The sequence below is a fragment of the Nipponia nippon genome, unplaced genomic scaffold, assembly GCF_047370975.1.
Source record: "Nipponia nippon isolate SJK-2023a ecotype South Korea unplaced genomic scaffold, ASM4737097v1 scaffold_1, whole genome shotgun sequence".
NCBI lineage: Eukaryota > Metazoa > Chordata > Aves > Pelecaniformes > Threskiornithidae > Nipponia > Nipponia nippon.
In genome coordinates this window covers 83,195,795-83,267,883 of record NW_028262290.1, presented here as the reverse complement: position 1 = coordinate 83,267,883, position 72,089 = coordinate 83,195,795, and the positions used below count along the sequence as shown (strand labels likewise).

At 37.3% G+C, this 72,089-nt stretch overlaps 1 long non-coding RNA gene across 1 annotated transcript; it reads right to left on the bottom strand.

The window, feature by feature from the left end:
* Positions 1-35,045: 35,045 nt before the first annotated feature.
* Positions 35,046-67,071, bottom strand: LOC148057443 (uncharacterized). Its single transcript, XR_015699896.1, has 3 exons — positions 66,988-67,071; positions 64,185-64,279; positions 35,046-35,147 (listed from the first exon to the last, which is right to left on the bottom strand). It is a non-coding gene; the product is annotated as an uncharacterized LOC148057443 (long non-coding RNA).
* Positions 67,072-72,089: the final 5,018 nt, after the last annotated feature.

The window sequence follows — 72,089 nt, the reverse complement described above, 5'->3', positions numbered from 1 at the left end:
ACAGCAAAAAAATTAATTCTGCGCTGTGATAATATGATTTAAGCTACAACACTTGGATGAATTTAATAAATGAAAGTACCTCTCTTCCTTTGATGCTAGTGTCTAGTAATCACTACAGTGTTCTCATGACTGAGACCAAGCTGACTTAGAATACAGACAGCTTGATACATCTTTTTGAAAAACACTCTGTTTTGTGGTATTTTTTTGCTCATAGCCACTACAATTTTATAAAATCACTCCCAAGGACCATGGTTCACTTGCTCTCAAGTTAATGAGTTCAAGGAGAAAGGCCCTGAACCAGAAATTGATTCTTACACAGTCTAAAATTATTTTTGAAATCTCAGGATAATTTTCACCATTCTTTTTTGTTGTCATTTCTTCCTGAATTCCTTTTAGTTACAGTGCATTCATGATTCATTGTTCTCCTGCACATCAGCTGTTAGGACAAGCTTTTTCTTAGAGGCTTGAGAAGTGATCTGAAAAGAACACTAGAGAAAGTCAAAGTGTCATAGAAGTGATTCATGCCTCAATTATCCCAGTATTTCTAAATGTGTTGAGAGCAACTTCAAACTTTGAGTTTTTCAAGAGGGTTTTTGGTACATTTTGATGCCTATACTATTTTAGAGGTGCAGCTGCCAGTGCTACTGATGTCTGAGCTAATGTACAAAAGTCATGCCCAGGTTAATGGAAATTTGTTGATCTTTTCAATTTATTGGTTATACATAAAACTTTCCTATATATCCTTTATATAGTTAAAAATATGTGTTGGACTCCCTAAAGGTCAAAAGAAAGCAAAAAGATGGCAAACAAAAGGGAACAAGAGCAAAGACTGAGAAAGAGAAGCCTAAGTCAAGTGAGGGAAGAGATTTTTCCATCATTTTGAATAGACCAGAGGATGAAATGTAGCCTGCTGTTCAAGACGGATGGAAGCACAAAACCAGAAATTAAAGACTGAGTTGTCTCCAGCTGCTGAAGAAGAAACACCATGACAATAACTAACAACAAAGACAATAGGAACTGACAATTTTTTGAGAGGCTGCACAAAAGCAGCTTATGGAGAAATAACTCAGTGGCTCATTTCCCTCTTTTTTTTACACAGAGCTAGTCCTTACTATTTACTAATAATATCCTTCCATTCATCTTCTTTTAGCATAAAAGGAAAACTTTAATGCAGCAACATGTAATACGTGGTGTTTGTCCATAGCTTGAACACTTGAAAGATTGACTGGAATCTGGAATCAAGTGTCACATTAAAGCTTTAAGATAGGAGAAAAATGAAAACACTCATTTTAAGCATGAAAGAACAAATAGAAAAAAATCAGGAGAACATCTTAAGAACTAAGCTTAACTGTTCTGCTTTAATGTGATGACAAGGCAAGACGAAATGTAAATAAGTTAGTCATGGAGACCAGACCAGGGAAAACAAAATGGAGAGGGACTGGACTTCAGTATGTACATGTTTTCTGACTGGAAGAATGAATGAGGTCCTCTGAGAACTAAATAAAACATGAACAAGGATGGTTATGAGGTACTGAAAAAATTACTGTTAGTATTACTTATACATCAAATTTTTGGCTTTTTTCCAGCTGGCACTGTCTTGATTTTCCCAATACATTCAGGTGTAAATAAGGAAGCAAAGAAGGGCACCAAAAAATGGACAAATGTACAGAGAGATGGAAGAAAACACCCATATGCTATTGAACTGGCACTGAAATCAGCAGAGATACATTAATTTATATGTGTTACAAAACTGGGTCCAGGTTGTTGCACCGAACAGTCTTAAGAACAAAGTAAGGGCCACTGGCAGGCTACAACCACAGACATAATGCCAAGGTATGGGGAAAAAGAAGAGAGAGAAAAGAGTGAGCAACGGTTGCACTGAAAAAGTCCCATTGGAGGCTTGCTATAGCTATTGTACGCCTTATTTTTTCCAGCTGCAGAAGTTGGGTTTTTTTCCAAACTGACCATTCATATTGGGAGTGATGGGAAAACAATCTACAATAAAAGACATTTAAAGATGTATTTCAAATTGGTTTAATTGGTAAATAAATTTTCTAAGTAAAAAAAAAAAAGTCCCTGAGAAAGTTGTGAGAAAAGAAGACATCAATATCTCAAAAAGAATTTTGTTCTTTTTAAGTGCAAATATTTTCATTCTGATCTTGCAAAGGATCAGGAAACATGAAATAAAATGCCAAGAAACACATAGGTGTTGGACTTTCAACTTTTCTAACTTTACCTCTTTTAAAGATTATAGACAGATGTTTTTTTGTATTCACTGTGAGATAAACACCATGCTGATAACCTTTATAATCTTTATACCTCCATGCAAAAATAGTTTTCAGAAGAAGCCAGAAACCTTGAAAAAGAAAAAAAAACCACAACTATTTTTTTAAACTTTTTGCTGTTTGGAGAAGGGAAGACATAGGAATGACTTATATGAAATTATTTAAAACACTTTCCTGAACCCATTTTTTTCCAAAGATTTCACAAGTGCAAAATTAGTTCCACAATAAGATCTACAATATTGCAGGACAATGGATTATACAAGAGCCAGAAACCACTTAATTTTGTTTTGGCATCTGATTATAGATTTTAATCCACAATATATTTTTTCATTATAAAATAAGATATGCGATGAAAGAAAAGTAGAACTAGCTGTGCAAAAGAGTTTAAAAAAAAAAATCAAAGCTACTCCAAGCTGTCATTTTTTTCTGTTGTTCACCTACAATGAAAAAAAGCCTCAAACAATCCAAACTGAAAATAAATCATAGGGATTCAAAGAAAAAACAATCGCCTACTTAAGTTGCCAAAAACAGTTCTGGGGAAAAACAAAGAAACAAACAAGGTGCAAATCCAAAAAGTCTGAAATTTTGCCCGATTAGAAATAGAGAATAATAGAGATTTGATTAAAAGTCCTCATGAGGACAAGACAGTTAAAGTAAATAGCTACATTAGATCTTAAAAGCCCTCATGATTTGATCTATTGCGTTTAGCAAGTCCTTCTCTCCACAGTGTTTCACAAAAAATGGTGTTCTTGACATGGTGTATCCATCCTGTGTATTAACCTAATTTATTGTGGCAGGCAGATAACAGGCAAAGAGACAATTTAAAAGTTATCAATGCTCCCTTCATTTGGCCATTAAGAGCAGCAACTTCTACCAACATGTTATATGAATTTTTTCAGTGGTGTGTTAGGTGGCAATCACAGCAATCTTTACTGCATAAAGCCAATGTTTTCTCATAAAAAGCCTATTGAGTAATACAGGGAAAATACAATTATAAGGACTTTAACACGTTATTGATTGAGAATTTAGTCAAAAGTTTCAAGAGATCATCTGTATTTTCTTTTTTAAGAATGTTTACAAAAATCTTTAATTTCAAGTGTTACTGTCATTCAAAATTTGAGAGAGGTCACACTACTAGGATATTTGAGAAAGCAAGATTAGGTACTAAATCTAAACCAAATAAGCAGGTGAAGCTGATTAGATCACAACAGACTAAGATGCTGAATTACAAACAGACATTGCAAACCTATCATTCCCTTTCTATTTTTCTAACTGCATCTGAAGTATGTTGTCATTCCTGGTTCTCTTTGAGACATGAAAACTATGGAGATGTTTGTTTGGGATTGGGACTGCTGCATAACAGTACCTTGTGTACTTCTGTAGAGTAAAAAGAGAGGAGAAGAAACAATTGGAAAGGTGGCATAAGAAAAAAAAAAAAAACAGATGTGGGAAGAAAATAAAAAAATAAATATGTGATTCTCTCATCTCTTTGAACCAAACAGATCTTCACAGAAATTGCAACATATTGGCAAGCTGCCAGTGACTGAGAACACACTCTAAATATTATTAAGCTGTGACAAATATTAAATTATTTCAGTGTTGAAAAGCTGCACCTTATTTCTATCCTTGATGTCCAGTAAGTGATATTTTTGCATCCAAGGGCAACACAAGCTCTCTATCTCCTAGCTTGACCAGCCTACCATCCAAACTTAGCTCTTCAGCCTTAAACACCAAGCAATTCAGTTTGATTTGGCTGAAATGAATGATCTTCTGGATCTCTTCACTGTATAGCATGTTTTGCCTTGTTTCAGTTGTTCTTGTGGCTATCCTATTTGAACTGTGAACATCAGAAATGGACTGCATGGTTTGACGTCTACCAGGAATAAAGAACATTCTGTTTGACTCTTAGTGTTTCAAAAGTTATTAAAAATCAGTCTTAATGAATGGCAGACCTTTTTAGAATCATAAAGATCTTTAAATGATTATGCATAGAAATTATCTTGGTGTTCCGATTTTTTTATGTTTAAATAACATCATTGCTGTTGAATTTTCTGAAATATTGTTGAAAGAGAAAGCATTTCATCATCCTTCATTATGACTGTGTCACCTCGTTTTCTCAAAATCCAAATTTATTGAAAAATCCTACCCCTTCTTGACTTTCTTATTCAACTCACTCAAGAAGTGAATATACAGCAGTGTTAGGATTTTTTTTTTCAAACAAATTTATTATCAACTTGGTTAACAGCTAACAACAAAGTTAACTTAACAAATAGCTAACAGTAAAGTTAACAACTTAACAGTTAAGTGTCCGACCTTGGAGGGGTTTTTAACCACTCTTATTTTTATGCCTCAGACTGCAAAGTTTTGGTACCTACTAGGAAAATATTCTTTAAAAAGCTACTATCACTCCTCACATTTTCAGATTCTAGAGAGTTGCCCATAATTATTTTCAGTTCTGCAAAATCAGAACTTAAAAGAATCAAGGCTGTGTAATGGTAGTTTGGGCTGTATTTATTTCCTTATTTTTGTATGGAACTATGATCAGAGATGAAAGAGAGAGATTTAAAAATTTCCTGATGTATAAGAATTTTGTCTTATTAACATGAAAAAGAAGCAATAAAAGAGATATTCAAAATTTTGAGAAATAGTGGTGATCCATCTTACTCTACATAACAAGAAATTCTGGGATGCTTTAGGGAACAATGTTTCAATCAAATCATACTCATAAAGAACAAATGGACAGAGAAGCACAGCAAACTGTTAGTACTGAACAGTGAAAATAAACAAGAAGCTAAAAGATTTGCAGACCTAAGGATCTTAATCACTTCTCTACCCCTTCAAAAATATCCTAAGCTCAAACAGAAAACAAGGAGGAAAAGAACCAAATGACTAGGGGCAATCTCTTACTACTTTCAAATGCTATCATGCCTGGTAAGTGGCAAGATCTCTCTTTCAGTTCAGCATTTGGTAAGCAGAAAAGTAGGGAGGAAGTAAGCAAAAACTTCCCTCTTCTATTTAAGGCTAGATGAAATTTCATCTACTTTGACAAAAGTCAGGCCCTACACAAAACTTGAAATTGTGCTACCCTGAGACCCTACTGATGTTAAGACATGATTCTGAAAATTTCCTTTAATTCCAGACAAGCAAGATCTGGAAAAAATGGATAGAGTGTTTTGTTTATTTGTTGTCTCCTGGGAGCAAAGACAGGTGGATTGCACATATAAGAGGCTCAAATTTTGCTACAGATTTAGCAAAGCATTAAAGTATAGTCTTGTCCATTTTCTATGTGGTTCTTGAGTGTACAGAGAGGAAATTGTTGGAAAGGATCCTATAGTTTTACCTTCTTCTTCTCAAATACATAACAGAAAATCCTCCTGAAAAATAACTAGCAATGGGGATTTCCTCAGAGCAAGCACATTAATATATTCCTGATCATTTTTATTCTTAAAAAGACTGTACTCAGATTCAGTCATGCATACTTTTGGAGAATGTATTTCGTTTCTGTGTTTTATCATAGTGTGTCAAAACTATTCTTACTTACTTAGAATGCTATGATGTATGAGAAAATACAGAAAGATGTCTTAATCCCTGAGATGCAGAGATTTTAAATGGACCACTGTAGTTCAGTGAATGTTGAAAGGCACCAAAATGTTTCTTTCATTTCAAATAATTTGAAAAGTATTCCATAGAATCATAGAATCATAGAATTGTTAAGGTTGGAAAAGACCCTTAAGATCATTAAGTCCAACCGTTAACCTAGCACTGCCAAGTCCATCACTATACCATGTCGTCGAGCACCATGTCTATCCGTCCTTTAAATACCTCCAGGGATGGAGACTCAACCACTTCCCTGGGCAGCCTGTTCCAATGCTTGATTACCCTTTCAGTGAAGAAGTTTTTCCTAATGTCTAACCTAAACTTCCCCTGGTGCAGCTTGAGGCCGTTTCCTCTTGTCCTATCACTTGTTACCAGGGAGAAGAGACCGACTCCCACCTCGCTACAACCTCCTTTCAGGTACTTGTACAGAGCAATAAGGTCTCCCCTCAGCCTCCTCTTCTCCAAACTAAACAACCCCAGCTCCCTCAGCCTCTCCTCATAAGACTTGTGCTCTAGACCCTTCACCAACTTCATGGCCCTTCTCTGGACACGCTCCAGCACCTCGATGTTCTTCATGTAGTGAGGGGCCCAAAACTGAACACAGTACTCGAGGTGCGGCCACACCAGTGCCAAGTACAGGGGCACTATCACCTCCCTGGTCCTGCTGGCCACACCATTCTTGATACAGGCCAGGATGCCATTGGCCCTCTTGGCCACCTAAGAATACTGCTGGCTCATGTTCAGGCAGCTGTCAACCAACACCCCCAGGTCCTTTTCCGCCAGACAGCTCGCCAGCCACTCCTCCCCTAGCCTGTAGCGTTGCATGGGGTTGTTGTGACCAAAGTGCAGGACCTGGCACTTAGCCTTGTTGAATCTCATACAGTTGGCTCAACAATCTAGCCTGTCCAGGAACAATGAAGGTGATAATTCATTATGGAAACCCTGGAAGATGACATAAAATAAAACAGGAGGATTCTGTTCCATCTTGATGTGGCTATGATCTGTGCTCTACATTTACATTGTAATTTGAGGTACTCTGGGGATTTTGTTTCTCTGCCATTAGTCTGGAAAGCACAAGAATATACACATCTAGGTGTATATGCCTCTGTAAATATTTGGAGAAACTTTGCCCTTAGGAGGTTATAGTATGTCACTTGCCATTTTGAGAGAAAAATACAAGCTTTAGAAGCAAACAATCAGGTGAAGAGGATTCCATTAAATGCTGGACAGAGACAAACGAAAGACAAGATGTGAATGCAAACAAATCCTGACTTTGGAAGGGTGAAGATAGTATCTTTGGGGGGTTAATTTCTTCTTATTACCTCCTTCTTGTGCAGGGGCTGACCGCAGCCTTCATCACTGGGGTGAGAAGGAAGTGCTGGAAGGCAAACAGAGAGCGAGACCCAACCGAATAGATTATGATCTGTAATGAGACAGAGAAATGCCAGGAAGTTGGTAACCAGCATTTCTCTCACAAAGAAAAGAATTATGTCCAGGGAGACACTCAGCAATGCAGCAACATGAAGACATTCTCCAGCAGTGGTTGTGAGCATGCAGGTGGTGGAAGTAGGATGGCTGCCATAACCAAGCCTTCCCGCTTCTGGGGCTAGAGGTAGAAACTCGTTCAAAATGAGACTGGGTATTTTTAATGCAGCACTAAGTAGCACAGAATACACATGGGCAGATGATAGACTTGCAAACAGCCCAGCTCACTCAGAGCTGCCTTAATTATCATTACTGGCATTGCCCTCTGCATATTATTATTGCCCAGATTTTCAAAATTGCATACAAGTATTTAACTGAAGTCATAATCTAGAGACTAATTCAGTGCCTTTGACATGGAAAAAAAATCTTTCAAGTCTCTCACTTTAACTTCCCTGACTTTCAACCATTACCTTCATAAGAACTCATGATTCCCTGTATCTAAAACATGTTTTTATTCCTACTCCCTTCCTGAGTCTTTTAAAATTATCTGGATTTTTCCATTCATGCTGTGATCAAGAAAAAATAATGTTAAAATAGTGTTGCAATATCACTGTGGCTGTATACACAACAGAATACCAAATTAATTCACATCTTTAATGTTTGATCACCCAAGGGGAGAGATACACAAAGAAAACCAGTACCATCTAAAAGCAATTTCTGAAGCAATTTCTTCTGCAGACTGCCATGTAAGAGACAATGAATTTGATAAACATCAACACATTATCATTGGACCATTCAGGATATGAGTATGAATAAAGCTTTACATTAGAGGTGGATCAGAAGAGAACACTAGAAATCTGTATACAGAAGAATATGAGAGATGGCTGACAAAGCTATTGGACAGGAACATGTGTGCTAGATTCTGCCACATCAACTATTTCTATTAAACCATTTGTGCAAGACAAGAAAAAGTCCTCCTCAAAATCACATCATGACAGTTTTGTCCCTCTATGGCAGAACTAATAGAACAGCACATTTCTTTTAACCTAAATTATTTTGTTTTCTAAACTCCAAAATCAATGCATGAAAAATTCTGAACTGTCAAAAAGTGCTGTATTGTGTAAAACAACAAACGGCATCATCATTATTTGCATTCTATTCTGGTAGTAAATAAACAGATGCAAAGAATATGTGCATTCATATGATGCACTCATTTTCTAGATGGGGAGGTGAAGCAGAAAAAGTTAGGTTTCCAAAAATACAAGAGGAAATTGGAAGCTAAGCTTAAATTTAATTGATGATGAATAGGAACAAATGCCAACAGATATTAATGGGGAGTTTAGAAAAAGTCCAAAGGAAAAAAAAAAAACCATCACCACAGAATCCCCACCTGAAAACTTAGGTGCTTTAAAAGCCACTGCAGCCTCTATTTGCATTAATTATGTAAGCAACTAAAGCTGCACTACTGTATATATTGAAGACGATGTCATTTTGGCTGTTCTGAGCATATTAGGCATAAGTAGAATCATTCAAAATGCACAAAGCAGGCCTCCACTTATCTAAGTCCCCTACAGGGCCCTATTTAGAAAATTTATTCAGAGCAAAATTAATGTATAAAGACAACACTGCTTTTGGCAGCATGCATAAGAAGAACAGCCACAGTCATTTCAAAGCACAGCAAAGCAAGAGAAACAAACAACAGAGAACATGACTCTCTGGCCCACTGATGACAACATCTCTGCTGTAAGCATGAAAATTTGTTTGCTTCAGAGAGGGTTTACACACCTTGTACGTATCAGCCACTGGATAAAGTGCAATATATGTAAGCAAGTACTGGAACCAAGTACTGCAATTGAGGGCTTTTGCTGGGTGAATGCCCTGAAAAAGCATCACTAGGTCACAAATTTTATTTTGGGTCCATCAGTCTCATATTCTTAATAGCACAGCTTCAGTAGAAAAGCAAGACCACCTTTGCTTCAAGACTTGATTTTAGTTAGGTGATAGGTGCTACTGGAGAAGGCGGCAGGCGAGGATTTTCTATGGCAAGGAATACTTGTTTTCTAATTTTCTGGGACAAATGTGACAATGACTGAATTATTATATAATAAAGGGGGTAGCAGCAATAATCATCATGACCACCATTTTTTTCTTCTTCACCTACTAAGCCCTTACCTTGGTGGTCTGAATCAACACCCTGCTTAAAGGCATACCTAAATGCTAGTGGGTTAAATTATATGTCTAAATAGAGATTAGAAATACATTAAAAATTATTGTTACATTTTAAAACAGAGGTTAGAATCAAATCAAATGAACAAACTAACAACTTCAACACGCAACTCAGAATCCACACGGACCGAAATTCTGAGCTTAAATGGGAACAGTACAATACCATCTCTTCTTTACTGCCCACCTGAAAAGGACAGCAATTCTTACTGCAGGAAGACCAAAGAGACTGCAATAATAAAGAAGAAACCTTAATTATCCTATTTAGACTGAGCAAATATCATAATAAACATTGGCAGAAGATCAGATTATTAGATAATAGTGATACTTTTTTCAGGGAGAATTTAGATTAAAGAGATCAGATGAAACCCTAGATTTGGTCTTGAGTGACATGCAACATCTGGCTCAACATCTTTAAGAGGTGGTATGGAAATGGCCATAATGGAGACTTAACATGACTTTTGTAAAAGGAAGTCACCCTTACAGACCTACTTGAATTCTCTGAATGGGCCAACAGCTGCAGGAACAAGGATCATCCATTTCTCACAATCTACCTGGATTTCTAAAAAGCCTTCACAACTTGCTCACCAAAGGTTTTGAAGGGAACTAAACAGCCCTCTGATAAAAAGGATGTCACTGCACAGATAAATAATTGATTAGGAGTAGGGAAGAAAAGTTCAGGAGTGGAGAACAGCCACTGGGGAATTCTTCCTTGGTTTTGTTCTGCTTAATACTTGCAAAACAGGGTGAGGAATGGAGTGACAAAGTTTTCTACTAAAATTATTTTTTTCTGATAGAAAGGATGAGAAAAAGTGTGAACAACTCAAGGTGAGAGACCTATGAAGTGAATGACTAGATGATAAAACCTTAAGTAAAAGTCACCATATGTGAAGAAATGTCCATGTGGGAAAAAAAGAAGTATTTACTTCATGCAGAAAAAGGCAACTCTGAGACCATCTTGGAAATGTGATTTTATGGTTATAATATAGAGCTCTATGAGAAACGTCAACTTACTGTTCAGGAACCATCAAAAAAAACCAAACCAAATGCTAGGAATTATTTCAAAAGGCAGAGGAAAAAAACAGAATATAATTATGCCTTATAATAAATTCCTGGTTCACCTGCCTCTTCAATACTTCATGCAGCTTGGTTCCATCTCAAAATTGTGCCATAGAACTAGGAACAGTTCAGAGAGGTTCAGGGTGATAAGGATGATCAAAGGTATGGAATATTTTCTCATTGGGAATGGCTAAGTGGGCTGTATTTTCCAGCCTGGAGAAGAGATGACAGAGAGTAGAGTGACTAGCAATCATAAATCAATAGATGGCAGATAATAATTGGGTTTCTCTCTGTCATCTAATAGTAGAACTTAGTATATTAACCCAGTAAGATCCAAACTGAAGGGAAATAAAAGGAGGTGATTCTTCAGGCAACACGTGGATGAGCCATACAACTCCCGGGCACAAGACTTTTTGAGTGTCAACAGTTTATCTGGGTTTAGGGTCTGGATCATTTCATAAATGCAGTGAGAGTTATTTTAAGATCCTCTAACTCAGAAATATAGATATGGATTTAACAAGATAGGTGCATGTCCATCTGAAGCATTTGCATATATAGGCCATATATGTTGAGAAAAGGGTTGAGAGGAAGCAAGTGGAAGGGGGAAACCTAGATAGATGTTTTGGAATAAGCTACAGTTACTTGCAAAAAACTCACATGACTAGAAGCAACAACATGTAAACAGCTGCTAAAAGGCTGAGAACTAAGTCTGCTTCATTCATCCCTTGTTAACATTTCCTCAGGAAAGCATTTCCATTCTTCCTTTTGCTTTATCAATTTCAAAAGTTGCACACACATACAATCCATCAGATGGCCCAGAAAACCTGTCAATCAGTGTCAGCCCACATACTATTCTAAACTTCGAACAAGCAACAGAACTTTACATCTCCATGTTCAACCTTCTTTAAAAATCTTGCTATTCTTATTTTATCAGACAAGAAAAGGAATTAATTACCTTTCTGAGGAAGTCAGCTATTTTGGTCCTTTAAAAATGAGGGTAGAGCACAGGGGAATGGATAATATTCAGTTTTAAAGTTGGGGGTTTATCACCTTTGGCCAAGAACTCTTCCACTTACTCTATACTGATTGCTCATTATTCTGTACTGATGTCTGTGTGAAATATTTACTCAGAAACACTTCTACCAAATTTTCACAAAGGTATTTCAGCCATGACATAACTGCCAACCTCAAATGTATGTGAAGCTATGAACTGCACAGGCTTAGAATCATGCTTCAAGTACAAGATAGCTAACCTTCTAAATTTCCACTTTTTTCTTTGCTTTTTTGTCTTTGTCAAACTTGGAAGATCCTAATACATAACCTGTAGCTGCACTGTTGAAGGACTTAAAAAAAAAAAAAAAAAGAAAAAAAGAGATGATGATTTATTTAACACTATATTAGGGACTCAGAAAGGGAGTGCAACATACATTAACAAAATTTGTCCTTCCACTCAGCCCTTTCAAAAGATGCTAACACCTGGCACTTGGGACATAGTCTTAAAATTGCTCAGTTCTTATTTAAGTACTTAAGTAAGTGAGCAAGTTTCCAAAATAATTACCTTAAGTATCATCTTGCCTACAGATTATTGTGCTGTTCAAATCAGCTTTAGAAGCAACACATTCTGAAGGATTGTGGCCAAAGCAAATCCAATAATGTGGCTACTCTGCTTAAAAATCTGAACTTAATCTTAAGTCATTACAGCACTGTGTTGCACAAACTGGCCCTCACGCAGTCAGAAACCTCTTCACTGGTTTCCCCTGCATGGTTTAAACAGAACAGTTTCTAAAAGAGAGTACTAGCCTTCTCCTGGCCAAAGCCAGAATCAATTATGCTTAAATCCCTTCCAACAGATGCTTGTTCAATTATACTTAAACCTCAGTGACAAAAAGCTCACTATTTTTCAGAAGCTCTGTACAATTATTTGTACAAACAAAAAAAAGAAAACATGACTCTTATGTATTGATGCCCAGAGAAATCAATAAAACATTTGTCAATATATATTTTTAAGTAGCAGCAATATTTTTTGAATTGGGAAATGAAAAATATTTGGTAGCAAATTCTTCCAGGTAATATTATGTTTTGTATGGGAAAATTCTAAGGAAACTGTAGGAAGAAGTTAAAAATAGTAATTACATGGCAACTTCTACAGGAATATTTTCCTGCTGTTACTTTGGTCATATTTAGCAGGACCAACAGCTCATTTCAGTGTGCACTGAACATATATACAAGCACAAACACATGTAAATTTTCTATTAAATGTCATTCATGTTTATAGCCAGGAAATGTACCTATATTACCATTTGAAAGATCTGAAGAATAATTTGCATAAACACACAACCAATTTAACATTTCATTTGTAATTCAAGTCTCTTTGAAAAACAATATTTAACACATCATGTCCTCTCTCTGAAGTATGGTTGAAGACCACCTCCAACAGCAAAGCCCTGTTGTAATCCTTAACTTCAAACGTTTCTAGAACACTGTTTTCCACCTTTATTTAAAATCTTTCATTCCTCTCTGAAATTCTTTTACTCTCCTATGACACATACTCTTTTAAACCCTTTGCCAGACATTTATGCAACTTCTTAATGTTATGAACCTTGAACACGTTTCATGTTGGGAGGTTAGATAATGCCATTCCATAATTGAAGGGAGGAACCTGTGATGAATGAATGATGTTTCTCTGAATAATGTTTTTCTTATAAAACTACTTGGAACTTTTCAGTCTTAATACGAAGATGACTTTTTCAGTTCTTTAAACATGTCGTATCTAGTAAAAAGTTGATTACAATACTGAAATTACCCTAATAGCAAATACACAGCTCTAGAAGAACAAGTCATGTCTTAGACTCCAACATCAGAATGCTTTGTCAACACCCACCAGGTTCAAAATAGATATATGCATGTACATGTGCGTGCCTGTGTGTATATGTGTTTTACTGTTTAGCTACCCAGAACTTTTATTCTGCACTGAGTCCATGACAGGGAGAAGATACTAAAGTAAGATTTATTTTAAGCAAAGTCACCCAACAAGACATTTTTGCACAATACAAACTGTGCTATGATGCTCTATGGTAAACATGACTATAATTCCAAGTGTTGAAAACATCTGCTGCACAGCAATGCACAGCTCACCAAATAAGAAACACGTAGATGGCTTACAAGTTAGTATGCTAGCCAGTTGAAAGGAACTCCGAAAAAGCATGGAGGATGTTAACCTTATTCAGAAATTATTACAGATTTCCATTGTTAGTAATTATAAGGAATGTCTCTCAAATGAAGTTCTCATCTCATTGTATGATGCTTAACTGGTAAGACAAATAATATGTGTACGTTAATATGATATAGTTATGTGTATAGGTACTATATACAATTATTTTGTTAACATTGATGCATCAAAAATAAGCATGTAAAAAAGAAAAATTATTCTAGCCCAGTGCTCTCATAACATTTTTTCTGTAGAAACAAGCAAAAATTTCTCTTTAGGTTGCCATTGTAATAAACAGTTTACTAGACCTGCTATGTTTCACAGACGAAAAAGTTTCACCTTTGTAAACATAATAAGGATTATCACATTAAGGTATCTTCGCTGTCCTGCAAAGTGAAACTTGAAAGAATCAGAAGATACTGAAGAAAAAGCTGAATACTGTATGTCTTGATGGGCACATGGGAACGGCAAAACTTGAAGCTAAATAACATTAGCCTAAGGAGAATCTGTTTGATATTACAATGTGTATTTTAAATAATATTCCCTTGTCCCAAAATATCAACCAAGGGAAAAAAAAAAGTTAGTTAACAGTTAGAGAAAAAGGGGAAATTCTAGACTTTAGTAAGTTTCCCCAAAGGCACAAAATTTTCTTTGAAGTCTAAACTTTATAAAATGCAGACACTGAATTTGTAAAGTCAGATGAGTTGTTCTGCTTATTGATCACTTATTTGTGCACCACATTTTAAATGTGTGGGTTTTTTTTTCTTTTGGTTTTCATCTGGCAGTTAAAATCTGTTTGGTATGAGGAAGAAAAAAGAGAAACAGACATTTAGCAATCAAGGGTGAGGCAGACAATAACTGTTTACTAAGACTGAACATTAAAAAAAAAAGCAATAATAAAAAAAAAGTCAAATAAAACCAAGCCTAATGTCCTATATAGGAGCTAGAGCTTGTAAGCAGACCAAGCACAGCTCCCATGTCAGGGTTCTTTCATTTGTCCAGTGATGGGTCTGTGGTGCTGCGGACTACTCAGACCTGTCTAAATCCCTGGCCTTAAGAGCAAGCAAGGTAAATTCAAGAACTGCCCTGGTTTGCTTGGTAGGAAACCCCAGAATTTAGCTCCACCAAAACATTTAATCTCTTCTTCTCAAGGTATGATGTTTGTGTCTTGTGACTTTTGCTCACATTAAAATTTTGGTATGCAGTTGATACAGACTGTTAATCAACTCCATCCCAGATCATTTTATGATGCATAAGAAAAATGAAGTCAGTTTTCAAATACTGAGCTTCTATTAACTGAAAACATTTTATTAAATTAGTGCAGGCCCTGCCAGAGGGTATGGAGGAATGAAATGAAAAAAAGAAAGAGAAACAAGTGAATTTAAAGTTTTACCTTTTATAGAAAACTTATTTATTTTTACTTTTAGTCAATTTAAAAGGACCCAGATTGGTCCTATTTTGCATCAGATTTCCATAATAATCAAACCCAAATATTACAGAGAAACAACCTGATCACATTTGATTATAGTAAAGTCAGAGAGAGTTAAAAGTCAAAATGATGTTCAATAAGAACTGTTGAAAAGACATGAAGAAAGCTGTCCTTCAGACAATTTTCCCATTATTATTCTGGGTTATTCAGGTTACATAGCGAGGGTCAAAGTACCAAAAAACCCTAGTTAACATATTAACATTCTTCTTCATTTTAATTTGGCAAATTATTTTTGAAATAGAAGGTGAGTACTTTCTTTTCCTCTTTCCTTCTCCTCCCAACATGGTCAGTCTAAGGCTACGGCAGCAAACCTGCTGTAAATTGTCTGCATGTAGCTGTGCTGTCCTGAAAGCAACACAGGGAAGAATTGTGTCTCTGAAATTTCCGTTCTGATTTCCTTTTGCTCTGGGCAGGTAATAAATTTGCTATTGACCTCTAGCAGCACAAATTATGATGTTAGTTTAGCTGTGCTTGGCTGGTGATTTGGGTCAGGGCAGCATTACGTCTCAACTCCATTTGCTCAGCCTCCCCTGTTGACTGCAGTGTGTTGATGGCATCCACTGTTTTGTGCACCCTGTCCGTGAAGTGTAAAGAATTCAGCCTCCCTACTCAGGTTACTTTAAGGGCACGTAAATTAAATGACAGCAAAAATGTTAAGAATTGTGTTGGAGCTGAAGAGACTGTGTACACATTCACAACACTGATACACCAATGTCTGTTTCTACTGCCGTTGTCAGGTCAATACACTTTTCAGTAAGGGCAAGACAAAAAGTATTAGCTACATTGAAGAAATGAAAGCAATGAAAGTGCAGTAGGGCTCTTCAGTACTGTCTGTAATATTAGAAAACATTTCTTCTAGGAGTAAGTGCAAATACATCATAACTCTGCCAGGGTTAGCTATGACAAGCACTCGAAATACACGAGAAAAATTGGAACACTTTTTTGACATGTAAATAAAATGGATTCCTGCAGGAATATCTGCAGATCCACTAGTGCAAACTAATAATAATTCTTTACTACAGGAAAATGTACTATTTATTTAACTTTAATTTGCTAGATATATGTAACATTTTGAGAGAGAATTCTTCATTTTGGGGAAGGAAGCTTAAAAATATCAGTTCACTGCAGGACTGAAAATTGAGTGGTTATGGTTGAATATTTTGAAAATCATTCTTAAACATCACTCAGAATTTTAAATGACCATTCAAATTTACCAACTCATATTAGTGACTTTTCCTTTTTTTTTTTTTTTTTTTGCTATATTAAACACTTGGAGATGACTGTGGTGTACTCTACAAAATAAATCCATTTAGAATTTTCACTTGTTAAACTGCAGAATAGCAGAAATGATAAAATGTTATTTAGGTATCTTGAAAATATAACAGCTGCTATCTGTGACTCCCATGAGATCTATTGTGGTGACTGCCATGATTTAATTGCATTTTCACGTTTTGTTTGTGTTGTTGTTGTGTGGGGTTTTTTTGTTTGTTTGTTTGTTTTTTTAACCAGGAGTTTCCTATCACTCAATTTTATGCACCTCATTGAACCAACTAGATTTTGCACGCTCCCTACATAGTCAATAAAAATGATTAGTCTTATCTACAAAATTATACGGAGCAAAACCCTGGGACTGCCATTCTGAGTAACCTCTCTTAGCTGGCTGCTATGGGCATGCAGAGGAACTCGCATGGTGAATATGTCAGATTTAGACTTCCCTATATGCTTGTATTCTTCCCCGAGCTATTTTACAATCAAGGAGACCTTGTGGGACAAAATCCTATGGTAGCAATTACTATCTTTTTGTGTAGGAGTAAGCTCACATTTACATCAGCTTCAGAAGCAGCTCACTTTAATAAGGATTGACAACTATTAATGTCTCTTATGATGCCAGCATTCCTGGAGATTTGTTTAACAATCTCAGTTTAAGAAAGTTCTACCTGAGTGTAAGCCATTCTTCAGAAGGCATGTTTTTGATCATACAGTTTTCATAGCCAGAATCAGAATTAGTCCTAGAGGAGACAATGATAATTTTTACTATGGCCAAGAAAATATAAGATGATGATATATTTAAAAAATATGCAACTAAAATACTTTGATAAACTTGTATATCATATAATGTATTTTATCATATCATGTAATAAACAAGTATTTTATAACAGCAGTATTGTTCACAGTTAGTTATACTATAAAGAATTAATAAAATGAATAAAACCGAACCCATTTGTACTGTTGGCAATTACAGAAACACTATGTATTCCAATAGTGCAGAATATACAATTATCAGAAAACAGAATATCCTTGGGTTTTTGACTGTAAAAGTAGGTGCAATTATTAACAATAGGTTCATTCAAGTCAGATGTTTGGTCCTGAGGCACACACAGACTCTTTGAAAACATCCCGTTCTGATACCTCATGTAGAGTCAGGAGCAGTCTCTCTTCTCACAAATTCTTCCCAGCTTTTTTATAACTAGTCACGTCTTGGGACAAGCTTTTGGCAAACTGGTAGATATCAGCTCAGTAAGGTCTGTGTTCTCAATCAGCTGGCTGTCACTTCTTTGACTAGAAAAGCTGTCTGAAGCTGAGGAACAAACATCCCAAACCTCCAATGGCATGGCAAGGCTGCCTCACTCATTCTTCAGTGCTAGCCTGCAAGACTAGTCCTCACCCCCACCCTGTTTCCTCCTGCACTTGCCTTCAGTGACAGTGATAGATGCAGTGTTGGTTCCCACACATTTACCAGCTGATCTATATGTTCTGTTAACACTTCATCTGGGTCACCAAAGGAGTGAGGATGCTAAGATAAAGGTCCAGCAACACAACAAGCACATTTTTCTTACTGTTACACCATATTGTAGACTGTCAGCTGTAGAAGTATTTGAACTTTTCCAGTACTCTGCTTTCTCATCAGCTTCTACTGTACATTTCTTTGACTCTTACCAACAATCAAAAACTGCTCCATCTCTAGGTTAAACAGAAATGTCAACACCTTACTGCATTTTTTTCCATCTCTATACGATTTGTATGATAGGCTAACAACTACTTTATTTCTCTTGTTTCCTTGAGTCTGGCATAATCTGTGAGTAACTGAAAAATGTACACATTTCTTCCACTTTTTATAGGTATTGGTAGCTTTATTTTATTATTTGCTGTTCTGATTTCTACATCAATGCCAACTCATTTGTTTTTATTCTGTTCAGTTTCTTTATTCCAGTTTTTGCTCTCAGTGAAACAAAAAAAGATTTCTCTGTTACTACATAACACAGATAAAAACAAGTACACATGGTTCCTAGCCTAAGAAAATCATAAGAAAGACCAAGAAAATTCTCCTTGACTTCACTGAAATTTCTAATAGCTGCCCAGTGGCAAGAGAGTTCGTATTCTTACAGTCTGGAGATTCCTCCTCCATGGTATGTTAGCCTTTGGATAAGAAATCTAATGTTTTCTTCTAGTCTACTGTATTCATCTAAGAAAAATCATTTCACCAGACACAGCTCTTAGTGTCCATCTTGACATCACCAGCACCTGACTTCTACTACTTGCTGACACCTCCTTAAATCCTATCCTTCTTTGGAACATATGTGAAAAATCTGACAAACAAATTTGGTTGGAGACTGCCTATAAAATTGCAACTACCTTGTTTGTCCAAGCTTCATTGAGTATTACTGAATACTAGGGAAAAATGATCAAAAGGGAGCATACAATATTAAATTATTGCCCTCTTTAAACACCTGTAGAAGCATTACTGAAATATTCCAAGTAATTCTAGATTTAGGAAAATCAGAAAAGGCTCTTGACATAGGCATAAAGATTTAGGCTGAGCAGTGGTGATGCAAAATATTTCATCCTACAAGGAAATTACTTACTATCAAAGATTCCAACATTTACAACCTAAAACATTTCCACTTGTATTAGTGTAATGTCTTCTAGTAATCGAGCCTTAATACATTCCAAATATAATCAGCACTTAATGGGCTGTAGCAATTCTTAGTGCTCATGAAATGTGACAAGATGATAGTCTGAAATTAGTTTAAGATTATTCCCCCAAATAGTTATAAAACATTTGCCAAAACTATTCCCTCAGTACTTTTTCCTTCACCTCCTCTATGTCCTTATTATTGAAAGGAGAGACAGAAAAGTCAGGTTGCCATTTGAACATTAATCAATAAAGAGACTATTGTGAAAAAATGTAAATAACCAAAATTACAATTCTAAAAACTGTCAGATTCTGTAGCCTGGGGGAAATTATGAAAAAAACATAGCAGCGCTGCATCAACCTAAAGATACTGATTCTTCAACTTTAAGCAAAAAAGTGTAATTCAAAATGTCTGAGCCTTCCTGGCTTTCTCCTTTGGTCTTGGCTACTTTAGACTGTCTTAACTACCACTCAGTGCTGCTGTGGTTCAGCAACAGAGCTGAGCTCTTTCTGCCTTTCCCTCATGTCTTTCCCTCCACCCTATCAGAAAATCCTCAGCTAATAAATTGCAAATTACTTTTAAGAATGAAATAGCACAGGAAAGTAGAAGAATGGAAGCAATAATTACAAGTTGATTTTACTTAAGCCAGAAACAGACATAAAAGTTTGAAAGTGAAGAAGTGGGTACTGATAGCTACTGCTCCAGGAAGAGTGTACAGAACCCGAACCAAAGCTCTCGAAATGGGAAACTTTTCTATAACTTTTTAAAATAGCTCTTTGTCCAAGCAGGTGAACCAACTTTCCTTTTAGAATTACTTTTTAGGAGCTTCCATCTACAGTAAGGTAGCATGACAGCTGCCATTGGCAAACAGTTAGGAGGAAGAAATACTAAATAGCCTACAGTGGCAAAATGCCAAGAAAGCATTATATACAATGTTGTGTAAGTGCTGTAAAGGCACACAAGACAGCTTTAAACAGACAACGGTTTACTAGGTTTTGATCATTTAAAACAAGTAGACTTGTTTTATGCCAACCCAAAGCTGAACAGTAGCTTATCTTACAGTAGACCACATGAAATATTACCACTCTGTACTACGAATCAGAAGTTAGAGACTTCCCTTGAAAAATGGAAACTGTATACATTAAAGGAATTCATCTGAGAACCTTAATCTTATGCTAAATTAAAATAATACATTTTCTGTGCTGACAGCGTTTCTCTTTTATATGAAAAATGATTTATCTGTGTCAACTTGCATGAATGGATTGCCAAAATGAAACTGAGCATTTCCTGAGTATTTCATCTAGATACCTGAGATTATAGATTTATGTTCAAATTTTTTTTTTCAACAAGGAAAGAAAGGAAAAGAGACTTTAAACAGGGCAGTTTTTTCTTCCCCTCCCCTCTTGACTGAAATTGTATATCAGATTGGCAGTTCTCAGTATATTCATTAATAGACAGCTACAGCCAAAAGAAGTACCAAAGTTGTTACCTCATCCCATGTGTCAAGAAGCAAAACCATTACATATTGTTTTCATATAAATGTTCTCCGCATCACAATAGGTAAGAATAATTTTATTTAATATTAAATGCCCAGGTTCAACATGACTACCTTACTTCCTGTTTAGTAAATGAGCTTCCTAACAACTTTTCTCCTCTGTAAAACATTCTGAAAGCTCCCTCACTTTAGTCAAGATGCCAAAGACACTAAGATAAATACAATGAAAGAAAGTGTGTTCACATGTTCAAATACATTCATACATGCATCAGTAGGCATCTGTGAAAAAGAGATACTACAGATCAACAGTAGCATAGAATACATGGATACAGCTAAGAAAGAGGGCCTGACTTTTAACAAACCTCTATTTATGCAAGAGAGTGCTATTTTCTCCAGTTAGGATTTACATTTATGCCAAATTCTCATTGGCTCTTTTAATGAGGAGGCCAAAAAAAGCAAAACCCTATAATGAACCTTTCAGACTCCCTGAACCTGAATTCCTTCCATAAGGTCCCAGATAATGTAAGTTCCCATGCTTGAAGAGATCTCTGATTGTACTTAGTGTGAAGCCTCATGACTGTATATGGAGCAAACAACTGAGAATGGTCAGCTCCTGACTGCAGCATAAGAAAAATGTAATAGATTAGCTAATCTGAATAGTGTTGTTTCACTTCAGCTTTTTCCCTTGGAGAAACAGCTATAGCAGAAGGGCAGTGGAGTCAAAGACCACAGATTGTCTTGTTTTCACATTTTCTTTGCAAGCACTGCAAATATACTGGTTTTAGCAAACAATTTTTGCTTCCTACTACCTCTTCAGCAGTCTAAGCTTTGCTTCTCAAGTTGTTAGATACTACAGTGCTTAAATACAAAAGACAAGGAATCCCTAAACCTTAACAGAAAGACACAGACTCATAACTCTACTCTCTTGATTTAATTACAAGGATAGGTTGCCACTTTTCTTTGTCTTTTAGGATTTGAATTTTAAACATTCCTGCCTTCTCCCTGCCCCAATTTTCAGTTTAAGAAACAATATAATCAAAACATTCAAATTTTGGAGTCCTAATATAATATTGGTAACTCCTTCAGAATTATTCCATGAATATTCAAATCTGGAGAAGAAAGCACTCTTAGGAAACATACACTTTTCCCTAAAATTCATAAATGTTAACTTTCCTTGCCAGTACTTATTTGAACTCAAATGAAACTATTCTGAGAGTCGGGCACAATGCAGAAAAAAAAAAGTAGCCAAATCAGGCTGCCATTACACACTTACCATCTTTTCCAAAATACCTGTTACACTTTTAAAAGAGAAAATGCAAAAGCAAAACAAAAAGAAAAACACTGGAGTGAAGAGAACAAAATACAGCAAGTGTGAAAATGAACAGAAAGAAGAGTTTCTCAGAGGGACAGGATGACAGCTCTACAGAACCAGTAGTATATCACAGTCTACAATGTTACACAATACGCCTTGCATGTGGAACAAATCCTATTTTTTTCAGACATCACCTGGATCAAAATAAGATTAACTTTAATGGTCATTTAATATGCCTTGTTCAGAAGACTGTTCAAATAAAACTCTATGTTGCTAAGTAGAGGATAAGATGCGTGCTTGATTAACTCTTTCTAGTTCAGATATTCAAATATTTTCATAGATATTCCAATTAGCAAACATAGGAGGCATGATCTGATATGAAGTTTCAGGAGCACTTTGCCCTTTAAAAGAATCAAATATATAGACCGTGTGTGAATTGTAGACATAGATGTTGCCCATGAGTTTCCAAAGCATGAGGCATAATGAAAATGTATAGCTAACCGATTTTTTTTTCACAAAATGGTAGAAGCATGCAATGTGAGTCTGACTGTCATTTCAGGGATTCATCGTTTTGTTCCAAATTGCAAAGACATTAGGATTCCCTGGAGTTCTTTAAAGCCAACAGAATGATGAACAGTCATGTTAGGCAGTAAATGGTGTAAAGGCCACAAGCAATAATGACTGAGTTATTAAGGCTGGAATAGTTAGCATTAATAGGAGTACGATATTGGGAGCCATTTCCAAGCAACCATTTCTGGCTAGATGCAAAACCTTCATTGATATCTTTAGGAAAGAGCAAGCTGCTCAACGTATAATTTATTTCTATTACCCTTACAATAGATTTGACTTTCTCTCTGGGTTTTCAGTCACTAAATAGAAAAAGTTTAGAGAACAAACACACACAAAGAAACCAAACAGCCTTGTGAGGCTTTCCCAAAACACACTAAAAATGTAACATTAATAAAGGATGTTCCTCAAGACAAACAAAACAAAAGGAGTAAATGGAACAGTGATGGTTTCCACTAAAAAGCACTTACCCAAGGTTCTTTTATGAACAGTTGTAACTTTTTTGTTTTAATCTTAGATTTAAAGGCATACAATATCTTTACAATTGTGTTTTGCCTGCAGTGGAAAACAGCAACATTTTTTATAATTATAACTTTTCCACTGAGCTGTTATTGGTTCAGAAAGGCTGTTTGATGCTTGTAGCAAAACTAGAAATACTTTGCATGCATTTAACAGGCGTTTTGCTCAATATTCAGATCATCGTAATAGAATCAGAACACAAGCAGGATAATATAACCCCGGGTGTGGGAAGAGAAGTGCCTGTGACACTGCTTTTGCACAGAAGTAGCAGCACTGTGAAAGGATGATTGGTGCTGTTTAGAGCAGCAAGATTTCCTAGGGACATGAGTCCTTCCCCACCTAAACCTGCCTCACCACTGACAGCATTCAGCTGCTGCCACAGCAATGGCTGTTTTAAACAACGGGAGAAACAGGCAGTGAAAGGATAGGGGTTTAATCATCAGATAACCCTTGTCCCTTGCTTTCTTCCCTTTTACTGGGGCAGATTCAATATCACCACGCTAACTTCCTTCAATGTTCTGCATCTTAATTTCCGTATCACTCTTCCCTATCTGTTATTATGATTTGCCTTGGAGATGTGTACAATGGCACATGGCTGTTTCTATAGATAGTAAGGGTAGTATACTGGGTCACTGTTTAAAATCGAGTTTTGCACGGCTACCAAACTTTCATCCATCCTATACTGACGCACGCAAATTCACACCAGTGTTCTATTTGACTGGTATAATTTCAGATACACAGAAAGGTCATTGCAAAAGTCTAATAAATACCTGAACACGCTGAGCCAGAAATCTACATTAAGAATCATACAGTATCTGTTACTTCTGTGCAAATCCAGATTACAGATTCTGAGGCAAATAGAATCACTCTTGAATCATGTTTTTGCTGAGACAGTTATACAACATACTGAATAAAGGTCAAACTATGCTGATTTCTAAGTCAGACAACAGTTGGCAGATACAGGTGCTTTAAAAACAAAGACCTATAATTATTCAAAGTTAATTTAAATTACTGCAGTATTGTTTATGTTGGATGTAACTGCTAGAAACTGTAGTATAAATGTAATACAAATTTCAAAGAAAAGAATTAATGCAATAACCTTGTGCATAGAGTAAGAACGAAGTTTTTATCCAAATATTTTTTTTACTTTACAGGCATTACCTTATAAAGAAACTGTAAATTAATTCAACTGAGTCAGATTGAAAATGTTACTGAAATACACCTAAGTAATTCCACGTAGAATTAGGAAATCTCCTTTAAGGTGAAAAGTATTAATTTTGGTAGTATTTAAAACTAACAAACATACAAACCTAACACATTTGGGCTTTGCACAGACTTTGCTGCTCTACAGAACAGTAGAATACTGATTTATAAACAGTTCATACTAGCAAAAGTCAAATGAACCAAGCAAATAATAAGATTATATCAAATGTGCTAGTAAGCAATTTGTTAATGTCATTTTACAGCAATAAATTGCATAAGAAAAAAGAAGCAAACATATGAAGCAGTTTGCTTGAAAACTCATAACTTTTTCTGTGTAATAAAATATTTCTGAAAAATCACCTCCTTGATTTAAAAGAAATTACATGAAGCGATACTAACTGGAACAAATTACAGTGTGTACTTTTTGATGTTTATTCATTAAAAGAGGAAAAAAGCACTATAGACAGACTATGATAAGAGACTTGCCTTTTTAATGAAAGAGTATTATATATATTTCAACAAAAATATGGTTATCTACTTGTCCCAGGATGCTTTTCTGACTGATGACTTCTTTATTCTACTGTTATACCTCATCTAACAGTACAAATTTTGGCAGCTGTATTTTTCATGATTTAAAATCTTGCCATACACAAAACCTTACCTTTATTCCTTGGGATCATGCATAATGCAAAGTACATGTTATATGCAGTAGTATTTGAGGAAGAAAATGTACCTGGAATTACATCTGGAGGTAATAGTTCTACAGTGCTCAGTACCCTCCATCTGTTTCCCTAAAAAAATGGACTTCCAAAGACTGCTGTCTCAGTTTAAGATCTAATGGTACCATAGAATTTTGTATGGCTAAATTCTCCTCATTCACAATACATATACTTTATAGGAGATTAATTATCCCCCTTTTACATTTTCATGTCATACAAAATGAACATTTAAGTATATGCTGCCTATGTTTCTATTGCTTGTTATACTATTTTGTATTTGCAGTGTAGTAATAGCAGCAGAAAACAACTATAAGCAGTGACATCTCATGAGAGGCATGGAACAAATCTGTACTGCTGCAATTAAAACTGACAGTTTAAGTCTTTATCCTGTTTCATCATTGAACAACACATCCCATTGCAAAACCAATGAAATGCACATGGGACCACACTTGGAAAGACAACAGTAGAAAGTGCATACTATGAGATTAAAAGAATTCAGCCTCTGGAGGTGGCTCCCTCTTTATATAGGGTATTTCTATAGTTATTTCACATGAGAACACTTTTCAAAACAGACAGACAGTCAAGGGAGAAGAATCCATACTTCTGTAGTCTTGTAGATAATTAAAGACTTAAACATTTTTTAAAGTATATACATTGTGACGTTTAGGAATACACAGCCATTACCTCTTCAACAATGTTAGCTCCAATTCTGTTTCCTTAAGAGAGGAATAATAGATTATGATAATATATAATAATTATGATTATTGTTCCATATAAAAAGCCTGTTTATATAGGAAAGAGACAATAACTACACTGGGTAACAAGAAACAGTAGCTAAAAGAGAATAATAAAATGAGCAAAAATGAGGAAGAATAGCAATGTTATATTTGTCTACAATCAGTTGTAATTAACTTAAGGACTGTATAGTCAATCTTTAAAAATTACTTTTTAAAGGAATTTCTCCATACAACAGGAGTTCTATGTAAGGGGAAATAAATCCCTCTGGGATCTTATCCTTAGTCTTTAGATCTTAATCAGTTAGATTTTCATTTATTAAACTTACTTTTTTTAAAAAAATATATTTAGTTTTATCAGACCTTATTGCTCATTTCTGGAATTTGTGTATTTTCATAGGAGAATAAAAAAAGAATTTCCAAGCCATGTGGGAAAAATCCAAGTTAAGTATATTAGAATTTTAGTTCATTCATACTCTGAAGTGTTTCATAAACTAATTTGGGACTGGAGTGTGTTAGTTTTACAAGTGAATCACTTAGAGCTTTTTGGAATTTAAAGTTAGAATACCAATTTAATGATACCTTGAAAAATTCCAATCACACTCTGACACTTAATTTCACAGTCTGTCAAACGCAATCATGAACAGTTTCCATCTGGCAACCCAGTCTGGGTTGGTTTTGTTGTTTTTTTTTTTCTTTTCTTATGTAAATTTTCATCCAGATGACTGGACAGACCTGATGCATTATGGGACTGTAAAATTGTTAGTGAAAGCAGAAGAAAAGCAGGAATGCTCTAAGATGCTGATGGGCTAAACCTGTCCTCTTCACAACTTGGGGCAAATCAAAACATGACACTGTCAGCTAACATGATTATAGCAGTATGACTCCTCACAGAAATCTTCTGTACTGTATATGTTCATATCACTGGCAAGATCCACAGAGTTTTTCTGGCTTCTGACTTAGCATTTGCTCTGTATAACATACCTGAAAAAGCACTGAAATAATTCTGAGTATATATTGAAAAGGGTCATTTTTGTTTTCTGCTCATCGAGAGCACTGTAATTCGTAACACTCCTTCCCATTACCCAATCTGTCTATACCCATATGCTTTCTGAAGATTTTTAGCATAACCTTTAATGAGAGTCACCACAATATGCATGCCAACAACACTGGATTCCAAATGCTGAATCACCCAAAACATTTTCTCTACTGCTCACTCCTGAAATAAATATGAGCTACTAGAAACAAATGACACCAATAGTTTTTAAAAACCAACAGCAAAATTCTGGCAGTGAGCAGCACCTTAGAAAGTTAAAAACTTAGACAAGCAAGTTGCTGGCAAAATGTTATACTGGAGAAGTAACACTCCTGTCTTACAGAGGAAATGGAACCATGGAAGACAGCAAAGATTATCCAACACACATTCCTCTTTGTAGGATTCAGACATTTCCAAAGGACTAAATTATAAGACACTGGGAGAAATGCAAGCAGGCTTTCATAAAGTTAATTTTACATACAAAACATATCATAGCTTTTGGATAATATACCCACAAATGAATCACTAAATGTAAAGGGCAAAATACCTTCCTGAGTAAAGAAAACTATACCAGGATTATATCAGTCTAATGCTCCTTAAAATCAAGAACACTTAAAATAAGATCATTATTTAATGTATACTTAAAAGTCACTACTGTAAAAGGTGCTTTACTGTAGCATATTCATACCTAAGTTATTCAATAATCTTTCTTAGTTACTAACGAGAGATACTGGTCAGTAGAAGTAGGCCAGAAGAAAAGAAAAAAAAAAGACAGAGGAAACACAGCTACCAATAGCACCAGTAGTAACGGACCAACTTCTGCAGATAAACATTTCTTAAATTTATGACCTAAAAAGTTCATCCCACTCAATTTCAAATCTATCATGTCTTTTTGGGGGCAGCATATCTTCTATAAGTATATAGAAATGTCTATTCTTCTATTTGCAACTTTCCTGAAATGCCACAGAAGACATGAAAATACAGTGGATACACAAATACAAAAGCAAATTGAGAAAAAAAACTATAGAAGTAGGGGTGGATGTGAAGGCAGAACAATCTTTCTTTCTAGTGAAATTATGTAGGAGAAATTCTTGATGAGTTATTGGGTTTCTAAATCTGCAGATGATTTTGAGTATATTAAATTTCATTACTTAGTGAAAGCTTCCTCTGTTTCAACATTCAGAGTAGCCATGACCTGGGAGTGCTGGGACAAGGTTGGCACAGCAGTCTGGACACCCCACGAGTCCCTGCTGCCCTTAAGCCCAGAGAAGGAGTTCCATAACATATGTGTAGCCAAAGCAGGGGACTGGTGCACGTGTAAAGCAGGTGTTGATTAAGCAAGTGATAACTACTACTTGCTCATAGTAACAGGACTTGTGGTATAGCTGCACAAGGAGAGTGCAGAAAAACGTGTATGCAATAAAATGTGTAATTCAACAACTAAAGATTTACAAGCAAGAAGGACATCTGGCAAAAGCAGAAAAAGAAATGAACCAGGCCTGAAACAGGTGGATCTTCCCCTTTTCTTCTGAGGATGCAAGCAGTATGAAAAGAACACTGGATGAGGAAAGAGAAGAAAGATGATGTGTGCTTTGTTTCCAGCTCTCAGGCCTAATGACATCAACCTCCATGATTAAGACCACTGAGGACTGAGGCCATCAGTCAGCACTGATAGACAGCATCAGGCCCCTGGTGTTGTATATTCACCACTAATCAAAGACAAGCTAGTTAAGGACTAATTGTTTGAGTATGTAATGATTGATAGTCGTTAAAAACTAACCACTGCCCATGTGTACTCTTAATGACTGTCAATCCAGTAAAGTGTTGTTTTGACTTTTTTAACTGGTTTGATTTGTCAGTCTTAAGCACTCCCATCAAGGCAGTCCCAGATCACGCTGCTGACACAAAGCTGAGAGGCATCATCAGAACATGACAGGACACAAAGAACTGAAGAATCTTCATGCAGAAAATAAAAAAATGTAAAATGAAGAAAGTAATTAGAGAAAGTGTGAAATAGAGGCAAGCAAGCCATTATCACGTATTGTTACACTGGAAAATGGGCCGCAAATCCACAGAGCCTCAGTGAGGAGGAGCTGATGGCAGCAGCTAAAGTGCCCAATGAAGACAGCAGTTTCTAGAGTGATACATACTGCCTAAGGACCACCTTTCCCGTGGTCCACTCCAGCCCACCCATAAGTCACCATCAATAACCTGGTCACTGCTGACTCAATGGGCATAACTGAGCCAAGCTGCTCACCCATGGAACACTGTTTACTGCTCCGGTGTCTCTTCTTAATTTGAACAGTGGATTTGTCACTCGGGTTTCTTTATTCAGGGAACCCTGGTAGATCTAGAGCATAAAACTGTCAGTGATCAAAGGGGACAGAGCTGGGTCTGCCCAACAGCTTGAAACCAAAGAATTAAAGCCAGTTTCCCAAATTAAACATTTTGTCAGCACCAGATAATCTCTTATTGATTACTTACTCATATCCAAGCAAGTACTCAAGCATTATTGGGTCATTTAATTCTACATATATATCTATATATAAATATATATTAATATACAAGTATTTTTCAGTCTGTATATCTTCCTCTCTAATCGTGTACAATTATTGTGCTTATTGGTCTATTATTTAACAGCATTAACTGTAAAAGTCCATTTAAAGCTCCATGTTACTTCAACAGTAACAGCCAACGATATTCAAACTTTATGCTATACATTCTTAGCTTTGTTTGGGTCTCTGTCGGGAAAAATGCCAAGCCACAAAATGTCTTGTGTCCCCTTCTGTTGGAGACTGAAGAAAAAAAAAAAAGGTACTACAATAAGTTTAAACTCACTTTTTTGATTAACGACAAAACTTCAGTTACAAACTCTCGAGTTAAAAATGACAGAGAAGTATTGAACACATTAAATAGCCATAGGATGACAGTAAATTGGCAAAGATGACAAATACAATCCCAATATCAGGATAATTATTTTCAGCACAGACCGAGAAGCATTAGCATAACTGTTGGAGGTCTCAGAGAGGTTTATTTGGAATACTGAGTGTAATTCTGCATATGCATGTTCAAAGACAAATACAGAGAATGGAAATCTTTCCTGTAAGTGAAGACTAGAAGAACAATTTCTTTGTGGAGAAACAAAGGGTGAAAGCGAACAATTACTGCATAGAAATACACTAGAAAAAGGTCTAAGCATAGGAGAGCTGAGAGAACTTTATGTATGCAAAAACAAAATATGAACTAGGACTGCATGAATTCACAACTGTCCATAAGGAATTTCAGGTTGAAAATGAGAACACTCCTACCCAGTAGAGCAATAAAATTCTGAAACGTGTACAGGAAGGCAGGAAGAGGAGACAAGCAGAAAGCTGAAGTGCTCTTTGGAACTTGCTATGTTTAGGAAGTGGGCTATGTGACGTATTGCCTGGAAGCTAGACTCTGAAGATCCCTTCCACTTCATATGTTCTAATAATCCCTGTTCTGAACTGTCAGGAAGATAGAGTGGAATAATAATTTAAAAAAATAAAAATCATAAGCTCTCTTCTGTAGATGGCATATAAAGGTCTAGAGAGACTGAATAATTTAAGGTTATACAGGAAGTAAATCTATTTTGATCACAGACTACTTTTTAAAGCTGAAAGCTTTATAATTTTTCAGAAAAATTACAAACCTTGCTTATGAGCACTTTAAGATTTCTATTAAAGTCTAATAAATTCAAAGGATGCCAGATCACTGTCATTCTTTAAAAATCTAATTTTTTTTGGTCTTGAATTTCTGACAAATAAGTATAGACTTGTCTGCTGATATAGTATTTGAAAGAATTAATTACAGGCAATTACATTTACAATATTTTGATACTCACTGCACTCTACCGTAAAAACCTATCTCTAAAATCTACTGATTATACTCCAAAGTAAAGATACTTTCAAACAACATTTGGTGCAATTCTTCTTAATTCCATGTAAACAAAACTGCACTTAAGTTGTTTGTTAACATTTTTCCAGAAATTTTTAATTAGTAGAGAGCAGATGGTTCATTTGACATTCAAACTTGATTTCCAGCATTAATGGATAAATGAGTAGCTATGCTTATGTTATCAAAAAAAAGAAAATTGTATACGGTATTAACTATAAAGAAGATGTGTCATTTTGTTGACTTCTTTTGCAAGTAGAGGTAGTGATAAAAATAACCCACTTTTAGTTTGAGGCCAAATAGAAAAGAAGAGGGAAAAGAAAATCTGCTTGCCAAGACATAGAGCCAGTAAGGAGCTTCAGGTGCAAGCCAAAGTGTGTGTGTAGGAGGCATATTTCCAATAGAGGGGTCTACCAAATGAATCAAGGGATACCAAAGGCAGATTTAAATAGTTATGTTGACCTCTTCCAATACAGTCCTGAATTTGGCGGTGACTGTCACAAATTATCCATTGTTGTAGACTTTTAAAATAAGCCTGGACTTTTACACTTTTCCAATATGCTCAACTCCAAACAGGAATTAGTATATGCAGATTCTATATCACACACTATGTGGGAGGTAAAATCAGATCACCAATGTTGTTCTTTCTGGCTTTATAAGCTCCAAATCCCTTGCCTGGGCACAGAAAGCCACCCTGGGCATGACACCTTTCTCAAAGACTCTTTCTTTTACAGAGATGTTGCGCCATCTCTTGGTTTTGTTTTTCTAGACTAATTGATTCTTAATCCCTGCCAGCTCTTCCTTTGTACTGAAAGCACTTTCACTGCCAAGATTTTGACCTTTTTCTAATTACTGTTGTGATTAGGAGATGACAGCACAACACTGTCAGCAAAGGAGTACTTTCAGTTTATGGTTTTCTCCATTTTCTCAGCGCTCTCCATTGTCCTCTTCATGCACCCCAACAAGCTGTATGGAACCCACATTAAAAGCACTGCAGAGCCCACTCGTACCAGCAACAGTGACTTTATAGGACCTTTTGTAGGATGTTATTCACAGAACAGCTTCAACATTTCAATTTGTCAACATATTAATACCTGAGGGGTTATGATGGACTGGAAAACTTGAAGAAAACTTTGGTGCTGATGACACCAACATGCACCAGGGAATGTAAGTTTCAAATGGCAACTGAGGAAGGTCAAGTTTCCTTTCACTACTTGAAGTCCAAGTTTTCCTGCCAAAGTCTGGGTATTAAGGAACAGAAAATATCCCTGGCATGGCTAACTTCCATGCATGCATCTGTTTACATGAAGTCATTAGGATGTAACTAGCTATGTGACTTTTTGTAGGACTATAAACAAATATGCTTTATAGAATACATCTGCTTTTGGGAAACGTACATACAAAAAGACTTTGAAAAACTGTTGCTACATTGTTAGTATGTTTGAGAGAACATTCCTTGCTACAGCAGTCGCAATCAATGTTCATAACATCCTGATCCAACTATAAAAAAAAAGCCATGTTGAATGCTCATTAGCTTTAATGGACTTTGACTAAATTATTAATGTAAAATAAAACTTAAACTTAAGAAAGATTATCTTTAAAAGTAACCTAAGATCCCTCAGTGACTAATTTATTTTTGCTATGTTGCTGTAATTATAATTGAAAAAAAAATTATCTTTGGCAGAAATACCTGAAATCATTATTTTCTTTTCTTTTTAAATAAGTAATCACAAACAAGTTTTGTCAAAAAAATATTGGACCAGACTAATCATTAAAATCTGACTGTTTCAGTATTGTTCTCAGCTGTACTTCAACCATTTCTCTGCATCATTTTAACTCTTTGAGAAGTTTTGGATTATTCCAAAACAAATTTCTACTTAAGGAATTAGGATTTGTTTCCACTATAGCAGATGTAATGCATCAGTATTACAGTGTAACAGCCTCTATTTAGTACTGTCCTCCACACCAGCTGCTAGTCAAAAGGACGCATCATCGACTAAACACTGTTTTCTTCATTCCTCTTATCTTTAAATTTTTGCATTGTATCATTGTATATTGATGTTAAATTTTAACTAGCTTTAGCTTCTGTTACTGGTTGTTTTATGCTTTTGCCTGGTAGAATGAGCTCTTACATGATTTTTTTTTCCCACCATGGAAGTACTGACAGACGACGATCAAGTCACCTCTTTATCTTTTTAGTAAACACTCTAGCTTAACTTTTAAAGACTGAATTATAAGACAAATTTTCCAAATCTTTAGTTGACTTTCCCTAAAGAACTTGTCACCCATCAGTCCCAGGTACCAAAACTACACAAGTACCAAATGCAAAGGGTTGGCTTTCCCTCTGTTTCGTGCATTGAACTGACTAGGACTGCTTCTCCTGCCAAAGTACACATTTGCTGGCTGAGGACTCCTCCACCAAAACTGCATCCCACATTCAGTGACAGAATTCCTGCTTCTGAGGAATGGAAAAGCAAATAGTCATCTTATACACCAACAAGTACAAGAGAATCAGCTTAAAGAGTAATTTTCCCAGCATACCTCAAAAACATGGGACTGGTTTTGGGGGTTTTCTGTTGCATTGTTTTTATCCCCCAGAAAACTCAGTATATGTCACCCTGTTTCTCTGGGATTACAGCCTCACTGAATCCAGTCTGATTTTCTTGGTGTGTTTGCCTTTAGGGAAGGCCACATCCAACACTGTTATGAAAGAGGGCCTTTTCTTCAATACAAAAAGTGTCCCTCTTTCTTCCCAGGTCGATGTTACCATTTAATCGTTTCTCAAACAGCTGGCTAATTTGAAATGGCTCCATTAATTCACCACTAGCCATAATCATCATAAGAGAGACAGTGAAGGCAACCAGTCCAGTTAACACAATAAGCAAAAACCCCATTATTTTTCATTTTTAACCAGTGCAATATACAACAGGAAAGCATTACAGAATGGGATACAGATACTGGGAGCAAGTTGCCTTGAAACAGACAGTTGGATACTGCCACTGATGAAATATTCATCCAATATCTCAAGATGCTATTTTGGTATTTCCTTTCTTGTTCCTTCCCTTCCTTACTTCTCCTTCATTCTCCCCTCCTAAAAAGACCTGTATTTCTGAAGAAAAGTCTCTTCTGTTCATCGAGTTTAGACCAACATATCTTTGTGCATGTTGTTTGTAAACAAAGTGCATCATGAATATCACTGTATTTTCAGACTCTCAACTATATGAAGCATTATTCCCTATAAAAAAACAGCTTAAAAAAATTCCCTCAAAAGGGCTGCCAACAGAAGCTTTAGTAGCCGGCATGGTCCTCTCCACAGGCTGCAGGGAAACACCTGCCCCAGCGGGGTCCCTCCCGGGGCCGCAGGGGAATCTCTGCCGGGGCGCCTGGAGCCCCTCCTCCCCTCCTCCCGCTCCCCCCTCGGGGCTCGCAGGGCTGTTTCTCACCCTGCTGCCCTCAGCCCCGGCTGCCGGGCAGCGTTTCGCCCTTCCTCACCCAGGCTTTCCCCGAGGCGCCCGCCCGTGGCTGAGGGGCTCAGCTGGGCCCTGCGCTGGGGCCGCTGGAGCCGGCTGGAACCGGCTGCATCCGACACAGGGCAGCCCTGGCCGCTCCTTATGGAGGTTGCCTCTGCAGCCCACCCTTGCTATAAAAACCTGGACAGCTGGACCCAGTACAGGGAAAAATGCCGACTTCCAAAGGATTAAGTGGGTACTATTATGCCTGAAACTAACAAAAATAACAAATGTCTGTGATTTTGTTACGCACAAACTACTATCCTGTCTGTGTATTCTTCTGCAAACTTAAAGCTTCTTCACTATCACAGAAAGCTATACACTCTCATGGCAGTTTAATGTTTTAACTTTGAAAATCTTTCAGAATAAGTATTTCATTTACCTTTTTTGTTCTTTATGTTTGTTCTTTGGTTTTCCTTACTTTGTCTCAAACAATTTTTACATGGTTCTAGAAGTGGAATTGGCAGAGCTTTTACAAGACATCTCAAGGGCATCCAACTCAAGAATTAAGATAAAACTCAGTTTAGAATTGAAACTGTAAAGAAATACTCTTGAACAACCTGTTGTGTATGTGACAGCAAATACTTTCTAAGGCTCTTTTAAAAATAAAAATCTATTCGTCCTGAACGATAACAGCCAAGCCAACAGCCCATCCATCTAAGTACATTGAGAAATTAACAGCTAGCTTGCCATAAAGAAGGGAAGGTCACTTTGATTTGTGGGTTTGCGCCCTTCACCAGAAATTCTTGAAACAAGTCAGTTTGCTCTGTCAGGGAAAGTATTCAGGAAGTACAGCGGAAGCATTCCCCTGGGTACCAGACACAGTCTCACCTGCTTCCTGAGCCACGGGAAGACTCACTGACGTCTTCTCTCCTCCTTTCCTTTCACAACGTTCCTAGTATCATGCAGCAGAGATGGGTCTGTCCAGAGGAATCTGTCTACAGGACAGAAAAGACAAATGTGGAGAATATTAGAACTTGGCTCCAAACACTTTAATTTAATATTTCCCGATCTTTATTTTTAAAACAAACCACAAGGAGTTTTCTGAACATTACTTTGGTATTAAATAGGATTTTCTGATACTGAGTTTTCTAATACTGACATGAATGAGAGAGTTTTCCACATCAGAGCACTGAAAATTTCATATTTTAATCTATTTCACTCCTACACACTAATCTTTCTACATTTTATATATATTTAACACCTACCATTTTATCATTGTAGACACCTACTCAGCTAATTAAGGAGTTCAAAAAGTTCCCATTGCATGGGGAAATAAGTTTAGCATATCACCATTACTTAAATGCTATAGAAAAGCTATAGAAAGAAAACAAATACACCCTACTTACTAAGGTAAACAAATGAAACTTCATAATCTAATTGGAATTTAAAGTATTTAAGATTATAGTCCTCACTTCATCTTTATGGTAGAAGTGTTTTAAAATATAAATGACTGAAGATTTCACAGTCCTGATCTGATGTGAATTTTGGACATCTCTCATGAGACGCATTTATTCTATATGACTGTAACAAAAGTGGCACGATTGCAAAAGAATCAAGTATTTCCTGTCATGCCAGTCGAACTTGTCAGTACTCAAATGTTTTAGTGTGACTACTTTGTGTAAATGGGCACAGAGTACACATAAAACATCAATTACATACCAAAGTGCAATGCAGCTAAGGAGAAAAAGAAAAAACAAACCCAAACCAGCATCAATTATGACAAAAGCCAGTAAAAAAAAATGAAGTCTGCACATCTAAAAAATGAAAAATCTCCATTTTTCCACAGGTTTTATCTTATGCTTTTATTTTATTTCCACTTCATGTTGGTATCCTTGCCTCGTTCCTTTTACTTTTACTTTCAAGTACAGCACAACACTTAAGGAGAAACTACCAGTCATCATCACTAATCCACTTTTAGCCTTCCTTCTCAGAGGCACTGTTCTCCCTTCCTCCTCTTAAAAAAATTTCTAGATTTGGAAAAAAGGCAAAATGAAGCACAGACTGTCCATCGTGATTTACTGAGTAGCAAAAAGGAAGGGAAAAATAATTTACCAGTCTCAGTTGATTAAAGAAATCTTAAATAAGTCTTCAAACCTAAATTTCAGATTTCCCAAAGGCAGAAAATAACATTAGAAACTGCTCTTCCCCCATCAAAATAAAATACATGCATGAAAATGCTAGGTTGAAAGTTTTTGTCCACAACTATAATATTGCTTACAATGTTTGAATTACAGTATCAAACAAGACTCCTTTATGATGTAGGTCAAAATGAGACTGTATTTCATATAGCCAATTAAAATATAGGTTTAAAATTTGTTTAATAATTCATTTGCTGGAAGGTCCCTCAGTTAGACTTGTAATTTTCCTAAAATATCCCCTTCTGATAAGAAATTTAATTATATTTTCCCTTCTTAGTTAATTTTGAAACTAAAGTCCCTGTAACAAGTAATACAGGGTAAGTAATGCAGTCTCACCTTCCCCTAGAGAAACACAGAGTGGTTGAGGTTGGAAGGGACCTCTGGAGATCATTTAGTCCAATCCTACTACTGAGAGGATGATCACCTAGAGCAGGTTGCCCAGCACCATGTCTACTTGTGCTTTGAATATCTCCTAGGATGGAGATTCCAAAACCTTCCTGAGCAAGCCGTGCCGGTGTTTGACCAGGGTTTGGGGTTTTTTTTCTTTATGTTTAAATAGAATTTCCTGTATTTCAATTTATGCCCATTCCCTCTTGTTTTGTCACTGGGCAGGACTGAGAAGAGCATGGCTCTGCCTTTGTAAACGTTATAAGATTTCCCCTTCTCTTCTCCAGGCTAAACAGTCCCAGCTTTCGCAACGTCTCATTGTATCATTAGATCCTCCAGTCTATTTATCATCTTCATGGTCCTTCACTGGACTTATTCCAGTAAGTTCATGTGTCTCTTGTACTGGAGAACCCAGATCTAAATCCAGCACTCGAGGTGTGGCCTCACCAGTGCAAGTAGAGAGGATCACCTTCCTTGACATGCTGGCAATGCTCTTCCTAACGTAGCCCAGAAGGAGGTTGATCGTCTTTGCTGCAAGAGCACATTGCTGGCTCATGTTCAGCTTCTCGTACATGAGGATCACCATGTCCTCGGGCATGACCATCTCATGGTCACTGCAGCTGAGGCTGCCCCTGGCCTTCGCATCTCTTACCAGTCCTTCCTTGTTTGCAAGTATCAGGTCCAGCAGATTGTCTTCCCTCATCATCTCCTTAATCACCTGTGTCAGGAAGTTATTATCAGTGAACTCCAGAAATCTCATGGATTGCTTGTGCTCTGCATGCTTGCCCTTCCAGCAGATATCAGAGTTATTCGATGTCCTCCATGAGGTCCAGGGCCTGCAAATGAGGCTTCTTCGAGTTGTCTGGAGAAGGCCTCATCTATGTCTCGATCAGGTAGTCTGTAGCAGACCCCCACCACAACATCATCCACACTAGTCTGCCCGCTAATCTTGACTAAGCAGCCCTCTGCTGACTCATTACGTGCCCCTAGGTAGAGCTCCATGCATTCTTGCTGCTCTCGCACATAAATGGCAACTCCTCCTTGCCTTCCCAGCCTGCCCTTCCTAGTGACCTTGCTTGCAATGCACCAGTAGTGTGAGCTATCCTACCATGCCTTTGTGATCCCAGTGAGATGTCAGCCCTGTGACTGCACACAGACCTCTAATTTCTCCTTCTCCCATAGTGCATGCATGAGTTTACAGGCACTTCAGAGAGGCACCCAGTCATGCTGGTTTCCCAGAATGAGACTTTCCTCCACAATACTGTCCTGTGGGCACTTCCCTATATATATACGTATGTTTAACATGGGCTTCCTTCAGTCCTGCTTTAGTAATTATGAGGTGTCTCTTGTCCACAACACCCCATATACTTTTTTTGCCAACCTAGTCTACCACTTTCTCACTTGACTGTGGATTGTCATCTCCCTCCCCTGTCATTCACAGTTTGAAGCCCTCCTCACCAGGTTAGTTGTCCTGTTGACAAAGGTGCTTTTGCTCCACATCATCAGGTGAATCCTGTCTCTTTCAGTCTTCCACCCTCAAAAAGGGCCCCATGGTCATAAAAACTAAATTCCTGTTATTTATGCCAGGCATTGACATGCACGATCCATATACTCTGCCTCAAGCATTTCCTCTGCACCAACAGGATTGAAGATACACCGCTTGTGTCTCCATGCACTTGGCCATGATCCCAAAGACATGTAACCCCTCTTGATACACTCCAGGTCTCCCATGACGGTATCGTTGGTATCCAGATGAAAGAGTAGCCAGGGATAATAGTCAACTGGTCAGGGTGACAAAACTTCTCTGTTAGTGCTGGCACCTCTGTTAATCTCCTATTGTTTGTTTGTTTTTTTTTTTAACTTAAAATGCTTTTTCAAACAATCACCTGCACAGACATACTCCAAGTCATACACACAAAGAATAAATTATTTACATTGTTAAACACATACTTAACATTAACCACAGGGCCTCAATAAAACACTATTTACAACTGCTATTTTATGTCACTTAAGCTGCCTAAGGTCTTAAGCCACCAAAGAAAAGGAAAGGATGATAATTTTCTCAACTGTAAAAAAAAAATTATATGGGTTAACAGTAGATCAGGCTTGTCTCAGAGAAACTTCTCTTTATAAAAACAATGACATCTGATAGTATGCAACCTGCAAGACATTATTCCTGATGAGTAAAGAGATGACCAATTCTAACAAGTTCATTAGCAGATTTTTTGTCCTGATCCAATGTCGGGGGAGGTTTCGATACAATCCCAAGGACGAGATTAAGATGCAAATGAGGTCAAATGCCGTACAACCTTTTGACTTTATTTTGGTGAATGAAGGGGTGAGGACCAGGTAGGGAGACGGGGGGGGGGGGGTGGGGGGGGAAGAAAGAGAGGGAGAAAAAAGAGAGAAAGAGCATGCTCAGGCGGGTGAGAAGAGAGCCACGTAGGGGAACTAGCTACAGTCACTCTGGGTCCAGCATTATCCCGTCAATCAAATGTCCAGTCAGTCCAGCCTCTGTGTCCGCAGGAGCAGCTTCCAAGGAGTGCGCGGGGTAGGAGGAGAAGAGAAAGAGAAAGAGGGCCTCAAAAGGCACACGCAGTCCTTTTATAGGGCCATGCACATGCGCAGAACGGGTCTGCGTACGTGCAGTTTGCGCTTCTGCTTTTCGCGCCCTGGTGTCTGCACAGGCCTATGTGCAGTTCATGGTTCCGCCTTTCGTGCCCTGGTCTCTGTGGGGGCGTCCTGTGATGGTTTCGTCGGGGGCTGGATGTTGAAGACAGAAGGTGGCGGTAGAACGGCAATGTCGAGACAATTCTGGTTCCATAGCAGTCCTTGACATTCCTATATATTATATGTTCCTAATAGTTGACCAAATTAGAAGATTTTCAGCATATGAGTTCTGACATGCAAAATAATTCTCTTGGATCTAGAGACAGAATCTTATTGTTCTCCTTAAATCAATAACACTAAAGTAACTATGTTATAGTGGAGAGATTAAAGGTATGTGTTGTTGATGGAGCCTTACTGGGTGGTTACACACTCCCAGAATAAATATCAGAGGCTTTTAAATGTTTCCTCTATTACTGGGCAGGCTCAAACATTTTCTAGTTTCCAGGGGAGACTAATGATGTCTAATTACTAAGGAAACATGCCATAGAGTCTGGAAGAAGAGTAAAAGCTCCAAATATAAAAGCTGCTGTCTGAGAAGAGAAGACATACCAGAAAGACAGAGTTTTCTGTATTTGTTCTTGTTGAGCTTTTCCTTATGTGGAGCGGCAGAATAGGAGATGAAATGGTGGCAGGAGAGGTTATGGAAGAAATCAATACAAAGAAAGGAAACAAACTGCCAAGGCCAGGTGGTAATCACCTAGGGATCTAAAAAACTGAAATTGCTAAACTACTAACCTCTTCTCTGAAACTGCTTTTGTAGCAGAGGACTGGAAAATAGAGTAACATTCACAGTGGACAAATCATAGTAAAAGGCATAAATAAAGTACAGAAGTCTGGTCACCTGACTAAATATGATACACTAGGGAAGAGACCACATTTTTTTTTTAAAGGAAAATCATGTGTCACAGAATCACTAGTTTTCTCTAAAAATTTCAGCAGGTCTATGAGCAATGCAGATCAAAATAATTGAGGCAGTCTGAATTTATAAGAGGCTTTAGTTGACAGCTTTCACTGAGGATTCTTTAGGAGATAAAGTACCTATGGCATAGGAGGAAAGGATCTTGCACAGATAAATAATTGGTGAAAATACTGAAAGTGAGAGTAAACTATCTGTTTTCACAGTGGAGATGGTCACCAGTGGGGTTACATGGGGATTTATGCTACAATCAGTGCTGTTGAATGGACTGGTAAACAAACTGAGAAAGGAGAAGAGTGAGATCACAACATTTGCTGATAATACAAAGTAGTTCAGAACAGTAAAAATAAGACATCATTGAAGAACTGGAGAGGACTTCTGCAGGATTCAGTAGAAGATTAAGTATAACATAGATAAATGTGAAGGGAATGGTCACAGACTAAAAAACGAAACCATGCTACCCTCACATAAAATGATGCTCCCTGAGCTAGCCCTCGAGATTCCTGGAAAAGGCTTTAAGGTTATAACAGATAAAGAAACATCAATTCAGAGTCCAGCAATAGTCTAGGAAGCAAATCAGTTTTTAAGGATAATTAGGAAGGAACTTTGTAAGAGACAGAACATCATTACAGACTTTCTTAACTTCCTGGTGGCAGCCACCCTTAAACTGTGTGCAGTTTCGATATTCTCTCCCCCACCTTCAAAAGAATGTATCAGGGTGGATAAAGCTTAGAGAAGAGTGAAAAAAGGTAGCTGAAGGTGGAAGAGATTCTGTACGACCACCAATGAAATCGTAGAGGCCTCTTCAGCCAAGAAAAAACAGCTGACTGAGAGGAGATAGGACAGATATTTACAGACACTGTAGTTTAATTGCTTCTCACATCGTTTACTCAACTGTATCCTAATGTGACTGCCAAATATTTAAACGCATCTCTTGCTAGAGTATGAATGGATCTTTAAGAAGTACTTTCAAATAACATTTGTATGGAAAAGCACTCTTTCTTGTTAACTGTGGTCACCACCAAATATAAAATGTTAGTCTGTGAATATGCAGTTGGCAAATACATCAATGAACAGCTTATAATAGACCTCTGCCTTAAAATGAGGTTACTTGGCTGGGCAGTTATTGGTCTGAATTGTCTATTACAGATGTCCAAAGCCAATAATTCTCACTCTCATTTAAAAAAAAAATTCTATGGAACCATGAAAGAAATCCTGTTACAGTCCATGCAACATAAAAAAATAATAATAAAAAAATCAGCAACAAGGTTCATTCCAGTAATAACTATCACAAAATTGCATTACCCTTTCCCTCAGTTTACAAAACCTTACTTAGGAGCAGGTGTTTGCAGTTTAAGAGAAAAACCAGAAACATGCAGAAAATAAAACCAGTCCCTCCCTTCACGTACATTGTATCAGGAATCAATAGCAGAACTGCAGCAATTGAAACTCCAGCAGAAAGATATCTTAGATCCATCTAAAGAAGAAGTCATTAATCTTTCTAAATACAGCAGGCATCAGCACAACAAAATAACAAATGGTCACCGTGGCTGTCACCAATGGAATCAGCCTGGTAATATGCACATCAAGGTGGACAACATTTAATGAGATATAAAAAAGCAGTATACTAAGTTATTTTCACACCCAAATAATGCAAAGCCATCTTCTAAATAAAAATGACAAAAAAGTGGAAAGTTCTCTGCAAACATGGAAATTTTTAAGTGCATTGGACTCAAACATAATACAATGAAGTAGCCCCAAAATAAGCATAAAGAAAACATTACTAACATAAGAAAAATCACTTCCAATACTTAAAAGTTATATATAGCATCAGGTCTATAATGAGCAGAATTACTTTTGATCACTTCATTTTTAAAATTAAAGTCTATAACTATCTTCAAGCTATTTTATTTTTCTGAGACAAACGTAATTAAAAGGAGCCACTCAACACTAGAAAATACGGTCAAGGAATTAAAAGGCACATGCAGATAATACACAAAATGCTAGAGTAAGAAAAAGGATATAGTAAACAGGCTATAAGATTGGTGTCATAAGCAATAAATCTCCATTTGCCTTCAACCCACCTTTAAAAAGTCAACTCCCATCCTATCTTTCTGAGCATCTACAAACTAACCTTTACACACCTTGAAACAGAATCAGTTTTTCATCAGTATGGCTATGGACTACTCAGAAAAAATATCTTCTGCAGCAAAGGAGAAACTGTCAAGTAATGGAAATTGGAAATGACTCAATAAAATGCTACTGATGTATTCAATTAAATGTGAAGGCCTGCCTGTAAAACCTCTCAGAAGACCTGCAAAAAATAGGATAATTTACAAGTAGTGTTACATATATATATATCTACAGTTGTGTAAAACACGATGGCTTTTTTTTCATTTTTTTCCTTCAAAATTTCACATAGGTTGGGCTTATTTTCAGCTGGTTCCAAATAGTATCATGCAAAAAAAAAAAAGGTGATGAAAATTCACCAGTCTTTGATGTAAATTACTGTCTTAATGATCAGCTTGTCATAGCTTAATGGCCTCACATGGCAATTTTAATTGTAGCACAGAGATACCAGAGTTTGCTGTAAACCAGCTGGCTTGAATACTGGAAGTAGTTTAGCTATGGCTGTGTGAACATACACACTGGGTAATTTAACGACAGATTCTCTGCACCATAGTTACAGTGCTTCTCATTCCTAGGCTGGCGTCTTCAAAGTTAGGGAGGTACCTCAAACACGGCACTGCCAACAGTTACGTGGAGAATTTCTTAATGATGGAAAGGACCTTGGCACATATTTTCTTAATGTAGGTTCAGATTGGCATAAATTATTTAACATTGGCAGGTGCATTCCCAGAGTTCTATGTAGTATTCAGAGACCGAAACAAGGACGGAACCTTGCACTGGAAATTTCTATTTCCCTTCACTTAGACTGTGCAAGTAACCTACAATCTCAATAATCTGATCACTTAATATTACTGTGTTGAAGGTCAATATTGAAGTAGTTTGATTAGGGTAGTGTGCTAACTTTTGTTTATTCTGAGACCCAAAAATGTTGCCTCTGTTAGGGCATTCAAAATGTGTGTATTGCATAGAAATTCATTACTACTGACTACTTTGTATAAGCATCACATGATGGTACCTCAAAGAGAGTCTGATTTTGTCATTAAATAGTTTATCTAAAAAATACAATAAAATAAAAAATATGTTGCTCTACAGTAGATAGGTTTCCTGTTGGCCAATAATGAATTGTATTCAGTTACAGAGCGCAATAACCATTTTTTGTCCTTCATGGAAAGCAGAACAACTAGGTGGAAAAATATAGCATCAGTTATTAAATGATTTTGTATCTCTTGCAGTGAAAAAACTTAGCCTGCTGCTCAGCCTCCAGCTATACATCCTGGCTTTTAATAACACTGCAGGTTGTGAGCAAATCCTAAATAACACGAAGTGCATGAATGGGTACGGAAGACTGCAGGAGCCAAAGGGAAATAATGAGCCAATAAGACAATGCAGGTCCCAAAAACCTACCAAAGATAGGAGTTAAACAGACTTCACCATTTAATAAAACCTTCTTGCAAGTGGTAGACTAGCTACTTGCCTTATTTGTCCTAGCATGCCAAATAAACACTTAGGCAGCTGCCATGAAAGGAATACTCCACACTGTAGAGTATCTAGTCCTCTAACTTCAACAATTTAAGAAAAATTGATTAAAATCCTCCCCCACATGGCAGTTTTTCCTTGAAAACAGATCTATGTCAGCGACATCCTGAAAAACAATACAACAGTTACTGGGTTTATGGCAAAGGTGTGCACCTATTCTGTTGATAAGTAACATTAAGCAACCTTAGCATGGATTTCTGATAGAACTCGTTTCTGTATTGTCCTCATTAACTTCTTCCTCTTGCATTTGTGTCATCCTTTGACTGTTCAGAATCTTAAACAGTAATTCTTCTCAAACAATAGTTCTCTCTTTCATAATATATGAAAACAGCCATTCCCACTAAAAAAAAAGGAAATTTTAACATAATTTCAAAGCATTTATTGAAAGGGAGAGGCAGCAAGCAAGAGCCAGTTACAAAGTGATCACTTTTAGGCTGTATTTAGTTGTCCATAAAAAATTTTCAAAGTCATGCAAAAGGTGTGTTGGGAATCAGGATTTTATTTTATTTTATCAGGAAAAGAATGAGAGCTTGTAAGGATGAGGAAGTCGACGAGGAAGTTTAACACCCACCCCCCCAAAAACCCATAACCCCTCCCATGAAGTAACAGATTTTTCACATCTGTCTTCGTGAAAGATTATGTTCCAGGCATCTTAATGAGTTTCCACTATTCAGCTGAGCCTTGATAGTTCAAATAAAGATGTTTTATTTTGTGTGGGTGAAGACCATATAGACAATAAACACAGCTCTATTATTGTCTGTAGCCAAAGCAATGTAAATGAATGGTGTCATGTAACTATCACTCCATATTTGAAAAATTTATTAAATACTTTAATGTGACTATTTTTCTTAGTTCTAATACTTACATATATACATATAATATATGTAGAACATGGACAGGATTATACTTTAACCCTCACATGCACTTGAGTAGGTAAAACTTCAGGTACGACCTCAGTTTATTTCAGCTTCTAGGGTTTAGATTATCAAATAGCACACAAATTGCAGTAGAGGCCACTCAAGTAAAAATAATGTCAAATTTCTGTTCCTCAAGGTAGAATAAAAAAACAGACATACAACAGCTCTTCCTATGTACGTATGCAAAATTCACGGTTTGTTCTTATTGTTCTTTCTGACTTAGACTCATCACCTGCCACAGCATTCTTTCTCTAAATGGCACAAGTGACTGAAAACCTCAGTCAAGTCATACATTCCCATTTCTTTCTTCCTTACTTTGTACATCTAAGAAAATTGACACCTATACCTTGAAGGCCTGTACACACCCTTATAGCTGTTAGCAAAAAAAAAAAAGAATTAGGTTGAATGATACCTGAAACTTAATGTGCTAAGAATATGAGACACTTCATCATATACTGGTTAATACTAGGAACATAGCTTCACTGGATGATAGTCAACTTTCTGCAGTGTTACAGGCAGTATTTTATAAATTAACTGCTCAATGTACATTCTGAACTAATTCATCTGTGCTGGCAGATAAGATATGACTCCTTAAATGTCACTTCCCTTAAAATATTATAGCAAAAGATGAATAGGGCAAAGTGAATTTATGAGATGGTTTGGCATGAAGTATGTCTTTCCTATAAGACAAAGAAAAAAACCCAACTATTTCCATCTCAAAATAGATAAAGTACTCTCTTTGTCAATTTGATGTCAGTTTTGTCAACTGAATTTGAAAGACCTGCAGTTAAATGCAACGAAGGCTACAACCATCACTCTGAAGCAGATAACAGAGAAAGTTTGTTTCCTTGAAGTGAACTTTAATGATACCTGCTTTGAGGCTAAGTCTCAGTTTTGCTCCTTACCCTATATTCTACTGAAACAAAGAAAGACAGTTCATAATTACTATTTGCAACTCATTAAGGACATTTTCATTCCTTAGCCTTTTAAAGTAATATTTCAACTTTAATCACAGCAAGTTGGGTCAATCTGCCAATTTTTTTCTTAACTAGTAGCATAATAAGACTGTTGAGTGTCTGTGACCAGAAAAGTGCTTATGATCTCAGGCAGAGGCCTGATATTTTGAAATACATAACTTGTTGACAGGAATTGTTTTTTTAAATAACTTGATCTGACAGAACTGGACAAAGAATTAAGGACTTTTGTTCCTGTGGGAAAAAAAATAAGTCATAAGAGAAAGATAGAGAATGTGATGCAGCTACAAGCCAGCAGTTATCATATAGATTTTCAAACAGAAGAATTCAAATAGATTTCCAAAAGCAGCAAAACAATTCACATATTTTCACAGCTGGATCATTGAACTCCATCTATTAGTGTTGTCTAATGTTTTTTATTACAAGGCTTTATTTAAATTTGCTAATGACGTTGCCAGGCTTCAGTCATTCTGTTCATATTGTCTAAGGTAATTTGGGAGGGGGGAAGATCGGGGGGGGCATAGGTCTGGGAAGAAAAGGGATGCATTCATCTTCGTTAGCAGTCCATCAGAATTCCTATTTGTTTTCAAGAACAAGGTTGGGGCAGGGGGACAAGAGGGAACATGGATAAATACTGAAAGACCTCCATTAGAAAAAAATCTGTTCTTTGGTATAAGGACTGCAGGTTAGCCTTTGAACTTGAGTTCACCTCATCTGAAATCAGCCACATTTATTAAAAATACATACATTTAGAAACTGTGGAGACTTGAGAAACTTCCGAGTTGAGGAACTAAGAATTACTGAAAACTCTGTCTTTGCTGAGCATGTCCTGCTTTTCCAGCTGATAGTACAGACCAAGTGGTTTATGAACTAACCATGTAGCCCCATACACTAGTTCCAGGCAGCAGGAAGAAGCAGGCATACTGGACTTCTGTTGCAGTGGCTGTTCTGGAGCTGTGGAGCTGAAACTGACACCCAGGAGGCAGACTCACCTTTGCTTTAATGTCCATTAATCAGAACTCAGGTTGATTTAGAGGAAACTGATTTAAATTACTAGGGAGACAAAAGCTGAAATTAGTGAACTATTACAGATATGGATGGATCAGAAGCCAGGACCAGCAAGGAGTCTGTTTGGGACCCTAGAGACCCCCTTGGGTCAGGAAGGGGGATAATCAAGAAAGACATTGAGGTGCTGGAGCATGTCCAAAGAAGCACAACGAAGCTGGTGAAGGGTCTAGAGAACAAATCTTATGAGGAGCAGCTGAGGGAACTGGGGGTGTTTAGCCCGGAGAAAAGGAAGCTGAGGGGAGACCTTATTGCTCTCTACAACTACCTGAAAGGAGGTTGTAGCGAGGCAGGAGTTGGTCTCTTCTCCCAAGTAACAAGCAATAGGACAAGAGGAAATGGCCTCAAGTTGCACCAGGGGAGGTTTAGGTTGGATATTAGGAAAAATTTCTTCACCAAAATGGTTATCAAGCATTGGAACAGGCTGCCCAGGGAAGTGGTTGAGTCCCCATCCATGGAGGTATTTAAAAGATGTGGAGCTTAGGGACATGGTTTAGTGGTGGACTTGGCAGTGCTGGGTTAACAGTTGGACTTGATGATCTTAAGGGTCTTTTCCAACCTAAATGATTCTATGATTCTATAATCAGTGGCAGAAGAGAGAGGACAATGCATGAGATGGTGATGAGAAGGAGCCAGGGGTGGAAGAGAGGTGACCTCTCCCAGAGAAATATGATGTACGTGAAAACAGGTAGATGCACCTTTCTTGAAAGACAGATAATCCATCTTCATGAATCTCTAAATAAAACCTGACCCAAAGCTTGGTTAAATCATTAGAAAACCTGCCATTGACTTTGGTAGCACATGGAATAGACTTTGTGGCTGAGATTTTCACAAGTGTTATACATTCCTTTGTTTCTGCTCCTGATACAATCAGCCATTAAATGCAGAAGAGAGTTACATTAAAAAAAATATATATCAAGGGATTGAAGCAATACATGTAGGAAAGTTTAGAGAAAAAAATCCTACTTTGAACTGAGCAGTGAATAACCTGTGATTCTCTTTACATCTTGTTTAAATTTTAAGAACAATTATTCCATTTTTTCCTCACTAGCTAACAAGTAAATCTTTTTGCTTAACTGCATAATTATAGCTTAACACCATTTAGACAGATTATGTGTTCCATGAGATGACTATTTGGTTGTCTCAGACTTGGGTTGAAGCTCATTTAGTGGACCTTCACAATAGAAATGCTTTGAGTGCTCCTATAATGTAGATTAATAATAATAATAATACTTTGCATGAGAAAGTCAATGGTCCCATTTCTAAACAAAGAAGTCACAGAACAGAACAGAACAGAACAGAACAGAACAGATCAGAATAGAATAGAATAGAATAGAATAGAATAGAATAGAATAGAATAGAATGGAATGGAATGGAATGGAATGGAATGGAATGGAATAGAATGGAATAGTTCCAGTTGGAAGGGACCTACAACAATCATCTAGTCCAACTGCCTGACCAATTCAGGACTGACAAAAAGTTAAAGCATGTTATTAAGGTCATTGTCCAAATGCCTCTTTAAACACTGACACACTTGGGGCATCGACCACCTCTCTAGGAAGAGAGTGTTCAGTGAGCTCAGAGAGTTCAGAGACCTTCAGTGTTTGACCACCCTCTAGGTAAAGAAATGCTTCCTAATATCTAGTCTGAACCTCCCCTGAACGCAGCTTGAGCCATTCCCATGTGTTCTGTCACTGGATACCAGGGAAAAGAGCTCAGCACTTCCCTCTCCACTTCCCCCTTCTCAGGAAGCTGTAGAGAGCAATGAGGTCGCCCCTCAGCCTCCTTTTCTCCAAACTAGAGAAACACAAAGTCCTTAGCTGCTCCTCACAGGACATTCCTTCCAGCCCTTTCACCAGTTTTCTTGCCCTCCTCTGGATGTAATTTTTCAGGCATCTTTGGTAGAGCCTTTTGGAATGTTTTGCTAGGTTAAGCAAGCACTTCATTTGCAAGACTTTAAATACAGTATCGTGTACCAGATTGTACTGCTTTTGGCTGGGACAGAGTTCATTTTCCTCACAGTAGTTCATATGGTACTGTTTTGGATTTGTTACCAAAACAGTTTTGATAACACATTGATGTTTTAGCTATTGCTGAAGAGTGTTTACACAGCATCAAGGCCTTTTCTGTTTCTCACACTGCCCCACCAGCATGTAGGCTGGGGGTGCACAAGAAGCTGGGAGGGAACACAGCCAGGAGAGCTCACCCCAACTGACGAAATGGATATCACATAACAAATGGCATTGCTCTCAGCAATAAAAGCTGGGGGAAAGAAGGAGGAAGGGGGTACATTCAGAGTTATTGCATTTGTCTTCCCAAGTAACCGTTACACATGATGGAGCCCTGCTTTCCTGGGGATGGCTGAGCACCTGCCTGCTGATGGGAAGTAGTGAATGAATTCCTTATTTTGCTTTGCTTGCATGTGCGGCTTTTGCTTTCCCTGTTAAACTGTCTTTATCTCAACCCACCAGTTTTCTTTTACCCTTCCCATTCTCTCCCCAATCCTACTGTAGGGGGAGTGAGCAAGCAGCTGTTTGGGGCTTCGCTGCCTATGGAGGGTAACCCACAACACTAACATTTAGAAAATTTTCTTGATACTTTTCCTAGTCCAGTTTCCTCTTCAGTTTTATGATAATACCAGCTAAATTTCCAGACATTCTACACTTACATAAAAACAGTAATGAAAAGGAAGTTGGAATGTTAACAGTTTATAAATCCTATTTAAGTATTTCAAGATGTTAGATCCTGCCTTAATAAATGTGTATTGCACATGTAACATTCAACTTTTTGACTCTGCATGGGGAAAAATAAATCATTAAAAGAACTATACTTAATTATTGTGCATGGAAAAAAAAAAAAAGAAAAATTGTGTATCAAATCCAAGGTTTTTCAAAACAGTACTAGAGTCAACTGAAGAATACTACTCTTCAGTTGTTTTTCTTATGTGACATTAAGACCAAAACAAAAGCAATCAAGTCCTGGAGCATTTAAAGCAAATATTTTATTTGATGGATTATCCTTCCTTGGGTTATCTTAATTTAAGGAGCCTAAGACTTTTGAATCATATAGCTTTCATTTTGTCAGTCAAAGAGCCTTATTGCAAGTCAATAAAAGGAATGTTCAGTCATGACTTAGGCAAAACAAATAGGTTGTGACCCACTGGTATACTCCATTGCCAGTATATCGCTCACTGTTATATGAACCCATAGAGAGCAGAAAGGCATTGCATGAACACACAGAGAAAAGAAATGTGAAGAAGGGTGATTTAGAATGCCTTTTCATTATACAAAGTCACCTAGATTTAGCGGAGAGAAAGAGTATGGGATGTTGCTTAAATTTCATGCCACAGCCTATTCAATATGATGTCTTTCAAACCCTGTCAATATAGGAAAAATTAATCCAGAAGTAAAAGCTCAAGGAGGAAGAAATGAAATAGAATTTAATTTCACCTATATTTCTGTAAGCTGTGTACTCTCAAAGGTCATATGAAGCTCTGAGAAGGAGAAAGGTATCAGCTGCAAAGCTTTTCTCTGGAAAGTTATCGATTATAGTCTTTCACCTTGGAGAAACCTGCTCCACTTTCCTTTTCGGTGCTCAGGATAAGGGAGGTGGTCTTTTTATGATGTAATCACAACCGTAACTGGAAATGTAAGCAATTTAAAGCCATCATAATCAATGAGAATTCCTCATTTGTCTTCAAAAAGTTTCAGACCACACATCACAGTTGACACAAAATCACAATATGGTAGCAAGCATGCAATTCTGAGAATGCCATGGATGCTGTGACAACAAAAGATGCATGTACTGTTTTTGTTCATTGCCTTTGGTGAACCTTGGATAAAATTTATTGTCTCCCCTTTACTCCCTGCTGGCTAGAAAGCAGTTTAGCAATCAGACTGCTTTATTTTTTGACTTGGATATATCCTAAAGCAAAATCCAGAGGGAAGAACAGAATGACTGTCTGAATAAAGAGGAAAATGAAGACAGAAACCAATAAATATTGTTACTATGCTGGAAACTAAAGCAGTTTATACAACATCATAATAGCTATGTCTACAAACAATGTACAATGAAACCCTTTTGATCTCAGGCAGTCACTTCTTGCCATGAAAAAAAATACCTAGCATCTAATTTCTAGATCCGGCTTGAACACATTCTAGCTATAGCTAGATTGATTTGACCTCTGGAACCACACAATTTTGCCAGTTTGCTGATCTCAGTGAAAGCTCAGTCTATACCTTCCCTAAAGACTAAGCCTCAAGGCACAGGAGCTCATCACTGAATGGCTGAGCAGTAAGTGGAAAAAGTAGAGTTCACATCTTAAGCTGTGAAACTGGAGACTTCCTTAGTACCATTCTGCAGATATATTGGAGGATATAACTCATTTCAGCACTATCTAAGCAACAAATTGATAAAAGGATAGCCCCAGCTGGTTCCCGTATTCAGGAGACAAGAAACACTATTAACAGTTCCACTTTCTAACTAGGATGAATGATGTGAAATTGTTTTGAAAGTGTACTTTTTATTGAAGTATGAGATTGGTCATAAGCTATCATTTAACAATGACTGAGCTCTATTAGAAGTTTGGCATCTCGTTTTTTCCAGCATTCTTGACTAATGCAGCATTGCACTGTCGAACAGCAGGGACTGCTAAAAGCTGAATTTAATGTATACAAACTCAGCAAATAAATAACCTTGAAGCTGGTTTGCTATGATTGTGTAATAATAAGGATGAGGCAGGTTGTAAAGGTTTTATACACAGCCTTAGAATAAATGTGTTATTCACAAGTGAGCTGCCAGGTCATTTCTATTAAGTGTCAATAGACTTCACACTTTAGGACATCCTAAATAATTTGACAGATGCTGCCCATTTTTCAGAGATTTTTTTTTTTTTTAAATAAGTGTTACTGTACAATTTTACTGAGATTCCTTTGCAATTATGCTAGAAGAGTTTTACACAACAGTCTTCTAAAAGCCAGGCTTAATAATATAAGATCAACTGTGTGAATGTTACAAATGAATCAAGAAAAATTATCTTTCAGAAACTTCTAAAGCTAATTTATCAAGGTCACCACCCTATTTATTCTAGAGGTGGGATTTGTTTTGTTTTGTTTTGCTGTTAATTTGCCAGTTGTGGCTTTTATTTTGCTAAAATTTTTCAATGGTATAATATTTGTGGTAAATTCACCACACACAAAAAACCTACACATAATGACAGTGCGAAGACATCCTAGCCACACTGTATATGCAACATATTCAAGGAATGCACCACATCTACAGAGTATGTAGGTTATTGTTCTGTACATTCCTGTCAACTCTGATGCATTTCAAGCATTCACTCACTGCAAAGATAAAGACTAATTTACACCTCCCCAGTAAATCTGATGTGTTCTCACCATGTTGAAACTATTGCATGTGTACAGTTTATTCTCATATTCAACACTTTTCTAAATATGGATGTTTCTTTGCCATGAGAATGAGATTGAGAATAGCTGTAATACCATCTGAAAAGGCCTTAGGTCACAACATTACAGTTTTACCCTATTATATGCCAGCACAGAAAGAACTGTCATCCCTTATTTCTAGAGCATATAATACCAAAACCTCCTGTAGAGCAGTTGTACCCGTTACTGATATAGATGAGCCAATGAAAGACATGAATGTGTTAAGCTGGAAGAAAGTGACAGGGCTTAAATTGGTTCCTGTGACATACCCAGAACATGCCCAAAGCCTCTGTGTCCCTTCACCCTCAACCGGTCAAGGGAAAAGTGTATTTATGGATGTTATTTATCCAAAACCACGTCTTCAGCATTAGCCCTGAAAGAAAAGTTGGTGTGGCACTGGAATTATGAACTAACAGGACTATAGGTTTAGCAAAAAAAAAAAAAAAAAAAAAAGTATAACATGTTAACATAATTTTGTCTGGGATTGCACGTTGTTTATCTTACATTTCAGCTCAGGTGAAAAAAAAAAAGGAAGTACCTTTGCACTAAAAGGGAAATTTCTCTATGTGAGAACTCTGAAGGGGAAATGTTTGGTTTTTAAATGCTACTGCTAAAGATGATCACTTAATGGCAAGAACTGAAGTGTTATTTCCAAAAGCATATGACAAAACACATGTATAATATACTGTATAACAGATATATGCGTGTGTGTGTGTGTATGGAATTCCAAGGTGCAGAATATCCTCCACATAATTTATTCTACAATTTTAAAAAGTCTATTAGTTCATTACTGCTACAAAGAAGCAAAACAAATCCATGATAAGTGTGGTTAAGTATTTCAGGGAAGACTAGCACAAGTGACTTAATGATACAGCTGAGGCATGAAATGGATCTGAAGTGACACAAAGAGAAAAGTAACAGCCACAAAGTCTGCCCTCTGTGAAGAAATAAGCATAATAAAGAGAAATGAACAATATTTTTCAACTTTAATTAAAATATTAATGGACTTCTTTAAGCATTACGATTATTTAGAAGTGTTTTAAATGCCTCCATGACTTATCTGTGTTTCACGAACCTAGTAAAAATTATGGCTGTTAGTTAAAAATTATTACACATTTTAAATGATGCTTATTGTACTTTATTCAATTCTATGAGAATCTAATTGATTCTTTGGCTTATTTTCTTATAGAGTCTCTTCAAAGGCTTGTATCTCTATTAAAGAGAGAAGTCTAAATGATATTCCCTGGTAATTGAACTAGCTGCATACTAAACACTTTTATCTCTGTCTTAATACATTTTTTTCCTTCCCAAATGCTGTAAGAGATAAGCATGCCTGAAGTTTATGTGTAGTTCAAATAACAAATAAGGTAGATAAATGGAATGAGCTGAATAAGTGGAAAGAAATCTACTATGAAATTAAGATATAAATTGTAACTATGGCAACAGCCTTTGTAATTAAGAATAATTTAGAAAGGCATGGAAGATGTTTAATCAGTATGTAAATTATCTGATGATTTTTTTTAGACAGGTAATAGAAGTTAACTCAATAAAATCCTTTAAAACATTCTTAGTGGCCTAAAGTAAAAACAAACAAACAAACACACCACCCAGGCTCCAAATTCTTTGTAATTTTTCATCCGTATAGGGATAAACCCCATGCCCTACTTCACAACTTCTTCAGTATGTGTGACCAAATCCACAATAGAAGTTAAACCAAAATTATTTTCTGATATTTATAGACCAGTATTAATACCTGGATCTTCACACACTTTTCACTGATCCTAGCAGTTTTCACTAAGGGGTGGTAAAACATTTTATAAAAGAAAATAATGTTAATAGTATTTTCTAAAAATGGGGTGGGAAGCAGAAAGTAAAATGTTCCATCTCAGCCAGCAGGTGAGAGGCACAGCTGAGAAAAGGTATTTTGTTTCTAGACCAGTCTAGTGGTCTAGTTCATTAACCAAGGAGCAAAATTATATGAAATCACAGTTAATACAGAGTGCCTAGTTGAGTTTACTCTGAAAGAAGCAACAGAACTCCCAAGTGAGACACAGACATGAGCTGGGGCAGGAGTGGGCCTTACATGGCAACAATAAAACAATGACACTTCTTACTAAATTTGTTTTAACTATTTGCTTTTGACACACTGTCTTGCATTGGTTACCTACTAGGTGTCACATTGTTTTTTCAATGAAACTTGAGCATAAGACACTCCAACCAGCAACATGTCCCTGCAGAGAAATACCCAAATAACCTGAAGTAAGCTGGCTGAGGTGCCAGAGCCAGAGTAGCTTTGCAACCTTTAAGTCCATACTACTAAATCTATACTTAATAGTAGAGATCCTCACTTCTTTGCACACATTTCATTATGTACAGGCCAGTAAAATGCAGACTACTTTTCAGCCCCTTGATTAAGGTTTTACTGTATTTCAGATATATTGAAAAGGCCTATTAGGAAGCCAGCAGATTTCTGTGGCAGTAGAAAATTGTGTGAGAAAGACCAAAATGGAAAAATCTATGTTTTGATAATACATAAAAATAATCTATTATATACAAAGCAGCTGACATGCACAATTTTCATGCATACCTCAGATGTAGTTGAAGAGGTACAGACCTCCTCCAAATGACACACCTGTTATACTTCCTACTAGTATTTCCATGCATCTGTTAAATGTATCAGTAAAACTGCAGCCACACTAAAGAGTTGAATTTCAAACTATAATGTTACAGCATTTCTGAAATTTTACATTGAAAAGGTCTAATATAATAGCAGAGCAAAAGCCAAACCTTGCAAATGCATATGGACAGGTTACAGCTAGAAAGCATATCTTAATAAAATCAAAGTTAAAAATGAGAGAACAGATACCTTGTAAGTATGAAGTGTATTCTACCCATTCATCGTATTCAGTATCAGTTTCTTTAAAATCCCAAACATTAACTCATGCTGTGGTAATGAACAAAACTCGCTTTGGTAGCTCATGCTGTATTTCTTTCAAGGCTGAGCTTCAGCTGTCACCATCAGAATAAATGCAGTGCTTAACTAGACCTCAAAGAGTTTGGAGCTTTAATCCATTGTATTTTAATACTGCTATAAGTTAAATTATATTTCTCTTTCTCTTCTACTGAACTTATAAAAACTTTGCAAAGTTCAAAATCTGATCAAGCTAACCAAACTCTAAGTCATTTGTGTACTTTTTTTTTTAAGTTCGATATCCACCAGAAGCTGGTTAAAGAGCAGTTATGTGACACAAGGTACTTAGTCGGCAAAGAACTATCCCTGGGTGTCCATAGGTCACTTTTATCTAGCATTCAGCTGCTCCAGTTGTAGAAATGACCAATGGAATTAAAATGTCTGAGGACTAAAAGTCTATGAGTAAGCCCCAAAAGCCTACCAGCAAGATGCCTGAGTTTTGCAAAGACCTGCCTCTTTTGATGGCTCAAACACCCCTTAAAGGTAACTATGTAGACCGCAATGACCAGTGCAATAGTCAGGAGGAGGAAAGTTTGCCCATTAAATGTCCTTAGCTCTTTATACAAACGGCCTAGAGAGAAACATGTTAAAGAGTATATTGATTTCCTACATATATCATCATCATCTTGAAATTTTTAGAAGAAAATAACCAAGCCAGGAAGTCAACAGAAATACAATGCCAGAAAAGACTCCTGTTATTCCAGATGGTAAGAGAGAGGAACCCTGGTTGCTGGAAATGATGGTAAGTCCTAGCAAATGAAAAGCAGATGAGGGAAACTGCTGACACTTTTCCAAATCTAGTTTACCATCAGCCTAGAAGGTGAAAAAATCTAGGCTGGTTTCAAAATAAACACTGTGGAGTTCAATATCTTATTATTTGCTTAGCCACTTCTCCATTGTTTTTAACAATTTGACACTTATTTTAAGTACAACAACCTTTTAGACAACTAAGAAGTAGTAAACAGTATTTTTCAACATTACTAAAAACAACCAAGATATTATGGACCAACTTTTTTGTAAATTTAAGTTAGCCACAACGAGTAGCAAGGCCCAGAACTCCACAATATGAAAACAGAAATAAGACAAATTATTAAAAAAAAAATCCTTAACAGAAGCCTGATGAAACAAATCAGTCCATTAACCAAAAGAAGCACTGTGTGTATGGAAACACTGATTAGCCAAGAGAAAATAAAGAGTTATAAACTTTTGCTTCCTTTACGAAGAGTCAAAGGAGGAGGACTTTCTTTCTGCACTTTTCCCTGGGGCTCTCTCCAAGCTGAGGATGACACTAACCTTTCTCCTACTCTTCTGAAGTCCTTGCTGTTGTCAGTGATAAACACTGAACAATTTTTTACAGAAGTCTGCAAATAGCAACATAAGTGAAAGTATTTCTCTGCTGGTTTAAGGAGATTTTATTAACTTGCTACAAACCATTCTGGATGATGGTTGCAGATTTGACTAACAAACGTAACAACACAGACTCCCAGCTTCAGGGCCTGAGGTAGAGTTGGCCTAGCTTTCTTTTAAACAGTGTATCAAAAGCTTCCACTTCACTCTCACTGCCGCTAGTGGCTTTTTAGAGGATAAGATAATTTTAGAAGATAATGACTTACCAGAGTAATTAATTAAACAGCTAAGACTAAGACTATCAGTCTTAATAAGAGTGAGACAGACTGATAGAAAACCTGGAAATCAACTCTACCTTTTGATCACTGTGTCCTTTCAGGGTAGGTCTTTTATCCAGTCCTCTCTGCTTGCAGCACACTCCTGGTTACCACAGATAATGTGTTGCTTGCTGCAAAACCGTTTCCCTAACTCTCCCTGCCAGCTCCCTGTCAGTCTGTTCATCCATCTGTCCAACCCTGCATTCCCAAAACCCTCTGAGCTGAGCCTGCTCGGTTTCTTTCAGGGAAAGGCAGAGACACCTGCCCCAGAAGTTTTTGCCATGCTGAAACAAGGGTAACACTGACACTTTTTTTTCTCTTTTCCACCAGTCCACATCATTTAAGGGAGACAACACTTCAAACAGCAAACCAGAGTTAAATGCTGTTGCTCATATTCTCCCTCCTCATTTGTTTTCAGCATGACTAGATCCAAACTTCAGTAAGATCTTTGCAGTCTTCAAGGAAATGTTTCTGTTCAGTTCCAGATTTAAACTCTGTTACTCAGACCTACGGAAAAGAGTGTTTTACTGCATAAATTTCTTGATGTAGCAATATATTTCAGGAAAAGCAGTACTGTCAATAAAGGTCATACTTTGCCAAGTACCATTAGTTTTGTGATATTTCTTATGCCATTCTGCAACTGAAAAGTTGGAAAGTCTGAAACTTCCACGTAAAACAAAGTCAATGCTCATAAAGATTTTCTCTGACAGATATACTCTTACTCACTCCCATTCTCTGTTCTAGAGGTTTGCACAAACAGGCTTTCATTCTCATTCACACTTTGAGCATCCACATTGAAAGCTGAACCTCAGCCAGGGTATATTTTTACACTATTTGTCATTCACTCATTTGAAGTATTTCAGCCATTTACTTAGAAAATAAAAATGCTAGCTCATCATTAACTATTTTACAGTGGCCATTCACAATTTGACAGCAACCTACACACTGAATAGTATTTGCCTGCATTACCCATCAAACACTTCGCACAGATAATGTATTCAGACCAGATGTAAAAGCATGTTCTCTCTCATACATACAACTTCCTTTTCCTTTCTACTCATTACACACTTTTTATTCCAACTTAAAACCCAGAAAACCACTATTTCTTCCACAAATATTTCTTTTTTTCTTCAAATACATTATTGCATGAGCAGATTTTGTCTATTAAGTAAGCTAACACTGTCAAAAGTGACCTTGCTGAGCTTCTCTTGTCAATGATCACAAGGAGGAAGAAAAGCCAGGCAGCATTTACCTCCCTCTTTACAAAGCTTTCTGGGAAACCAGGCAGTAAAACATGCAGCACAAATGTGAAACTTGTCTGGAGAACATGCCATGGACTTCAGACTGAATACAGAGACATATGCTTTATGCCCATTGTATCTCTTATGCTCCAAAATACAGTAATAAGGTGCCAGATATTTTGACATCTGCTCTGTCTTCTGACAGCATGCACAATTCCAGACATTCCTTTTTCAGAAAGGTTCAGGTAACAATGTTTAGTAAAAAGCCTGTCACAACCATGACTCCTACATTGTACTTTCTAGGGTTATCAGTATGTTGCTTTTTTGGCTGGGGAAGTTTTCCTTTAGTACTGAAAGCCTCTGCTTAGGAGCAGAGGGCTAATTATTGTATAAGTCAAATTCACAAAGAAATTATGGTACTGGAAGTCATTGTGAGCTGTGCTATCATAGCCTGTTTGTGATGAAAGATCTCATCCAAAATGTCAGTAATAGTAATTAAAAAAATTTTACTGTACCCTTCCATGTTTCCTGTAATTAAAGGGAATAAGAAAGTCACATTAATATTAAATATTTTTCTTCTCATTTGGGGTTAAAGTAATTTCATTCTTTTTTTAGGAGTAAATCTAATAATACCTAAAAAGCAAATCACTATCAATGAATGACAGCAAACGTATCAGAAACATTAGATCTTTTTCTAGAGAAACTATTATGCATTCAGAGAATTGAATTTTTGCATATAAAAACGCAAATCCCAATAGTTGTTCATACCTGTTTCCAAGAAAGTGCATACTTTAAGATAATTCAATTTTAGCTCTCCAAAGGGGTTTTTGTTTCTGACCTTTTAATCTCTATCAGAGTTTAAAGATGCTATCAGAGTGTAAAGATGCTATTTCAGACTAAAAAATGTTTTAGCATCTGGTAGAATAAAACATTGCCTTAAATAAATAAGGAATCAGACATTTAACCATTATGTTTCACACATTTTGTATTGTGACCAGGAGGACCGCTACAGCTTCTCCATTCTTTCTCATCATATCACCAGAATCTGTGACAATATCTATGAATTCTAACAACACAAATTTTGTGATTCAATATATGTAAAGAAAGCATGACCACAGAGGGGTTTTCATCACTACTGCCATATCACTGAGTTGTCATTCATTCATCTGTAATACAATCAGAAGGATAGTATTTTTTTCACCAGAACAAGTAAAATTGAGTGGTGGAGTGCTAGCCATCATTTATAGCTAGAGTATAAACCTTACACTTTTATTATTAGATACTACTGCTAAAAGGGTTGAGAAATACTTCACAGTAATTCAAAAAGGAAAAAAAACACTTTGCTAAGCAAACAGCTTTGTTCTTGAATAATAATGTTAATAATCAGTAGAAGTCATTCTTGTTTCTTATGCCCACTAATCAATGAACTTTCAGTCATCTCAGCTAAATTCATACACTAAAATCCATTATCTTGGGAGAAATCACTTGTCTAAGAACTGGATGTATATGTAAATCACTATTCTGTCACACTTGGAGGTGTTTACGAAGGATTAGATTCACAGCAGCACAATGAGGAAATCTATCCGAGCAATTTCATATGCTGTCCTAAAGTGAAAGAGCGAATGTCCATGTAAGTCTGCTACCACTCTCACTTTAAAACTTCATTAAAACATAAAAATGAGACTAGCTTTAGTCAGTAATTTGTAGATCACATAACTGGAAGATATTTCAAAGCTAGTAGACTTTCAATGTGATAATCAACAAGAATATGAGTAAAAGAATATTCCAAATTATTTCTAAACATATTTCATATAGTCTTTTGTGGGCGTGGGGACCTTCTGGCTGCTCCTATAGAAGGATTGCACACATGTTCAAAAAAAGAAAACTTACAAATGTTTACTGTGTTCCTTGACATTTTAACTCAAATGTGCAGCAATTGAATGTTTATGAGATGCAATTAATCAACAGTGGATGTTCTCACATTTATGGATGGATTAAACACTGTAAGATCTAATTAGCTTATGCTTAAACAACATGAAATTACAAATAGCAATCATGTTTCTTAATTTACCTTTCCTACAATTTTCACTCTATTTTCAGAAAAAAATTGAACATTACTAAGTTTTAGTTAGAAACAGGATAAACACAACAGAATGTTCCATAGGGAATGGAAAATTTGAATATATTTGTCAAATGCACCATGTAAACATATTTCAGCAAAAACATTGGTATGTCTTCAGCTTTTTAATAGTTTTTGCTCTGTGTGGGAAACAAATGAGGTAGGGGAGAAAAGGGATATAGACCTTCATGTTAAAGGCAATAAAAACACAAAGCAGCTTTCAAATCTTTTTTTCTCCCTTTGTTTTCATATTTAACAGTTTACAATTGTAGAAAACCTTAGTCTGGATTGTTGGGCTGGGGCCAGCTGTATGAGGTTCAACAAGGCTAAGTGCCGAGTCCTGCACTTGGGTCACAACAACCCCATGCAATGCTACAGGATGGGGGAGGAGTGGCTGGCGAGCTGTCTGGCGTAAAAGGACCTGGGGGTGTTGGTTGACAGCTGCCTATACATGAGCCAGCAGAATTCTCAGGTGGCCAAGAGGGCCAATGGCACCCTGGCTTGTATCAGGAATAGTGTGACCAGCAGGACCAGGGAGGTGATAGTGCCCCTGTACTTGGCACTGGTGAGGCCGCACCTCGAGTACTGTGTTCAGTTTTGGGCCCCTCACTACAGGAAGGACATTGAGGTGCTGGAGCATGTCCAAAGAAGGGCAACGAAGCTGGTGAAGGGTCTAGAGGACAAGTCTTATGAGGAGAGGCTGAGGGAGCTGGGGTTGTTTAGTCTGGAGAAGAGGAGGCTGAGGGGAGACCTTATTGCTCTCAACAACTATCTGAAAGAAAGTTGTAGCGAGGTGGGGGTCGGCCTCTTCTCCCAAGTAACAAGCGATAGGATGAGAGGAAATGGCCTCAAGTTGCGCCAGGGGAGGTTTAGGTTAGACATTAGGAAAAACTTCTTCACCAAAAGGGTGGTCAAGCATTGGAACAGGCTGCCCAGGGAAGTGGTTGAGTCTCCATCCCTGGAGGTATTTAAAGAACGGATAGATGTGGTGCTTGAGGACATGGTATAGATGGACTTGGCAGTGTTAGGTTAATGGTTGGACTCAATGATCTTAAGGATCTTTTCCAACCATGACGATTCTATGATTCTATGATTCCATAATTCCACCTCTCCAGGCATATCATTTCACCACCAGCTGAAGAGGCTGAAGGGACAAGAATGTGAGAGATACCCTAAATCCATGAGAAAGTATTTGATGAAGTGCGATTTCTCCCCCTGGCAGACATAACTATACTATAGTCACCGAGACATTCTCTCTTATTTAAAATTCTTTAAGAGTACATGTTAAAAAAGAACCAATACAATGTATTATAACAATAACGGCTGAAGGGAAAACACTGTTAATTTCCTGTGCTTTGCTTTGTCACTTTTCAATAACACCAAAATTCACAAAGGGAAGGAAAATATTCAGCTTTGAAAGCAACAGCAAAAGATATGAAACGTATTTGTTAGGTGCCTTAATCTTGAGTTAAGTGGAAAAGGGTACAGGATATTGACTAGTTTGTCCAGTCACAGTTTATCTCGGTTTCCAGTTTTCCTTTGAAGAAAAATTCTACTGACACCTTTGTCCTCTCATCTGTCGTTTTTGATGTCTGTGGAAGCAATTACCAGTTGTAAAGCAACCATCTAATGAGATAATATTCAATAATATAAATTTCTATTTTCTTCAAATGTAGAGTGATTTGTGATTTCACAAATATGCAGCTAGTCTCTGAGATTCTTTTGGTAGACATTGTGCTCCTCTGAAAGATGGGTAAACCACTACAGGCTTGAAAGCAGGTGAACAAAACCACAGCAGAGGTGGCAGGGGGAAATAACCTGGTTAATGAAAAAATAAATAAGTAAGAGAAGTAATAAGAAAAAGGATGTATGAGTCCTTATGATCTCTCTGCTATAGTCACTTTCCATGGTTAAATTAACATGAAGAAAATAGAGGACAGCTGAAATTCGGAAAGTTCCATTCAAAACTGATTAAGTCTCAAGAAGCAGTTTGCCTAAAACCCTTTTACTCATTAAAGTTCACAGATAAGGGAACAAGCTTGTATGGATGATGTCTTATTAAGATAACAAGGTGTCCTGGTTTCAGCTGGGATAGAGTTAATTTTCCTCTTAGTAGCTGGTACCGTGCTGTGTTTTGGGTTTAGGATGAGAATAATGTTGATACACTGATGTTTTGGTTCTTGCTAAGTAGTGCAAAGTTGTTGCTAAGTAGTGCTCACACTAGTCAAGGACTTTTCAGCTTCCCATGCTCTGCCCGGTGCACAAGAAGCTGGGAGGGGGCAGAGCCAGGACAGCTGACCCAGCCTGGCCAAAGGGCTATGCCATACCATATGACATCATGCTCAGTATATAAGCTGGGGGAAGAAGAAGGAAGGGGGAGGGGGACGAGGACGGGGAGGGAGAGGGGGAGGGGGAGGGGGACACGGACACGGACACGGACACGGACACGGACACGGACACATTTGGTGTGATGGTGTTTGTCTTCCCAAGTAACCATTACATGTGATGGAGCCCAGCTTTCCTGGGGATGGCTGAACACCTGCCTGCCCATGGGAAGTAGTGAATGAATGCCTTGGTTTGCTTTGTTTGCATGCGCAGCTTTTGCTTTACCTATTTAACTGTTCTATTTTATTTTACTTCAATTATTAAACCGTTCTTATCTCAACCCACAAGTTTTCTCCCTTTTACCCTTACAATTCTCTCCCCCATCCCACCAAGGGGAGAGTGAGCAAGCGGCTGTGTGGTGCTTAGTTGCTGGCTGGGGTTAGACCCTGACACAAGGGTCCACTCAAGTGATGGATAATTCCAATTCGTATTTGGATAGTCCTCCACTCCCTGCCATGAAATATTTACAAAGACAGTGATTTTCCTAACTAAACACAGCAGCTTTTACTACAGCTACAGATAGTATTATTAGAAGGATATTTTAATATTCTATCATTAAAAAGCATAACACTGCATGGAAACAGAGATAAGAAATACCTTACAACTTAAAAAAAGGTAGCAACTGCAGAAACATTTCTTTGACTAACCCATGTAAGAAAAGCACACGTGAGATGTAAGTTAAAGGCAGAGTAAGAGACTTCTGACATAGCAGAGATTGTCTTTACAATGGATTCATTAACAGTCACCCTCCCATATCTTTTTTCTCTGACTTCTCTTCCCATCCTCTGCAAAGTTAAGATTAAAAATAGACAACATATAATAGAGCAATATGGAGAACTCTGTCAGTATATAGTCTGTAAAGGAAAAGAGATTCTCAGGACCTTTGGGCACAGGGTGTTCAAAGCCAACTGAAGCAGAAACTACATTCTTACACACTGGAAAATGCTTATCTTGATATACAAAACAAGCTATGTAACTAAATAAGCTGTGGCTGCCCACCGTCACTGTCCAGGTAAAGGGACAAAGAAAAATTATACAATTACTCCTTGTCATCTATCAAAAAAATTGGTCTTATTATAACTGTTATCTAGCAGCTTTGCTCCTGCTTAAAATCATTAAATCATCTAAAATTCAAACCCTAGCTTCTTAGCTGTCTGATATTTCCTTTTTTGTTATTTTATTCCTTTAATGGTGTATAATGAGCCTAAAAAACCCTGATTTTTTCCTTCCCAACTGAGAGGTTAAACGTGTTTAACTTACAGGAAAACTGCACAGCCAAGGCCCACTGTAGCCATCTGCTTTCTGAACAACACTTATTTGAATGATGGAAATGGAAAATGCAACTCAGCAAATTCATGTAGCTTCTTACCATTAGAATGAAAACACATAGTTATCATCAATTGAAGTATACTTACATTCCAGCTTAATAGTTGTTGTTAGCACACGATCCATAACTGGCAGTCCTACTGCTCTCCGGGAACCATTCTTACACCGTCCTCTCCTGCAAAAACTCCAAAACAAAAACAAAACCACGTTGTCACATCCTCTAATGACCCTCTGCCACCATACTTGATGTTTGACGTACCTCATTCCTATGCACACTTTCACATCCTATTCTACAAAGAAAAACAGCGTACAGGTATTGGGAACTGTTATTGTAAAGTGGTTGCTTATTCTACTCCCATTGACTCCATGATGTGAAAACAACTAAAAATTACCTCCATTTATTACCTTTGTCCATACCAAGGCAAAACACAGAGGTCTGTGCATAAATGGGATATTTCATATTCAGTTCCATGAATCCTTTCCTAAACATCAAGCTGCCTTTTTCTGGATCATCTGTGGCAACTTTAGGGAGGGACACAGATACAAAAGTAATACTAAACATTTAAAGTACAATTATTCTGGCTGGAGTCGAGGGGAGAGTTAGAGGTCTGTGTACCCATATGTACCTCTGGATACAAGGAAACCAGGTGGCATTGTCCTGGCAGATATGCATAAACCATCAGGAAATACCCTAGGGGGAAAAAAGCTGCTTATGGATGAATAACTTAGCATCTGTTCACAAATGATTCACCATGGAGTAAAGAAATTTGCACAGAATATTTTGATATGCACTATTCTCAGTGAAGGATTTAGTTGTGCTGGTCCACATTACATTCTGCAGAAGCGCACTCAGGGCAAGCTGGAGGATGTGCAAGAGTGTTTTGTCACAAAAGAAATCATAGCCCTCGACCGGCTAGCAATACAGTGCTTGATGCAACTGTGTCCTGGGGTGCATCAAGCACTGTATTGCTAGCCGGCCGAGGGAGGTGAATGTCCCGCTATACTCTGTATTGTATACTATACTCTGTACTGAGTACTGTGTGCAGTTTTGGGTGCCACAGTACAAAAAGGATACAAAGCTACTGGAGAGTGTCCAGAGGAGAGCCACAAAGATGGTGAAGGGTTTAGAGGGGAAGCCGTACGAGGAGTGGCTGAAGTCACTTGGTCTGTTCAGCCTGGAGAAGAGGAGACTGAGGGGAGACCTCATCGTGGTCTACAGCTGCCTCACAAGGGAATGAGGAGGGGCAGGCGCTCATGTCTTCTCCCTGGCGACCAATGACAGAACCCAAGGGAACAGCAGGAGGCTATGCCAGGGGAGGTTTAGGTTGGACATTAGGAAAAGGTTCTTCATCCAGAGGGTAGTGGAGCACTGGAACAGGCTCCCGCGGGAGGTCGTCACAGCGCCAAGCCTGGCAATATTTAAGAAGCATTTGGACAACGCCCTCAGACATATAGTGTGAATTTTGGGGTTGTCCTATGCAGGGACAGAAGTTGGACTCGATGATCCTTGTGGGTTCCTTCCAACTCAGGACATTCTATGATTGTATGATTATATGATATCCTTTCACGCCCCAGTAGTTGGTTGTGGGGGACATTACGACTAAAACCAATACAATTCCTTTATGCTAGCTGAATGCACTCCTATAATAAGCAAATATTTAGTTGAACCACTAGGTAGGTATGTGCAGTAGCAGAAAGTGGCAATGAGTAGTCCTAGCAAAATGCAGAAAATCTAGGCCAATATACCTACAAAATATTTTTTCTGCCCTCTGACTTAGAGTACATGTAGAGTTATCTCTGCAGTCAGAAAGTAAGAAAGTGGATGCAGTAGGCCTTGGGGAGTTCCAGTTCTTTATTGTAATTCTGATTTTGTTATAATTCTCTCACCAATAACCATTAACTACTATACAACAATTTTAAGGGAGCTGAGATAATAAAAGCATTGTCATGATATAGAATTCAAAAGTCAGGGAGATATTTTCTGCAAATAAATGAAACAACAGACGTGACTAGAATAGCGTCAGTAATATTTTGCAGCTACAAGCTGTATCCAAGTAGAAAATAAGAAAACCAGAAATTCTCCAAGATGAAAAGAATGACCTACTTGCTCTCATTATGAAGTCTCTCAGTCATGTTGAATTATCCTTTTTAACAGTATCGTGGATATTATTCTTACAGGAACCCATATCGTTCTTTATTCAGATTAAAGGAATTGTTGGACAGTGACCTAAAACGTTCACTTCCTCCAGAGGCTGAATTTCCTTTCATAACACACTCCACCCCTGTTCAGACTAGCAATGGGAAATGTAGATCGCAGTCTGACCTTTGAGCCTCTGCAGGCAGTGCAGCATGCTGACAAGAGCAACAGCTTGGCTGTTCTCCATCAGTAAATGACTGCTCATCAGCACAGCTCCAACATGGTAAATTACTGTAGCATGCCATCTTATTGCAAAGGACTCTTTCATAGTTCAAAGAACTGTTGTTCTTTTTCTCTGTTGAGCACTGGTATTCCTTAGAAAACTCAGTTCAGCTGCTTGTTCATCCATGGACTGTTAATATAAACTGTGGTAAGTCCCTCTACTTCTCTGTTAGTCAGAACCTTTCTTGTAAAATCAGAATAATAGCTCTAATTTATTTCCAAGGTTTTGAAGGAGTAACTATTAATAGGAATGCTCAGATATTTTGGTACCATGAAAGAACCTAAGTCAGCTGGGTATTCACTGTAACTTTGTAATGAAAGTCTGTGACTAAACAGCAAAATTCCTCCAGAGTCTTGTTTTTGTAGGAAATTAATGATTTACAAGTTCTCCAACCTACAACAGTTATCCTCAACATTTAAGAGAGAATCTGTTATGGCTCAAGTGTAAGCTAACATTGCAGAAAGAAACTTACCTTTCCTCTCAATTTGTCTGCATTGCTGTGAAGTGTTGAACTGGTTCAGTTTCACAAGATTCTTTCTTTCTCATCTCCCCTGACAAAAACTAAGATAAAGGGAGAGCAAGAAAGAAATGGAAGAGTGTCAAGAAACTAACGGAAAACCTGAAGAAATTGCATAATTCTTTTTTTTTTTTTTTTTTTTTTCTGTGGAATTGACTCTTTTCTTGGACATACTTGTTAAGCTTACCAGTTTTGTAGAACACACACAAACATGCACTGACAGAATCATGTCTGGAAATCCACTCAAGGAAAACACAGATATTATCAGTGAGAATGTTACTTTATATAACTTTAAATGGTTCTACAAATGATCAAATTACCTTTAAAGTGTACTAAAATCAAGCACAGAACCTTGTTAATGTGGCTATATGTGGCTGTAGGCCTTCCCATGTATTATGAACAATGTCAAGCATGGTGTACATGCCATGCACATCAATTTATTTGAGAGCCACGTCACACAATCCCAGGGAGCGCTTGAACTAAGGATGATGCAGGACCATAGAAACCAGAGCCCCAGTATGTGACACAGCACAGGCCATACAGTTCTGAGCATTATCCACTGCATTGCTTTAAAAGCTGGCACAGATGGGGAAATTTACAATAGTTACTAGAAGGATTCATCCTATATTCTCCATCAGTAAAAAACCCATAAGACAAACAAACAAGAATAAAACCACAAGTGTACATTTAGATTCCAGTCACCTTCTTACTTTGTCCTATTGTCTACAATTGAATAACCATTCCTCAAACCAACATTAATATTAAGTTCTGCAGAAGATACTCTCCAAGTTATTTCTTCCATTCTGAGTCCAAATTTTAAAAGCACAAAGTTCATCAACACTGATGAGCTTCAGTTTAAGGCTGAATAATGATACAGTGAGGATTCGGCAATCTGTAGCAGCCTTGGCCATAGTGAGCATGGAGGGTCAAGATGAAAAGGGAATAGAGTCACAGAGCCCAGACCTCAAGCATCAAGCAAGCAGCCTGCAGCTTGTTCAGGGAGCAGGGAGCTGGGATCATATAGGAGCAGCTCTGAAGAGCAAAGAAGATGATGGAACCTGGAAGGTCTTATGTGCAGCGTGCTCCAAAAGTTCCAAAATGGCCAGTCCAGCCTAATACTGAGGAAAATATATCCAATCTGATATTATATCCAGTCTGAACCTACTGCTTTAAATTTATGACTCTTGTCTCTCTTTTTCCTACAGTAGAGAGCTCAGATCTGGGTTTTTTCTGTTTTTCTCTGAAGCCATCTCTTCTCCAGGATGAACAAGCCCTGATCCCTCAGCCTCTCCTCACAAGGCAAGTGCTCCAGCCCTCAGCAGCTCGCAGGTCCCTCGCTGAACTTACTCCAGTTTATTAACATTTTTCTTCTTTTCAGGTGCCTGAAATGGGACACAATATTCCAGAAGCAGTCTAAAAAGTGCCAAAAAAGGGCACTAAATCTTTCCCCAATCTACTGGCTGTGCTTCTGTTAATACAGCCCAGCTGTTAAGGTATTGTGTTTTTTTGATGTTTCAAGTGAATTATTTGCTCACATAGTATCAGTGAAATAATGCATTCCATTGTTCAGAGAATGTTTATTATGATTGCTAGCAGTAGCAGCCCCAGAGGAGTCTATGAAAGGACTATTAGAATTCTAAGTGATCTGAAACTGGAAACACAGTATGCAAAAGTAAATTGAATTGATTTTTTTTTTTTTAGATGAAAATGAGATTTTTGTCACATGCTAGAAGTAGTATCAGTCACAGGGACAAAAACGACAGATCTTTCGGGGAAGCTGAGACCTATGAATCAGCAGGGGATAGTGTTGCCTAGCTCATACTTTATGTCATAAACAGGACACAGCTCCGTCCTCCTGAATTAAAGTTAAAAAAGCCACTTTCGGCACCAAGTAAACAACATAAGGATAACAAGGTCATAAGTGGAGGTATTGCAAATGGAACTGAGCGAAAAGTTATTACACTTAAACAAGAACTGTCAAGTTTGCAAATACAAAGAAGGGAAGATAAAAAGAACACAGGCATTCCAGGGGGTCACAAACTGAACTTCAGCTAACACTGAAAAAAAGTAAATATATAGGATATATAACAGGAGTGTGGATACCAGATGTTGGAAACTTCACAGTTTCACAACAGAATGTTTGAATTGACATGAAAGTGCAAGTCATTCATTGATACAGGGTAATTCTGTCTCTTCTTGTCTCTCAGAAACCTCTTCACCTTCCTGTCTGTAAGCCCAGCATTTCAAACCCCACTTTAATCTGCATTATCTTAAACACTCCTCAGCAGTGAGGCTACTGGACTGACAGATGTATGCCCTTTGGTTTTAGGTACCATGGCGATATTCTCATGTTGATGAAAGCTGTTACCTTAACTGATCAGAAATAGCATGGATTTGCCTTTTTTCAATTCCTCCTGTTATTTTCTCTTGCCGTGAAAAATAGTTATTGGCAGACTCCAGACCCTCTTTCACAGTTATTTTCATCCACATAGATCTGATTGCAAAATCTACACATAGTTTATACAGAAGAAAAGTTATACCTCAATGTCCAAAGTTGTACAGCTTCCCTGTAGAAACCATAGGATATGTTCCCACAAAGAATTTTCACTGGTGTTATACAGAGAATATGAAAGTAAATTAATTTAACGTGATAGAAGCAGCTTTCAACCAACATGGAGAGCCTCATTTACTATACATGCATGCAAAATTAGCACTTAAGTGCTAGTCTGATCTTTTTATCACAGGCACTATCTTCTGCATTTTTTTCAGGATATTCTGTGGTCCAATTTGAGCTTCTAAAGCCTTTTCTACATTCAGGTTTTGACCATTGCTGAATTTATACCTGCGGTAAAGCTGAAAATGAAAGATAAAATTAGGCTGGGAAAAAGATGTTTCACAAAAAAAATATGTGCTGGCAACAGTGTATAAACAGGTTGTAACACTGTAACACTAGCAATAGCACAAACAGCAAAAAGTATTTTCTTTATCACAGATAAGCATAAAATTAATGTGAAACTACAAAGCAGTGAGGTAATGGTACAGCTGCAGAAAAAAAAAAGTTCAGAAAAATGTGTGCAAGTAGTAATATTTGCAATATAAAGCTGAGGACACAGAACATGCAGAAGTAAAAAAGGTACGTGATAGTAGATGAGGAAAGACAAGGAAAAGAGAAAACACCCACTTCCATTTCAGCCTCCGTCAGTGACAAGCTCTTGAGATATGACCACCTCAACCTCTAGAACCAAGTACTGATAAAATTTTACTGGCAAAACCTAGCCATCGACAAACCCTTATTTCATAGTCATTAATAGTTCATTCCACAAAAAAAAAACGATCCATTAGAAAAAAACACATATGTATATAGAAACATACAGATACAGAAAAAATGTTCTGGAATATACCTGCATTTAATATAATTTACTTGTTACAGTAATGTAGCAGCTACACATTATCAAATTACTTTATATTTGCATGCAATATTTCTTCACTTTTTCCAAACAAAGCCCATATTTCAGTTCACATCCTACCTAACCTCTCTTTTACAGCCATGCAAACTTTAAACCACAATAGCAATGATTAAAAAAGTAGTATGAAAATATGCAAATATTTTCAGCAAATTTTATGTCATGTAGAAACTGGAAATTATAAGAGAATTTTATATAACCATCAACATGTATCTCTGAGACTATAAACCACCACAAGGAAAGAGTGGAAAAATAAGTAAAAACTGTTCTTTAAAATCAAATCTCAATAACAAACCCAAAATTATAATTTGCAGATATAAATTAATTACAAGAGATGAAAAGAGAAGATCCAAAGAAATCTGGGGACAAATGAAGCTTACTGATGCTTTTCAGCCCCATGAGCAAAACAACTGAATGCTCAACATTAAGAAATGTGACTTGATTCTGTTACAGATTCCAATGTAAAAATGTTTGGATCTGCTTGCAGGTTCAGACATCTCTTCAAAATACAAAGGTATTGTAGGTTGTGAGTTACATGAAGGTACTCTTCTGAATTGGACTCAAATGCCATCAGCTAGTACTAGGAGATCTGTCCCAATGAACATGTACTTCAGAAGACTTAAAACCATCAATTATAGTTAAATAATATCACTTAGATGCCTGGCAATTGTCTTTAGGTGACATGTGAGCCAGATTCACAGTGAGGTAAACTGAAGTGCATTCCCTCCCTTCTAGGATTTTAACAGGCTGCATTCAAGGCCAGCATCTTCATAAGAGTGATCTGTTTGAGAGGCCTTGGCCAACTTCAGAACTTACGGGGAAAAAAGCTGGAAGAAGCCTCAGGAGCGGCTCTCCCTGCCTCTGCTTGGGGCAGTGACTAAGATCTGATGCTCCTGTGCTTGGCCCCCACCCGAGCGAGGCTGTGGCTGCATTGCCACTGTATCCACACCCCATCTCGTACCTCCTTGATCCAGATCTGCAATGTGCTGACTCGACTTTCTGGTTTGACCTTTGGCCTGCCTCATCAATATGGAATTGCTAGGTGCTTGCTTGGAACAGATTTATTATGCTTTACCCTTTTCTCCAGGAACCTTCTGCCATCTCTTTTCTCCACATACCACTTACTTAAGCCTCTAAAGGAGCTCTATCACCATGTCACTCACAAACTGTAAGGAAAAGGAAAGACTGCCACAAACAGCTCCTATTCAGTTTCTAGATCAATTTCTATTTTCTTGTTTCTCTGAGAATTTAAAAGAAGAACCTTGGACTTTCCACTTTTAACAGCAGCCCTCCACCTACCCAGTAATTTTAGGATTTACCCACACAGAAAGTTAGGAACAGTTGAAACAGAGTATGAATTAGTTCACTATTTCTCCCAAGGACCCAGTGTACACTCTTTTGGTGTGCACAGACCATGGCTGCCTCATACTTATAAAAATATACCTCCCAGCATAGTTTTCACAGACTACTGATTTTCCCTGTCCAGGAAACAGTGCAATCTGCTTGTGTCATTCTGGCTCCAATGCTTCTTGTAATTAGGCTAGCTCATTTCAAGCTAGATCGAGTATCCCTACGTTACATTACAGTCTGAGC